Below are 72,089 nucleotides of genomic sequence, written 5' to 3'. Positions count from 1 at the left end.
GTAACTTGAATCAATGGGACTACTCATGGAATAAGGTACTATGTAGTGTAAGTGCGGACATCTGAATTTGGCATGATATAATTATTTTTATCAGTACTGCTCCAGGACTCAAATATATTCAAATACTGTAAATTAGTATTTCTGCTTTAGCCAAATATAGGTATTTAAGATAAACGATAAATAATGATAAAATTCATTAGAACTTCCAATAAGCTAACTTGTAAATTCTGACTTGTGTGATGGAGAAAGCATGGGGAGTGAAGATGTTTATTAAGATGCTCTGAAAGATGGCTGTTTGAGAGCAATATTTCATTTTTTACAGTATGTATTTCAGTTCTTTCCCTCCCCACCCCCAACTATCCTCCTTTTCAGACCGCCCACAATGAAAACAGTAAAGAGCACATGGGTTTCCTCACAGATTCTGTATGAAACTGCTAATACACACCAGCTAGCGTACCCTCCAGGGAAGTCACTTAGACATGAAACTAATAAAGACATCTGCACAAGTCTTTCTGCAGATGCTGTTCCAAAAACTATGACTTTTTAACAATATTCATTCTGACAATACACAGCTAATAACTGCATTATGAATGCTGTAATATGTCATCTTCTTATTCAGCACACATCTATTAACAGCACTGGGAACCTTAAATTCCTTCATATTCCACTTTAACTATCATCTACAGCAGGGATTAGCAATCTTTGGCGTGCGGCCCGACAGGGAAATCCACTGGCGGGCTGGGACGTTTACTGGCAGTGTCCACAGGTTCGGGCAATCACAGCTCCCACTGGCCACAGTTCACCATCCCAGGCCAATGGGGGCTGTAGGAAGTGGCAGCCAGCACATCCCTCGGCCATCATCTCGTGGTTACTCTGGCTGGACTGCTTGCCCCTAGCTGGGTACTTAGCTTTGTTATTTCTGGCCCCTTGCTTTCTGCTGAGGGGCTCTGGCTCCCCAGACCAACTACTCCCTGACTTGGGAGAGAGAGTCTGGGGCTCAGGCCCTTGCTCCTGCTGCTTACTGGTCACTGCTGGCAGGCCTCTGTGGCTACAGAGGGATGGCTAGAGCACTCCACCATGGGCAGATTGGGGAACTCTGTGCTAGGCCACATCTTTATGGTTAGTACCTTCTGGTCTGGGTCTCTATAGTTAGATTCCCGAGGGACTCCATAGTGATCCCATCTGGAGTGGCCCTAACCATAGAGATGCAGCCTAGGATCTCTCCTCAGCTTTCCCAATCAGGAGACAAACGCCTAGGCAGGAGCAGTACAGAGAGATGCTGAAAATGCACTAGCAGGTCTGCAGCTCCTTCCAGGAAGGCTGTGAATCCCTCTGCTCAATCAGGGTTATGGTAAATGTAGTTATCCCTCCTCATTTAGGCTCTGGTCCAAAGCCCATTGAACTCAATGGGAGTCTTTTGTTTGACTTCAATGGACATTGCGTCAGCCCTTTATTCACTGGGGCATTCTTGCATCTGTTTGTTCCTGGGGCTGGCAGGCAAGCTGCTCTTGGGGCAAAGCCTTTGGCCATGGAGTCTGTTTTCCCCTCTGGTCCAAGGGAGTACAGGTCTCTTGACTCATTACTTTCCCCAGGCATTTTAACATGAGTACATGCATGTTAAATCAAAATCTTATAGCTGGTCATCCCCAGCCTTTGGAGGTAATTCAAAAGCTGAAGCAGGACCCAAATTTTGCAAATGGCCCTGTCTTTATAATGGACTAAACCAAAGGAGATGTTCAAAACGTGGATCTGAATTTTTTGGCATTTAAAATAATATCCTGCCATCTTGGTAAAAGAGATCCTTGGTTGGAATTTGCTATGAAGGTGCAAAATTCTGTTTTAAAAGATTGAACAGAGGAGGGGCATACGAAAATACCAAATGGCAAATACAAATGTTATTAGAAACTATTGCAGCAAAATCTGTTCCATAACACTGAGAAAATCAGTAAGTGTTCTATTATAGAGATACTGCAGGAAGGATTAATATTTATGATCCAGAGTTCAGTGACATGGATGTTTTAATTTTTTCTCGTTATTAATTGGATTTTCCACTAAACACTGAAATGGTAAAATGCATTTAATCAATATGCTTTGCGACTAAATGAGCAAAGTACTGATTGTGTTGTGCAAGGTTAAGTTATGTATTGTATGTTTTTAATCACAGCAGTCTCTGTTTATTTCTCATTTGTGAATCTTATGATCCTGTTATGTATAATGGAGTGAGAACATAAGCATGGCCCCAGGGGTCAGACCAATATCTAGCCCATCTAGCCCAATATCCTGTCTCTGATGGTGGCCAGTGTCAGGTGCTTCACAGGGAATGAACAGAACAAGTCATATTTGAGTGATCCACCCCATCATCCAGTCCCAGCTCCTGAAAGTTGGAGGTTTAGGGACACCTGGAGCATGGAGTTGCATCTTGGCTAATAGCCATTGATGGACCTATCCTCCATGAACTTATCTAATTCTTTTTTGGGGCCCAATTATACTTGTGGCTTTCACAACTTCTCCTGGCAATGAGTTCCACGGGATGACTGTGTGGTGTTTTCTGAAGAAGTACTTCCTTTTGTTTATTTTAAACCTGATTCCTGTTATTTTCATCGGCTGACCTCTAGTTTTTGTGTTATGTGAAGGGGTGAACACCACTTCCCTATTCATTTTCTCCACACCATTCATGATTTTATAGACCTCTATCATATCCCCCCTTAGTCATCTTTTTTGTAAGATGAACAGTCCTTGTCTTTCTAATCCCTCCTAGAATGGGAGCAGTTCCATCCTCATCATTTTTGTTGCTCTTCTCTGCACCTTTTCCAGTTCTAATATATCTTTTTTGAAATGGAGTAACCAGAATTGCACACTGTAAACAAGGTGTGCACCTACCATGGATTTATATAGTGGCATTATGATATTTTCTGATTTATTAAGTATCCCTTTCTTATTAATTATCCCTTAAAAAACATCCTATTAGTTTTTTTGACTGCGGCTGCACATTGAGACGATTTTTTCACAGAACTATCCACAATGACTCCAAGCTCTCTTTCTTGACTGGTAACAGCTAATTTAGACCCCATCATTTTGTATGTATAGTTGGATTATTTTTTTCCAACGTGCATCACACTGAAAAAGACCGATGAATATAAAATAATACCTATAAAGTGCTTAAGGAGAGAGGGTGTATATTAGCTCCTCCTTGAAACCTGCACAGAATGCCTTAAAATTGTACTGATTCTGCAGATTGATTCTTAGCAAGAGCTACGTACTTATTAAATTATTACCTCTTAATTAGGAAACATTGAATTTAAACCCAAATTTTTGTACAGGTGCATTCGTAAGCAGTTTGGCACATGTCAAATTTAGGAACATAAGCCCCCCATCACAGGCTGGCCTTTGAAGAGAGTTAGAGTTCAGTCTCACCTGTGCCAGGGTTTGGCCACCTCCCCAGGTAGAGGGAATGAATACCAGGCTCACTAGGAACCAGCTTAGCGGGGAGATCAAAGGTCATCCTGGGGAGAGGAGGAGCAGAATGGCCACCCAAGGAGACATCCAGGAGCGGGTGTTCTGTTAAAGAGCAGGAGAACAGCTAGGGAAGGGCCTAGGTTGAGCACATATGAAGAGGCCCTGGAAAGGAAAGTCAGGGCAGTTTAGGTTATAGTGTAGACAGCCTGATTGCTGAGGGTCCCAGAGCTGGTGACCTGTAGTAGAGGGGCAGGCATGGATTCCCCTTAGACTGACACCCTTTGTGCATGCGGAGACAGGGAGCAGAAACCCCTATTGAAAAGGGGAAGAAGGGACTGACTGGAGCCAAGGAAGGCTGGAAAATGAGCCCCAAAAGAGCTAAAACCCCTCATGGACGAGGACAGACCCTGAGAAGAAAGCTGTGGCTGGCAAGAGTTTGGGACAGAAGGTTGGCTTTGTGTTTCTTTTGGGACTTTGACTAACTCCTGGTGGGACAGACTGAGAGCTAAGGACTCAGCCTAGATGGAAGGTGGTGATTCCCCATCTGAGAGAGGGGAAACTAAGGCAGTAGGCTAGGTTCCAAACTGAGACCACAGTTGCTTCAACACAACTCCTATTTAAGTAAATGGGATTAGCATACACATGATAGGACAGAACCTGGTATGAAGTCTGCATCCTACCCTCCCATCAAGTTATATGGGCCCCCAATGCCGCCCACTATTTGCAGGGATCATTTTATGCCACATCTTCCCATCCACTTTCAAAATTAATGCCACCTTCTCTCAAAAGAAGGGGGGTGACATTAAAGATGTAATTCTGGTAAAGTGAAGAGGATTACCAAGATCAGTTTAATAGAATCTTTTCAAAGGGGAGCACAGATAGAACATGGATTGCTTTGGCAGTATAACCCGTCCAAGGTGTAGTGACATTCCCCATGGACTCCTAGAGGCATTGAGGCAAAATGCTTTCAGCACTTCCCACTGGGTGGCTCTCCAACCTCAACCTCCTATCACACAGAATATCTGAAAGACACAACTGAGATTAAACTGAGCTTTAATGGGTCAGGGATGGAAAGTAATGACTTGCTCGGAAGCAGAGAACCAGTGTTAGCTGTACAATGGTGTGAATGGCTCAGATGTTTCAGGGCAGTCTATCAGGCACCAGAGAGTGTTATCAGGATCACCTGTCTGTGATTCTGCATTATCTGCTTACCCTTGGTTCATCTATTTTAAAAGAGTCACTGGGTTTACCTAAAACAAAACAAGCAACAGCAAAGAGCTTCCCATTACGATTCTTAGCGAGGAGGGGGAAAAAAGTAACATAATGATAAATAAAGTTGAGCTGAGGGGTTTAAAATCTGCAACTGATGCTGTGCAGCCAGTAGATAAGAGTCTTCCAGACAAGTTAAAATGCACAGATATGCCAATCATGCCCAGATAGATTCAAAGAGTGGTGAACACATGTTACTCACATTGCACTGGCCTGTCTCATGTTACGCAAATGACATAAATGGATTCATAATCGCACATTTGTCTCATTGTGTCACCGTTTTAACAGGGAAAAAGCCATTGTCCACGTCCAGTGGAAACAGCAAAGCAAACCAGATCAGATTATTCTCGTTATTATTCCAAGTGAATTGCCAGGCTGTGGGAGTGCTCCGCTTGTCTGATACGAGTGCAGAGACTGAGACCAAATATGTCACCTAAATGCATACAAGGACCCATTCTGGAAGCCCTTAGTCAGGAAAACTCAATGCTTCTGTCTGAAAATTTTAGACAACTGACTTGGCAAGCCACTTCCTTTCATAACAACCTTTTGTGTATCTGTGAATACTGGTCTCTTGCTGCTCACATATAGCAAGGAAGTTTCCAACCTAGCTTTTCCTTTAAAGTTCTGGGGCACAGAGACAGCTGAGAATAACACACACATTCAGACTGGGACTAATCCTGGAGTCCTTACTCTGGCAAGATACTCTAAAGCTGGGCAAATAATGGGAAAAGCTATTCAGGAGCATTTGGGTAAATTAGAAAGGAAATGTCTGTTCTTCACATTTGCAACTTTTGTATTTATCCTTCCTACCATTCACCCAAGTGGAAGTCTGTTGCTGGGAAGAGCAGTGGAGTTGCCAGTGGGATGATATAAAACCATTTAGGGGCTTGTCAAACATGATGAGATAGAGACATGACGACTACAAATAAAAAATTACAGGCTCTGAGCTGGTGAGGATTTATCTTCAACACAGTCACTGAGGGTCCAGCACAAAGACTGCTTAGTTGGGCTTTGCCTTGTGGAGGGCGGGGATGAGAATTTAGCCCCTAGTCTAGTAAATTATTGATTCCTCATGGGAATGCAGAATATAATACATGCCAAGCTTCAGATGCAGGAACTATACCTAAAAACTAGGGCCTGATCCAGCATCCACTGAAGTCAATGGGAGCCGGATGAGCCCCTCAGAACCTGAAAGATAAGGATATTGACTCTTTAACCAGCTCTATAAGGATCCAGTCCCACATAATCCAGGAAAAAAATGTGAGCATCTGGGCTAGTAAAGGTCCTTATGGATTCTAGTACGGCATTATTCATCAACAAGCCAGTCCCTAATTGTTTTTTCCTGGCTATGTGCCATCTCGTGCTCCCCTCTGTGATGTGTGCAGCTTCTAATGAGTCGTATGTGACCAGAAGACTTTGGGTCTCAGATGCACCCAAGGAGTTTCATACCACCTCTGCCATGTGGCCACCTTTGACGTTCCAGGCATGTCCGGGTTCAAAAGCACTAATCTCTTTTGTCAGAGGAGAAACATGGATCCTGCTTTTAGAGGAAGAAATGACATAGCTAGGGAACAGGGTGGCATGGTGGGGAAGAAACAGCAGAGATGAGTGAAGGAAGGAACTCTAAATTCGGTTTTCACATGCTGCTAGGGGCCAATGCATCTAGTCCCAGGAATGACCTGTGGGTCATAACCAATCAGATCACCCTTCCAAATTTTATTCCTTCAATAGAAAAGTAAAAGAAGCATTAAGATTTCCTTCTGTATGCTCTCCCTGTGTTTCAGAGAGCTTCTTCTCGGGGTCCAACCAAGCCCTTTGAGATTGCAAACTGATACAGAGAAACCTAAGAAAAACAGCTGTTCCATCACTGATTCTTATCTAATTTAGTTTTCAGTATCTAACAATTCGGGAGAGGTGGGTTTTGTGAGCATGTTTACCAGAACTCTGGCCTGCCTATCAAAATCAGCCGGTTTCGTTTTGTTTTGTTTCTGAACAAGCTGTTGCTAACTTATCCCTTGTCCCTGCACAGTAGCTAGCAGTCTGTACTAGAGTGTGATGCTCTGTATTATAGCACTGTGGTAGCAACACTATACTTAAAAGTGAAATGGGCACTTATCTCCAGCAGCTTATTACAGTGTATAAGGCTGTGCTCAACTCTTCTGTCCACTCCTTGGATGCAGGGAGTGTTTTCAAGACTGGCAGCTTGACGACACAATATCTTAAACTATTTTCCCCAGTCAATTCTCAGAGAGTAAAATTCCCCTCCACCGCATTAAGTCCATCTATTTAAGTGCAGGAGTTTTAGGGGTGGATTTCAGCCTCAAACTGAGGCCCTGGGAGGGGCTGCAGACCATCCGTCCTCCCCTCAGTTTGGCACCTATTCTGCATGTGTCTCAAAGAGAGGCTGCAGCCTCTCTGCTTCACCTGTGTTGGTGCTAAGGCCATCCGAGTCCCATGATTATATATAGTGACCCACCGCCCCCTCCTGGCATGCTCTCAGCTTTCTGTCATTGCCTCCCTTTGTAAGGCAAGCACAAACATGCCTTCCGTGGCCTGCAGAGGGGATAGGCCCTATCTCCATGAGAACTCCACCAGCAGCTCCCCATGCCTCCCCACATTGCGGGGCTTAAATAACACAGAAGCTTTGCACAGGCTATTTGTCCCAAGACATCAATTCAAGGAGGCACTTAAGCATGTGTCTCATTTTAGGTACGAGTGGGACTTCTCACATGCTTACGAACCTCGCTGAATCAGGGGCTAAATGACTTTCACCCTTAGGTGGCTGGTCTAATATCAGCTGTGCATGTATTTCAGGCATCTCTCAACCAGGTTAACAGCAGATTTTTCAAAGCTTGTGGTGATTCACAACCACACAGATTAGAACAGAACCCTAAACCTAAAATCCAGCATGGTGAGACTGGGGATAATTAGTCCTTGGAACTTCTGCGTTAGCCGAACCTTCATATACCTGGACAAACATTACAGAGAAGAATAAAGTACAGTCGATACTAAGGCTGTTTCTGGGCTGCACTAAACTATATTTTGAACAGAACAGCCCCAGAGATTTGGGTTTGTGGGTGGTGGTAGTTTTCTTTTGTTTTGTGCTAAAAGTAGCAAACATTTCTGTGTTTTTAGTATACATACACAGTGCACAGAAGTTTTGTGAATATATCCCACAGGCTTCTGTGTGTTATCACTTCAAAGGCACTGATCTCTTTTTTAAATGTCCCTGTTGACGCCTCAAATCTCTGATCTGTAAGTTGAAATTGACTAAACTGAGATCTGATAATATGCAGTTTTACTTCCAGCTGCATCCTGTGTTCACAGTAATAAAAGCAGTGATTATCTTTGATATGGCTGATGATGTTACCAGGATAGCAGATATTCCAGCTGGTTAATTTAATTTCAAATCTTGATGGTAACATCTAATGGCTGTTTTTTAGCTAGTGCTACAGATTTCACTTCGTAGTGACCAGTGATATTGTTGAGGTAGCGCAGTTTCCCTAGAGAGTTTCTAGCTAACTATTCAAAACAGGTTTCAGAGTAACAGCCGTGTTAGTCTGTATCGGCAAAAATAAAAGGAGTACTTGTAGCACCTTAGAGACTAACTAATAATAATAATAAAAACTTTGTTAGTCTCTAAGGTGCCACAAGTACTCCTTTTATTTAAAACAGAATCAACCACCAGATAACCACACCGTCTTTAACTCCAGGCTGGAGAACTCAAATCAAAATCCTGGGCTTTGAGTTTTAAAAAAAATCATGGCAAAACCAAAAATACCTCTGAAGATAAAATAATCTCCAAATAATAAAATTAGGATCAAAATAAAAGTTGATTGAGTCCATACCCACATTGCCAGCCTAGGATATGAGCCTATGAGAGATAATTGATTAAATTGATACTACAAGCGGGTTTTTGTCAAAAGACCAAGGCTATGTTGTTTTCTTCTTCATTTTCATCTCTAAATACTGATGTTCGAAGCTGAAGGACCCAGATGTCCCTCTCCAAGATGAATCTCTGCAGCAGTATCACTGGGTGTCAGCTCATCTTCATTTGTCTCCTTCTGGACATGGGCCTAAGCAAAATTAGGAAGAAACTTGATAAATCCAAACTCAGAATGTCCTTGTCCTTAGATGGGAATAGTTCAGCAGGAGAAAATCTGGCCCTTTATAAATAACTTGGAATTTCTTGTTAAATCATTAGATGTCTTATGATTAAGAATTACAGAATTAAAATGGATAGAATCTGGTTGGATTGTAATCAAAGAAGCCTGTAATAGCTGTATTCAGGCCTGTCAATTAATCACAGTTAATGTGTGCAATTAACACAAAACAAAATAGCTAGATTTCTTTAAGTAGTCATGATTAATCACAGTTTTAATCACATTGTTAAACAATGATAGAATACCAATTTAAATGTATTATAATACATATATTCATACAAGTCCACTCAGTCCTATTTCTTGTTCAGCCAGTCACTGCACACTTCCTATTTACAATGTCACCTGAAAGTGAGAACAGGCATTCACATGGCAATGTAGTAGCCTGTGTTGCAAGGTATTTACGTGCCAGATATGCTAAACATTCGTATGCCCCTTCATACTTCAACTTGTAGGCTCTAAAGTTTTACATTTTTTGTTTTGTTTTTGAGCACAGTTATGTAAACAAAAAATTTCTACATTTGTAAGTTGCACTTTCACGATAAAGAGATTGCACTGCAGTACTTGTATGAGGTGAATTTAAAAAATACTATTTCTTTTTGTTTATCTTTTTTACAGTGTAAATATTTGTAATAAAAATAATAATATAAAGTGAGCACTGAATTCTTTGTTATAATTGAAATCAATATATTTGAAAATGTAGAAAAAGTTCCAAAAATATTTATAATACATTTAAATTGGTATTCTATTATTGTTTAACAGTGTGACTAAAACGGCGATTAATTGCGACTAATTTTAATAGTTTGGCAGCCCTGATTGTATTGTATTCCACAACTGCTCATGCTATTCTGTATTATGAATTGCAGGCTTTCCTAGTTGATAAAGCTATACGCTGGCAGATGTAGCAAAAGTTTAAATGGATGAACCCTGGGAAGCCCTAAGTATTGAACACAAGCAAAATTCTTCCAGAGCAGGTCAGAATCCCATATCCATTCCTGTTATACTACACTGCAGAATGGTTCTTACTGCTCTCTGCAGGAGCAGAATGCTCACCGTACATAGGGATAGCTAGTTCTCACCAGTGGGAATTCCATTGAAGTCAGTGGGAGTTTTGCCTGAGTAAGGACTGACAGATTTGACAGTATATATAATTATTTTTAACCAAAGTTTGAAATGAGGACAGTTTTGAAAAAAATGAGTTCCTGCCTATCAGCGCAGCATTATCACAGATGCTGCCACTGAATCCAATGGGAGTCTTGACCGAACAATGATGGAGGGGCAGGATGCCAGAAGTAGCCCACTAACAAGGTAGGTAACTGTATTTGCTAAGAGGAATAGAACAAAGCTGGTGGAAATAGATACTACTATTTCTAAACTCCTACAGGGCAGAACCCTCCCTCATACAGACTATACCAATTCCTTTCCCTCCCTCATCGTTCTGAGTGGTAAAAAGCACTCTGCTCTTGTTGTGCTCTCTCTGTTCCAGTCCAGGAGCTGACTGCTGGTATGACCTTGGCAGCTAAAAGACCCAGATGCCCAGCTCCAGGATGAATCTCTGCAGCAGTGTCATTGGGTCTCAGCTCGTCTTCCCTAGTCTCCTTCTTGGCTTCACTGACAGACCTGCCTGTGGGGTCTGGTGTGGGGTCATCTGCTGCTGGGCTGCTACTCTGAAATCTGTCCTCCTTGATGTCACTTTTCTTTGATTTCTGAGGATGAGGTGCATTCCCTTGACAAGATGCATCCACAGTGTCTGATTAGGGCAAAAAAGGAACATTCCCCTCTACTTTTATAAGCAGAGTAGGTTGGCTGCCTATTCCTCAACTGGTTTGTAAATGACAGATGAAAATTAAAGCCCTCTGGGAAGTGAAGTGGCATAATGCAGGAGAATAATTCCACACAAATGGCTCCTTCTTACCATGAGAAAATATTGGCTAACTCTCCACATTGCATGATTTAATGTGCTATTTAATTCAAAGCAATACAGCTCTAAATACAAATGGTAAATATAATCACACATGTTAATTAAAACTGAGCATACATGAGATATAATGTCATGGAAATGTTTGTTTATGAGTAGATTTAAAACACGATTAATATATTGTTGAAATGTTTGTCATTTTATTTTGAATAATATATTAAAATGGCCCACATGCTCCACGGGGCCTCCTTTGTACGCCGAGCTATATGAATATACGAAAATATTGAGGCCAATTTCAGATATTCTTATTAGGATAAAACTGATTTCTGCAGGAGGAAAGCCTGATCGACTAAAGGATTTGGCCAACAGTTTGCGAGAACTTTATCCACCACCTAGGAATGTTAGCTAGAAGTGAAGAAGCAATGTAAGGTGCTTATATATCTGTGATTAATTCAGGTAATCTGGTTTATGGACCCTCTTATGTAGATTAAAAGGATTTACCTTTATGTCTGATTTGAAAAAAAATATACATCAGATTTAGTGAACAACACACTGCAGAAAATGGTCTGGCTGAATTGCATGAACATGTTTCAGAAAAGTAGAGAAATACTGTGTCTTCTTCCTAAGGCAGTAATCCTAGTACCTACAAATTGCATATCTTATCCTTCTTTACAAATATGCAGAAGTGGACAGCAGTTGTTTTGAAGGTAGTACACATCTAATTTATATTCCTTACAACACATGATTCAAAGCATAACAGGGAGGGGTGCCGCTAAAGACTTTTAAAGTGAGGAAAGGGCTGTGATTAATACTTTAAGAGGTAAATGGAGGAGAAGTCAACTATCAAAGAATGTCAGCAGCATTCCTGTGGCCAGTTCTAAGCACTGACATTCTTCATGTGGTGAAGTGGTAATTCAGCTCCAAATATCAGAGAGGCGTTGGGCAGAGAATTTCCTTCGCATGCATTGCCAAAAGGAGCTGCAAATTAACAGCCCTATCTTGCTCCCATTTAAGTCACTGAAAAAATTGCCACTGATTTTGATGGAGGAGGCCCTAAGACACTTTGAGCCAGATCCTTGGCTCAGATTCCATTCCATTTGCATTGGACTTAACACTGTCCTTAAAGGGCCGCAAGGAATTCCTGCCACATGGCTGGAAGGGGGCATGGCCATGTTGCAGTGATCTCTGGCTGTTGGAACAGTCCCTAGAGAACCTGCCAGCCCATAAAAATCAGAACAGCTCCAGGGCTGTTCTAACTTGCACTTAGAAGCACCTTTTGCCTCAGCGGCCAGCCCCTTAATTCCGTCATTTGAAAACGTACAATATAGATTAGATAATTATTGTCTATACAGTCATTAAAAATTATTGGTCATTAAAAATTCCGCATTTTCCAACAGGCACTGCCCTGTTAGCACCGACGTCTCTTTTTCTAAGCTGAAAGGGGACATTGTGATCATTTCAAATGGGTGTGGCACCTGCTGGAAAAAGCTGTCTTTTAAAATGGCGAACACTATATAATGGACAGTCATTTTCCAAACAGAGAAAAAACAAAAATGGATTTGAAGGGAAAAAATTGCACTTTGTGCAGCTTCAGGCCATACAAACAGCTTGTCATAGCAGGTAACGTAACAGAGAAATTGGGGTTGCTGGGAGTTCTAGATTCTACTCGCAAACAATAAAGCAAATATGATTGCATTCCACCTAGCACTAGTTAAAAGGTAAATGTGCCCTGTGGTACTTGTAAGACAAAGAAGATGATGTGGCAGAATGGAGCAGACTATAATAGGCTTCCGCAGCACAAATTTTCAGCTAATTTTCTTTGCTTAGTCATGATTATTATACCTTTTTCACCCTGCAACACACTCCTATATATGACTCCCATAGGTAAAATCGGTTTGGCAAGTTTAGTAAACTAGTGTAAATAAGCACAGATGCACATTAAAGCCCTGACTCCACATTAAAGCCAAATCAACACCCTCTACTAATAGAGATGTTAAAAAAGATAAAACACCTCAAAGCAAAGCTTCTGTGTTTGTGCTGCTATTTCATGTCAAGGCAATTACAGTGATGCTATTAGGAAAGATCAGGGAGGGAGCAGTGTTGTCATATAGGAAGAAGAGAAAACAAACCTTTAAGCAATCATGTAGAGCATGCCAAACATCTTAAAGCTGGTGAAGGAACAAAGCTTAGTACTGTCAGGGTATTGATCTGTTCCAGAAGGTGCAGAGTTCTGTACCACTGTGATTGCCTTCCCTGCTGGGTTTAGAGAGGTCTGAAAAAATACAGTATTGATTGAGCCCAGTTCTGAGAAGTAGCTTACTGATCAACACTGACTCAGGCCACCAGTCCTGAAAGCAAACTGTTGCAAAACAGCACAGCTCAAATCACACAGCTCATATGAGTTATAAACATGCAGATGGCATAGCATTCGCTCCGTAGCATACTCTCTTTGTTATAGAAAGGTAGCTTGGCCTACTGGACAAGGAAACTTTGGTTCTATTCCCAGCTCTGTCACTGATCTGCTGTAAGCTTTTTTTTTTGGGGGGGGGGAGAGGCAAAGTGGGGGGTAAGGACAATATTTTATTACATATTTGTGCAGTGTCTAGCACAACTGAGCGCCTGTCTCAGTAGGGGCTTTCAGATGCTGACATAAAACAAATAACAATAAAGTTCTGTATTTAACAATGCATGGACTGGAAATGTTTTCCTTCCATTTCTTATTCTGCACTTGAGTGCAATGCAGAGAATGATGAATGTATCTAGATTTTAGTCAACACTAAAAAAAAGCTACTCACACCTTTTATTCTGTTCAACATCTGCTGAATCTAAGAATTACGTGGACCTAAACAGATCAAACAATGAGTTTTTGAAAAGAAAACAATTCTGCACTTGCTCAACCCTCAAGTGTCAAGCTAATGTCAGAGGACCTTATGGGTGCAGAACAACGAAGATTATGCCTCTAAGTGCATTAAAAAGAAACCTGGAGTTCCCTTGTGATGGGTTCAGTCACAGAGACCCCTTGGGACTGTGACCTGATGTGCTAAATTTACCTCTGAGCCTGTTTCCCCTGCCAGCTTGGGACTCCAGAGCCCTGCCTTGTTGAGCCAGACATGCTAGCCTGCTGCAACACAAACCTAGGTCTGGTCCACGCCCCCAAAGCTGCAGACTTTAACCAAAAACTGCTCAGCAGATCACCTATCTCCAGCACCCAGACATCCAGTTCCCAATGGGATCCAACCCCCAAATAAATCCATTTTACTCTGTATAAAGCTTATACAGGGTAAACTCATAAATTGTCCACCCTCTATAACACTGATAGAGGGATATGCACAGCTGCTTGCTCCCCCAGGTATTAATCACTTACTCTGGTTTTATCAATAAACAAAAGTGATTTTATTAAGTATAAAAAGTAGGATATAAGTGGTTCCAGAACAAAGTAAGTTACCAAGCAAAATAAAACAAAGCACGCAAGTCTAAGCGTAATATGTTAAGAAACTGATTACATGTAAATCTCACCTTCAGAGATGTTCCAATAAGTTTCTTTCACAGACTAGACTCCTTCCTAGTCTGGGCCCAATCCTTTCCCCTGGTACAGTCCTTGTTAGTTCCAGCAGGCATCTTAGTTGAAAAGTAGGGGCTTTCTCATGACTGGGACCCTCCTTGTCCTGCTCCACCCCTTTTATAGCTTTGGCACAAGGCTGGAATCCTTTGTCTCTCTGGGTCCCCACCCCTCCTTCTAAATGGAAAAGCATGAGGTTTAAGATGGATTCCAGTATCAGGTGACATGGTCACATGTCACTGTAGGACCTAATTTTTCATTACCATTGGGCTGGCCTACATGTACAAAGGCAGGCTTCTTGCAGGTAAACAGAGCCATTTACAGTCATTTGTCCTAGTCAGTGGGAGACATCCAGATTCTAAACCACCATTATGGATGCAACATCACATCCCTAATGAGATATTCTTTCTCCCAGTTGTCCCATGTTCCAAGTGCGGTTGCACTAAGAAGTTGCACATGCAGGAGAAGATGGTAGGTGGGAGATTTTAAGCCAGCCTCAGAACTGAGCAGGCCAGTTTTTCACGTCTAAACTGAAAAACCTCAGAAATGATTATTTGTGCATGGAAATGCAGGGCCCAGTGTAATTTTTAGTGGCTGGAACATTTAGTCCTATAAAGTACTATAAAACTGAAGTAATGCTATCAGAACTGTGGGTTCAGCTCCATCAAGGCTTTAATGGATGCAAGGAAAACAATTCTTAAGCAGCATTCAGAGATTTAGCTCACAAACTATTACTTCACCCACTGTCTAGAGTGAGAAGAGGAAGTCTGCCAAAACAGTAGGGAATGAGAAGGCAAAAGAGAATGAGAAAGAGATACTGGGCCAAATTCTCTTCTCAGTTACATGCCGAATGAATTTGGCAGCATATCCACCTTCAGGTCTGAATGGCTAGACACATTTGCTATACACATGTGTGAAGTTATCGTTATCCAGATGTGTTTAGATTTGGTTGGAATAACCCAACAAAAGGGGATGATTAAAGATCATTTAAAGCACTATTTCTCAATGGAACTCCCCTATGCCCTCTGTGGAGCACACACACTTTGTTCAGAGCTGGTATGAAGAATCAAATTTAACTCTCCAGCCTGAGGCATCTCATAAGAGTATCCACCAAGATTTTAACGTCTTATCTCCTTGCCAAAACTTTGACCTCATATGACTGCTATACTGTTCTTTGGAAATATGCTTTGTATAAAGAAAGATGATGCAAAAAAAAACCCCAATATTCCTAATGACAATCCTGTCCTCCAAATGAAAGTCAAATAGACGACTGTGAAGAGTAACAAAATCAGTGCCATTGTGACTTCAGTATACCTCTGGGCTGGAGATAAGAATAAGAGTACCCTGGTAGATTACCATGCTATCAATGTGCTAGTAAGTATAACAATATCATAGACTGTCCATGTACACTAACCCTGGGAAATATCATGGTAATAGACTGTATTTGTTATGTTCACTGCATATACACAGAGAAGTTAGATTAAAAACATCAAATACTCTTGCTGGAAGATTGCAACATAACACTACTTCTATTCTTATACAGTAATGCAGAATGATACATGATAACCAAAAAGAGAGAGAAAAAGCAGGCTGCTTCCTATGCCAGATACACACAAGTCACCTAATTTTTTTCTAGGCTGGTTCTTTCCACACTGCCTCTGATTGCACGCTTCACTACAGAGCCCCCCCAGCCTTCACACAAGAGAAGACCAGGACCAGGCACCCTGCTCCCCTTCCCTCCGCACACACACTTAAAGTGATAGCACTTCTAACGCAGTCTTCAATACACCACAGTATTTGCATTGTTCAGAGAGTCTGGTGAGGAACAAGTATTTAAAAGGACTGATGGGAGAAAAACTTCACATTCCCTTCCCCCCCCCCCCCCAGTGTATTGTACCTAGAATACTGGATATTTCACTAGGAACAGTTTCACTACTTGGCTTCCCTTTTCTTTTATGTTAATCTAAAAAAATACCATTGGAAGAACTTCTGAGATCTCATCAAATGGCACCCATATACTCATGTGGTGATTTTTGTTGTTTGTTCCAGATTTGTTTCAAATTTCCAGGGAGTTAAGGATAGATTCTCCCTCTGTGCACCTCAATCTGATTTTAATGCCTTAAAATTGAAGACTTCCATAGAGTCATAAATGCTAAGGCCAGAAGGAACTATTATGATCATCCATTCAGACCCCCTGTATTGCACAGGCCATAGAATTTCACCTAGTGAAACCTGACTGTATCAAATTGTATTATCTGGAGATCTTCATCTTAGGAACCATGACTCCCTTCTTCAAATCAGTACACAAAGCTGAAGACCAGGGCCCATTTAGCTGACAATCGCAAACACTGGGGTCAAGTTCTCAAAAACAGAGAAGGCACTGACTTTCCTGAAGGATTACTCGGCTACCTGGGAAGTCCACCAAAGGGAAGCCCTTGAGAAAGTCCACCAAAGGGAAGCCCTTGAGTCCTGCCTCCATCACTCCATCCAGAGTTCAGGTGTGTAACTTGTGACTGCACCCTCCCCCCGCGCCTGATAAAATATGCCACATGTTTCAGCTAAGCAGCTCATTGATCCCTCACTGTACATCTTATGAAAACAGCAAACATGGCTTGATTGATTGAATTTTGTAACTTTCATATCTGAGAAAAAAATTAAACATTTACAAGATCGTGACACTCTCTTTTTCTCTCTGAACTCCACATTGTTTTTAAATAAAGAATCACTGAAGCAGCAGACCTTCTGGGTCATCCAGGTCAGATCCCCCTATCAAGCAGAATTTTCCCATACACTCTGACCCTCTCAAGGATTTTATCTCACCTATTTTCTGAACACTCCTAATGATGGTGACTCAGCTTCCTCACTAGACAGCTTATTCTACTGCCTATCTCTAATTGCTCTTACGGTTAAGGAGGTTTTCTTTTTCCCCTTGTGGTCAATGTGAATTTTCCCATTCTTATTTTTAGATCATTCCTCTCACTTTAACCCTCCTGAGGAAACACAGTTCTTTCCCTCCCATCTACTAATACCTCTCAAGCATGTGCACACTGTTGTCATATCCCCTTAATTTATCAAGGATGAGTGAGTAAACTGTATTCAGTTAAGGGACCAATGAAAATGCTAGCAGCAGAAATATTTCCACGCCAGTGGTTCCTGCAGGGGGGGCTCTCCTGAAGATAGCTCTATCTGAAAAGAGGAGTGGACCTATCTCACTGCTAAACCTCTGCCCCCTAAAGAATCAGAATGGGAAAGGGAGCCAAATGTCAGAGGAGAGTAGATAAAAGACCACTGACTAATGAATCTCAGACCTCAAGGGGGTGTTGGGACCACTTGGTGAGTCTTTGGGGTAGTCAGGGACCAGTCAGGCTCCAGTTGCCCCAAGACCATGATTGTCTTCTCATTTTTCCTGCTCTAGAATCTAGAGAGGAGAGTCTGCAGAGCCTGGTTGCTGCTGAGGGTCTGGGAGAAAATCAGTTGGGCCATCATTTTCTCTTTAACCTCTCTTGGTGATGAACCCGTCAGCCATTAGTAACTCAAATATCTGTGGCACACATGGCTAAGAGCACTGATTAACAATAGGGTGGACAGCAGCAGACAAGTGGATTGGACAGCTGACCACCTGAACGCAAATGTTGTTTCATCACATATCAGGTCCTTATCTTTTCAGTTTTAACAGACTCTAAGTTTTATGCCATATTGTTAAACAGGCAGGGATCCAGAAAAGGCCCAGGAAAACTAGGAATGGGCCAACATTATTTAGTCTCATGTTGAAAATATGTGAGCAAGGTTTGAAAGTTTAATTTGAATGTCCACATTACTAGGAGGAGCATAAAAAAATTATTTGAAGGAGAAAAAGGTGAAAATGAAGCCAAGAGGCAGAGAGAAAAATACAGGCCAGATGTGGGGAAAAAAACAGTAGAGAAAAATACTAGGGAAAAGAAAAGTGTCATACTGTATATGGGTGTTTAGAGTAGTCACTTAAGTGAACCTTGTCATAAGTTGTTTCTTCTAACCCTAATTTAGGTGCCAGTTCAGGAAGGTACTTAAGCATATGGGTAACTTAAGTATATGAGTAGTACCCCTGAAGTCGATTAGTGAGGCTCGTATTTAAGTATCTTGCTGAATTGGGACCACATAGCACAGGCTTTCCTTCATCTAGAAAACCACCTGTGAAAATCCCCTTGATAAAAACCTGGCTGTAAATTACAGGGTAGTGGAAGGGGTTTCTTTCACCTGGAAGGCAAACTAACATTGGAATCTCCCCAAAAAGTCTGAGAGATTTACAAAATCTGCAGGACAAAGAGCAGGACATCCTCTTGTTCTTAATTTTTTGTAAAAGTTGGGGGTATCAACTTTATACAAATGGAGTGAATGCTCTGATACTCAGGTAATCAGCATGGGAATGTGTGCAAATGGCATTTATGTATGGCAGTGGTTTTCAACCGTGGTCCGCGGACCCCTGGGGGTTCACAGACTATGTCTAAGGGCATCCGTGAAAGATTGTTGTTACCATAGAACAGTGGTTTTCAACCTGTGGTTATCAGATCCCGGGTGAGGTGCGGGGGGGTCCACAGGCTATTTCTAAGATTTCCAAAGGGGTGTGCACCTCCATTTGAAATTATTTAGGGGTCTGCAAATGAAAAAAGGTTGAAAATTGCTGCTGTATGGCAATAAGAAAACAGTAACAGGCTTGGTTTTTTTTTCTTCTTAAAAAAAGGAAACATTTTTCTTAGTCTTGACAGTCTACAAAAAAAAAAAAAAAAAAACCAGGAGCAAATATTTAAAAGGGGGAAGGGGGCATAAGCTTCTCCATGGTCACTAAAGGAGATGAGCGCAGAGTTGTAAGAGACTTACTGAAGTGAACAACCTTGATCTGACCAAAAGGAGTCATTTACTTTTTGGTACTCCCCAAAGGTTTTATTCCTTTTGGCTGCTAGGCCAGGAATGTCAGCCGTGTTGAGATGGGGCACCCTGGAAAGTGCAGAGCTGAAAGCCAGCAAACAGGTTCCGCATGACTGCTGTTAGGTCTAGGAGACTCCACAGAGACCTGAACTCTTTGACCAGATAGGTGTGAACCAAAGAGGGGACCGGGTCATATGGTTTCAAAGTTTTCTTTGCTTTACAAAGGCTTCCCGCCTCCCCCACCTCTATCCCCAATAGCTTGAATGGCTACAAACCTTCAGTCTGAAAAGAGAGGAAATTAAAACAAAAAATAGAAGTGCTTTCTCTTTGCAAATAAACCACAACAGAGAAAGGCCCGGCAGAGGAACTGAAGGCTTTGCTCTGACTGACTTAGCCCATTTTTATGGGCATTAACTAAAGCCAAAACAATAATGAAATTGGTGTGACTGGTTTTGTTGTTGTTGTTGCACTCAACAAAACTCTCTGAACCTTAGGTTTATGAGTTGGGAGCTCTTTTGGGAAGGGATTTTCTCTCCCTATGGGTATGTGCAGCACCGAGTACAATAAGTCTCGATGTCGATTGAGGCCTCTCGTCCGCACTGTAATACGAATAATTAGAGAGAATGAATTGAAAATCGTATCCTAATCCTCAAGCAGAATGGCTGCAGTACAAGGAATTTGGGGGGGGGGGGATAGGGAGGACAGAATTCACCAACAGAATTCACACAGTTTGTGGGACCGGTCCCCACTTGCTATTCCAGTTTCTGGGCCCGTGGCCTCAATGGCGGCTGCTAGGCACTCACATAATACAAATAATAAATAATAGCAATTGCACTCTGACAGCTTAATAAATGCAACTGTGCTATGGTCCTGCAGCAGAGGCCTGCAGCTCAACTCCTGGAGGAGCTGTTTCCTTCATGGTTATTGATATATATATATATATAAAAACTGGGATGGGAGGGGTGAGAAGAGGAAGAGATTCCAATGGACAATAGGAGTGAAGTCAATCAAGAAAGGACATTCCCCTCCCGCTCCCCAAAACAGCATAGGTCCCACTGCCCCCTAGTTTTCAGGTGGCAACATGTGGTGCAAAGCGACCGCTCAGCTTTCTACATCACTAATAAAAGGTTACGGCTTCAAGCTTTTTTTTTAAATTTAGATCTGTTGTTTGGTAATTGGAATAAACATTCAAATTTGAGCATCAAATTTCTCATTAGTTTCACATCAATACCTGTGCTGAAACTATGGATCAGTGAACTGAGTTTCTCACTGCCCAAGTGAATTCATTAATCATTCTCTCCAAAGATGGGTGTATACGCAGACAGCTTTTCTAAGCAGCTGTCTTCTGGTAAAACTCCTAACGTATCTCCTGTTAAAAAAAAAACAACTTTTCAGCAGTCTACTATTGTCTTAATGGGAAGATCTACCGGTATTGACAGGTCTGGTAAGAAGGAACTGGATCTCCACTCAACAATGCATTCCAATTTGTAAATGGTCACTTTATGGTTACAGATAGAAAGTTTTAAAACCATTCAGACTTAGTTACCACTTCTTATCTGGGGTATCATGAAGAAGAAGAAATACAAAACCAAATGCTGCAAGTCCCAGATGGATGCATTCAGTGAACAAGTATAACCTTAAACTGAATACAGCTGAGTGTTCCCACTCACCCAAAACCACATGGGCTTGGTTCCTCGCCCTGCGCCCCTGTTCTTCTAATAATAGATATTTAGATTTATTTTCATATACCTTGATGGGCTGGGGCTACTTGGACAGATTAGAGTCCACAGTAGTCTCCTATTTTCCATTACAATCTAAGCAAGTGCTTAGGTAATTGGAGCTTATCCTTTTTAAATATATGCAATCAGGAAATTTGAGACTGCCTTGATAGACCATATAATATTTCCTTTAGAAGCTCCCTGATATGCCAGCGTCTACAGGTTCAGCCATACAACAATGATCTCACTGGGTACCCTTTCTCTAGCTGCGTCACACACTTAGAAGTAAGATGAGACCATGGTAATCTTTCTTTGAAAAAATATATAAACAAGGACTTCTGGACTGACCTTGTCCAAACCAAGCCCACAGACAGAAAAATAATGTTTCAAAATGCCTTATAATGCCATGCTAAATGGCTAAACCTTTGCCCCATGTTAAAACTGATATTTGATGTGTTTGATCTGAGGTGAAGTTTACATATATTACTGAAATATAGGTATTTTCATTTTAAAAAATGCCAATGTTCTAATTCTTTGGCAAAACTGTAGATTTGCTCAAAGAGCAAATTTGCTATATCAGTGGAGAGATTTCATCACTTCTGTATCCTCCCGCCCAAAGAAAGGCTTTTTGTTGTGAAGTAAGTTTCCTGTCTGAATAAAGTGCTTAGTAGTTACAAAAATAAATAAATAAATAAATAAAATAAGAACGAAACAAATTAATCATTCTGCAAACACATAAATCCACATTAATCTCTATAGAGATTTGGCCAAATCCTGATCCTATGAAGTCAGTGTGAAAACGCCTATTGACTGGAGTGGAATTAGGCCCTTAATTTGAGAGAACTGGGGGGAGGGGGCGGGTGTGTGTGTGCGCGCACACTGTTCTTTCATTTGAAGCATCGGACAGTGGTAACAGTCAGAAGCAGCATACTGAACTAACTGGGCCAGTGCTCTCTTCACCCGCAGATTCCAAATACTATTCAGTTTTCCAGTACTAAAAACATTTCCTGCTTTTGTAGCTTTTAAAAAATGTGATCTTTCACCAAATCAGTAGACTATATGTATATATTGATATTATGCCCAGCACTTATGCCTCAGTATCCGAACAAACTAATGGTGTTTGAGAATCAGTGCTCTCATCTCATACTTAGGCCTGGTCTACACCTAAAAATTAGATCCACCTAGCTATGTCGCCCAGAGCTGTGAAAAATTTTGCACCCAGTGTGACAAAGTTAGGTTGACCTAACCTCTCACTGTACATGCAGCTAGGTCAACCTAGCTACCGTCTCTTGGAAAGGACGGGAAAACCTCTTCCCAATGTAGGAGGCATCTACACTAGAGAACTACAGGTGTAGCTGTCGTGCTGAAACTGCTGTAGCGGAGACATACCTTTAGATTGTAAGCTATTTGACAGCCAGGATCATATTTTGTCTATGTGTTTGTACTGTTCCTAGCACAATGGGGCTCCTTATCCCTGATAGGTCACCCATTATGCAAATAATAAATATATATATATATATATAATAAGGTGGTTCTAACGAATCTTCAGTAAGAAAGAGAACATATAAAGTATGTAGCAAACACAGAATGTTCTAAGCTTTAGAATGTTGCATTTCTGAAACAATCCCACCAAACAGAGGAGATCCCGAGTTCTATTTACATGAGTGTGCCTTGCTGCAGTATTTGCAGCTGATGCTTTGTAATAGAGACTTCAGTCCTCTCTGCCATGGCTACCATGGTATAGCAACTCTTAAGCAGTCTTAGCGGTATGTCAACTGGGCACATTAGTAGGATGTCCAGTGGCTTGCTTTTTTTGATATAATTGATTGCAATCCTGATCCCTTTACTCATGCAAATGATTGCATTGACTTGAGTGAGAATGGGGTGGGAGGGTGGGGGGGATGATAGATGACTCATTAGGACAATTCACTTGAGTAAGGTGAGCAGGATTTGGCCCATTGTATCTTCAAATAATAATAAATATACTTCCTGAAGAATCCCAAAACGCTTCAGCAAACAGAAGTCACTTCTCCCACCAAATGCAGATACCTTTCCAGGAGATCAACAATTCACATCAGGTTAAGATATTTCCAAGATCCATTTTCTTTGTGTACTATGGGCTCAATCTTCCTCCCATTCAAGTCAAAAATCTAACTTCCGTTGGCTTTTATCATGAGGATCAAAGCCCTGTGAGTCTTACACCTCTTCTGTTGAATAGTTCATTGTTCCAGGAGTAGCTGTATTCAAATCCTGAAGTAAGGTACCACTCAACATTAACAAAGGTGGCAGAATCAAGCCCCAAATAATCAAATCCAACTCTGAGCATTTTCAGTTGTTGAGACTGAACCCACAAAATGCAATACGCAGCTGTTGGCCTTTCTTCCTATTTCACCTGTAATAATATGTATTTCTTAGATGAAACAGTGCATTTAATCTATAGGGTAGTTACACTTTTGTTGATACAAGTACTTTGCTCAAATTTCTGTGCCTAAAACGGTATGCACATTTCATTACGACAGAGCCAACTTCTGACTCAGTTGTAAATGAGAACTTTACCTGAGTAAGCACTGACTAAAAATTGAGAAAGGATCTCAGGATTTCACTCATATATTCCACATCACAATAGGAGATGAACTTGACCCCAAACCCCAAATCCAATCACTCATCACTGCTAACCCCCTCAAATGCGGAAAAAATTTGGAACCAGGCCCTTCTACAATTAACTTTTTCCCATTTATAAAATAAATATTGTACAAGATTATTACACTTAAATATAACACAGCTGTTTGGAAATTATACATCTTCTTTTTTAAAAATAAAAATCATTATTATTTACTTAATTTGTAAGACTTATAACAGAAAGTTAGCACTTAAAATTAAACCTCACTCAACCAGGTAATATCTACTGAACTGGAATAAGTATATCATAATCTGACTTGAGGGGATCAGGTTTGCGTGTATGTACTATGTATGATGCAATTCTAGACACAATGCGGGTGAGAGAAGGCTAACATTACCCCATTTTCCAAGTTACATTCCATACACATATTTAAGTCATAAAGGGAAGTCCAGGCCTCCTCCAGAGCTGATACTTAAGCCTTTGGGACAAGTCACCTGGTGATTTTTTTTAAAAAAAGAAAAAATACTTTGTCATCAAATTCCTAAAGGAGACTCAGGGAGCTTGGCTTGTTTAGCCTAACTAAAAGAAGGTTGAGGGGAGATATGATTGCTCTCTATAAATATATCAGAGGGATAAATACCAGAGAGGGAGAGGAATTATTTAAACTCAGTACCAATGTGGACACAAGAACAAATGGATATAAACTGGCCACTAGGAAATTTAGATTAGAAATTAGACGAAGGTTTCTAACCATCAGAGGAGTGAAGTTTTGGAATAGCCTTCCGAGGGAAGTAGTGGGGGCAAAAGATCTATCTTGCTTTAAGATTAAACTCGATAAGTTTATGGAGGAGATGGTATGATGGGATAACATGGTTTTGGTAATTAAATATTCATGGTAAATAGGCCCAATGGCCTGTGATGGGTTTTTAGATGGGGTAAGATCCAAGTTACCCGGGAAAGAATTTTCTGTAGTATCTGGCTGATGAATCTTGCCCATATGCTCAGGGTTTAGCTGATCGCCATATTTGGGGTCGGGAAGGAATTTTCCTCCAGGGCAGATTGGAAGGCCCTGGAGGTTTTTCGCCTTCCTCTGTAGCATGGGGCATGGGTCACTTGCTGGAGGATTCTCTGCTCCTTGAGGTCTTCAAACTACAATTTGAGGACTTCAATAGCACAGATATAGGTGTGAGGTCTTTTTTAGGAGTGGTGGGTGAAGTTCTGTGGCCTGCATTGTGCAGGAGGTCAGACTAGATGATCATAATGGTCCCTTCTGACCTAAATATCTATGAATCTATGAATCTATTAAAGTAATTTGTAAAAAAAAAAAATTAAGTGAATTTGATAACTTGACCAAAGCATATATCAATGGTAAAATGTGAGCCGCGGTTTCCTGAATGAGGTTAAAATAATTTTCAAGGGCCTTTGCTTTAAAAAGAGCCACTTGTAAAAGTGTAGACAGATTCAGGGAAATGATGTACAGCACCCACCCACAATCCCCTGACAGCTTTCAAGGAATTAGGAGCTGACATTTTTAGGCACTTTAACAGACTATTAATTCATTCCTGTTAGTGATTCAAGAGCAAAATTCACCCATTGCTTCTTATTACCAAAAGGAGTTCAGAGGATGGGACTATGGGATTTTTTTAAAAAATGGATTAAGTAGAATCATTGGCCAGTTTATTTTGTTTCAGTATTTCCCTGATTAAAAATAGCCCCTTCCCTCATTCCCTGTGGTTCTTTTGTCTCTTTGGGAGAAAAAGCATTTCCATGACAGGACCATCACTCAGTAGATGAAAAGAACACACTCTAACACGGCTCTTCACAGTTAGGGAATCCAAACTCCATCTTAAGAGCACAGGACAAGGAGTGGGCTGCCAAATCAGTTGGAAGTTATGACACTTTCCTAGCCCACAAAATCCTTCCAATATCATTCCCCACAGTCATCTCCTTCCACCCAGTTCTCAGACCTTTAACTCCCCTTGTCTCCTCCATCAAATGTGTGGTATAATTACAATTTGTCATTTGTATTACTGTAGTGTCTAGAGGCACCAGAGAAGACCAGGGCCCCATTGTGCTATGTGCTGTACAAACACATGATTAAAAAAAAAAACACGGTCAAAGAGCTTATACTCTAAGTAGATGAAAGAAAGGAAGTATTATTATCCCTATTTTACAGATGGAAAGCTCAGGCCTGGAGAGATTGACTTGCCTAAAGTCACTCAGGAAGTTTATGGCAGCACTAGGAATTGACCTGAGATCTCCTGAAGGCCTGGCCACCACATTAACCACAAGACCATCCTTCCTATTGGAAGCCTGTCTTAAGTTCCCATCCATGACTTTGCACCAGGTCCCACAAAACCTAGGATCAGCTTTGCTTCTAACAGCGCTCTAAACTGAATGTGACTCCAAGTCTTGGACATAGAAGAATTTTCCATATGGGGCAGAGAGTGTACCCTGGTGTAATGGCATTGCACATACATGCTTTTATGCCCATACATAAGCAACCCTGAGTGAGGAAAAAGAGGGGCTGGGGGAAGGAATTCAATATCCTTCATTGTCAGCCTTTGTGCTAATGAACTTTACAACTAGAAAATAAAAATAAGAACAAGAACAAGTAAAATTGCATTTTTGAAAGGACAGAAAGTGTATCATAGCGATATACTAATCCTATAATTCCTTAGAGAAGCAAATAACCTTTTCTCTTGATATAGGCACCGGGCATTGATCTGTCACACTGTTTGTTCTAGCAGAGCTCCCAGAGGTGCATTCAGTTTTTGAAACGTTAAGGCTAGTTCATTAGCCGTCCCTAGCTCGTTTCTCTGAGAGAATCAAGATAATACTGTGGTTAGTTAATGGCTTTCTCTTGTTTCCCCTAGAGCCCGCCTGTCTGAAGCCTGCAGGCCCAAGAAGCTTTCTTTCCCCCTTCCTTTCACTATTAGTCACAGCTGGTAAGGCTCACAGAAGCCTAGACTGTTTGAAAACAGTTAAACCGCACAAACGTTTGAGTGTCTCTGCTGAAAACAACAAACTTGGTCCATGTTGCCATGGTGGGGGACTCCTGCTTCTACTGTGTTGGAATGAAGAAGGGGGTGGGGGGCTGGGGGAATCCTGAATATCTCATTGTGAATGTCTCTTATTAAACAACCACCACCAAAATATAAAAATAAAAAAGGAGAGAAAAGGAGAAATCCTCTCTGAGGGAACTGATGATCTACAGTATTTCCTGGAAGGTGGGGGAAACAACCAGCTAACTTTAAGCAGAGTTTATGTCTCCAGGATTAGCCATGCGTGCAGGAGATGAAGATGATGCCACTTGCCCTGCTCTCAATGCTGTTGCTCAGCATCATGGTTTAGTGGTCGGATACTCACAAGCAGCAACCTCTCCCAAGAGCCACCCCACTAGCTGTTCCTAATGGACGTTCACCATCACAGTGCTTTGCTTTTTGTTTTTAACACATTTTGTCCTCACCATTCTCATGTAACTGCTGAAGCAAAACAAGACAAGTACCGTTGTTCCAGCTAAGCATCATCACTAGTGTCACTGGGATAAATGCATTGCTCAGCAGGTCGGGCTTCACAATGCATTGATTTCTTTCGGTTTGTGCAATTTTTTAAAAAACTAGTACCTGGTTCTCATGAAAATGAGATATTGACCCTGATGGCTAGTGTCAAGTTTTTCTAGGCAGACACTATCCAAGTTTCCTTTAGACAGTAATTTTATTAATGTACATCAAAACTGATCTGCCATCCCCTGCTATTCCAATGCCTTTCTCCCTATCTAGGTGTAGATTCAGTCTGTGTTCATCACCATGTGATCTGAGTTGCTACAAAGCTGACACTATCAGTCATGTATGCAGTGCAGTTGTAGCTGTGTTGGTCTCAGGATATTAGAGAGACATAGTGGTAATAGCTTCTATTAGACCAACTTCTGTTGGTGAGAGAGACAAGCTTTCGTCCTGACCTCACACCTCTAGTTGTCCCCTACCACCCAACACTGGAATCCATATAAGGTATCATCAAACAACTATAACCCATACTTGATGGGGACCCCACCCTGAAAGAAATCTTTCCTGCACCCCCTCTTCTGGCCATCAAACAATCCCCCCAATGGCCAACCTCATCATCAGAAGCAAGCTCCCCACAGATCAGGACACACCAACTCAAAGCAGCTCCAGACCCTGCCAGAACAACAGATGCAAAACCTGCAGACATCTCCACTGCTACAATGATCAACACCCCCTCCCCCCAACACACCTTTCAAGATCCATGGATCTTACACATACGTAGCACAACATGTACTATGCCTCATCCAGTGCATGAAATCCCCTAATAACTATGTGAGTGAAACCAGACAATCACTACGCTCCCAAAAGAACTCACACAGGCAAACACCCTATCCCCTAGGGGTGAACACTTTTCACAAAAAGATCACTCTATATCTGACCTATCAGTCCTCAGTCTCAATGGAAACATGCACAACACTTTCAAAAGACAATCCCGGAGCTTAAATTCATTACTCTGCTGTGCACTGAAAATTATGGACTGAACAGACAGACTGGATTTATTGCTTATTACAACATTCCATCACCTACTAACCTCCTCTTTTTGTCCTATGACTGCAGAGATGTTAACGGGACACGCTACCTTGAATGGTCCCTTACAATATGTGCTAACTCCTTGTGCTACACAATCTGCTCCACCTTGCATTTTGCTGTGATGATGGAAGTTCCTTTCCCAGACCCGAAGAAGAGCTTTGTGTGGCTGGAAAACTTGTCTCTCTTATCTCCAGTCATGAAAGACTGTGTGAAGTTTTTCTCTATCTAGGTTTTTTGTTTGTTTGCAGAAACTGAAGGGAGTAAGAAGGCTCCTGCATGGCCCAAACTTAACAGGCAGCTGGAGAAAGCTGCCAAACCCTCTGAGCCTGAGGACTAAGTGAGGCCACCCAGAGATGACCTGTAACTCTCGATGGTGGAAAGGCACAATTTAAAGGTTTGGGGGGGGCTCCCATTCCTCTCACAGCTCCTTTCCCACTTATTTCTCCCATCTCCTCCCTGCTGTGGGTGCAGAGTAGGCTATGGACACCTCCTGCTGAGCAGGTAACTGTGGCTGTGGGCGAACAAGGGACAGGACTCAGTGGGCTTCCCCACGTCACCTCTGGCAGAGCTGCACTCCCAGCCTTGTTTCTCTTTCCTGCTCTGGGCACCTCTGAGCAGGGCTCAGCAGGAGTGCTTGGTGCCATTGCCTTTCCCAGGCATGTCCCCCTCAGCCACCGTCAGCCCAACTCCTGGCTTGGCAGAAATCATTGGTTGCGGGGGGTGGACACACACATGGGGTCATGCACCCCCATACATGTTGCCTCTGGGGCCACCTGAAGACGACAAATTGCAACAAATTGCTGGGGCTCCTCCCACAAGGAGAAACCACAGAGACAGAGAAGACAAGCCAGAGGGAACTGGGAGGAGAGCTTAGAGGGTAGGTTTCAGAGGAACCCTGAAATCCAGAAGCAACTTTTATTTATTTGGGACTTTTTGTCATGGACCCTTTTGTATGAGGCTTTGTAATAAACAAGCCCCAAGGATGGTATTATTACGTCAAATGACAAAAGTGCCTGAAGTGGGGTTATTACCTTCCTGAGAAGGGAAACTGAAGTAGGGAGATGGTGTGATGCTGCAGTAGCTCAGCAGGGGCTGCTACAGGGCAGTAACACCCTATGACACCTCTCTGGAAGGCTGGGGGAGAAAACAGTCCAGCTGAAATCCCATGGGCCTCTCAATTCTCTTCATTTTACCCATCACCCTTGAAACTCCATAAGTAGGCCATCATCCTTCTGACCAAGGATTTCATTCAGAGTTTATCAGTGTTATCCCTTAACCTTCCATAAAGGTTACCATGGCACTATCCCTATTGAAATATTAATCTGCAGAGAGAGACCTAGGTCTCTTCTACCATGCCTCATATGACCTTCTCATATGCAAACTAGGGAAATATAGCCTAGACAAACCTTCTACAAGGTGGGTGCACAACTGGCTGGAAACCCCACTCAGAGAGTAGGTTTCAGAGTAACAGCCGAGTTAGTCTGTCTTTGCAAAAAGAAAAGGAGTACTTGTGGCACCTTAGAGATTAACCAATTTATTTGAGCATGAACTTTCGTGAGCTACAGCATCCGATGAAGTGAGCTGTAACTCACGAAAGCTCATGCTCAAATAAATTGGTTAGTCTCTAAGGTGCCACAAGTACTCCTTTTCTTTTTACTCAGAGAGTAGTTATCAATGGTTCAGTCAAGCTAGAAAGGCATATGGGGGGGGTGATCCTGCAGGGATCTCTCCTGAGTCCAGTTCTATTCAATATCTTCAAAAATGATTTGGGTAATGGCATAAAGTTTGTGGATGATACCAGGTTGGGAGGACTTGGAAACACTTCTGAGGACAGGATTAAATTCAGAATGATCTTGACAAACTGGAGAAATAGTCTGAAATAAATAGGATGAAATTCAATACGGACAAATGCAAACACTACACTTAGGAAGAAATAAGCAATTCACAAATACAAAATGGGAAAGGATTGCCTAGGAAAGAGTACTGCAGAAAAGGATCTGATGGTGATAGTGGATCACAAACTAAATATGAGTCAACAATGTAATACTGTTGGGGAAAAAAAACAATCATTCTGGGTTTATTAGCAGAAGTTTTGTAAGGAAGACACAAGAAGTAATTCTTCCACTCAACTCAGCACTGATAAGAACTCAACTGGAGTACCGTGCCCAGTTCTGGGCACCACATTTCAGAAAAGATGTGGACAAATTGGAGAAAGTCCAGAGGAGAGCAACAAAAATGATTAAAGGTCTAGAAAACATGACCTACAAGGAAAGACTGAAAAAAATGGGTTTGTTTAGTCTGGAGAAGAAAAGACTGAGGGGGACATAATAATAGTCTTCATGTACGTAAAAGGTTGTTATAAAGAGGAGGGTGATAAGTTGTTCTCCATATCTACTGAGGACAGGACAAGAAGTAATGGGCTTAAATTGCAACAAGGGTGATTTAGATTAGACATTAGGAAAAACTCCCTAACCATAAGGGCAGTTAAGCACTGGAACAAATTACCTAGGGAGGCTGTTGAATCTCCATCATTGGAGGTTTTTATGAACAGGTTAGACACACACCTGTCATGGATAGTCTAGATAATACTTAGCTCGGCCTTAGTGCAGAGGAAGGGATGAGATGACCTACTGATGGTCCTTCCAGTCCTACATATCTATGATTCTATGTCCCATGACCTTTATACCAGCATTTACACACGAAAATGTTCAATAAAAGTCATCTGAAAAGAAAAGGAGAAGATCTGAAGATCTTTCCTGGAAGACTCCTTGGCTAACTGGGGAATTAGAGGTCTCAGCTGAAGGGGTGGAGATGTTGAGTCTAACAAAAAAACTTGTCACTCAAGGCTTTGTCAGGAGTTTTCTGGCAAAAACCAACCAAACAAAACCCACACCAGTTTCAAACAGTCTGAATAAAATCTCTTGTCTCCTCTTGATTGCTCAGGTTTTCCTCTTTTGTGATGTCCTCATCCTACAAATTCGCCAATTATCCACAGAGTCTTCCATCAAAGAAGCAGAGTAGGGGGGGAAGTAACAGCAGCAAAGCAAAGCAATAAGCAACCTGCCTCAAAACACAATATGTGTTAAAAAACAAACAAAACAGGAAAACATTTTCCTCATTTACAGATAATATTCCTGCTTTTGAGAAATTCACATCAGGAAATGCTTTTGCAACGAAGTAGGCTATAATGTAGTTCAACAGCATTACATTGTTTTGCTTTACATATTTCTGCTTATTGTAAATTCTACCACTAAAGTGTCTATTTACCCCTGCAGGCTCGGTTTCATAGCCAGTTTATATCACAAATGTTAGGATTCATGCCAACCTCTTTGGACTATTTATCAGCTTCTCACAGAAATGTGTCAGTGCCTTCTTCCATACTGTCCTTATGCATGGAACACACCTCCTGAGTTATCCACAAACCCTCTAGCCTTTTGGCATTTAAGTCCCTCCCAACCACCTACTTCTGCCACGATGCCTACAGAAACTAGCTATCCTTACGAGTTTGGGAGTCTTCCCATTGACTTCAGACATCGGATCAGCCTTTGAGAAGTAACTGGGCACAATTTATTGTAAACTGTGTGTTAACTGAGCCTTATATTACCTGATGCCACCTTACCAATTCTGTTGCATCCTTCCCCCAACCTGTGAACTCTACAGGACAAGGACTAGGCCTTCCCCTTTTCTTTTTGGAAAATGCCTAACAAAACAATAAGGAGGGTTGTTTCAACCATGTGGGTGTTTTGTATAAAGTTTGGTGTGATTGGATTATTATATTCAAGACAATCAGAATACTTTTTGTCAAGTCAGTATTGAGGAACAAAAGCATATTAGGAAGTTTAAAATAGGGATAATACTGCTCACTCATTTTTGTAAGGTTCTTTGAGATCTACAGATTCCTATGTAATTACTCTATAGTATTATTATTCCATCATGGTTTGTCTAGCTTTAAGACAGCCTCTTGCTCTCATGAGTATAGTACTCAGTTCAAGAAGTATTGTCCTTTGTTCTGTCTTTTTTGTCAAAGAAATTGAAGAAAACCAAAACCACGACTTTTAACCGATATAGCCTATGGCCATGCTATTGTCATCTTATGAAGATGCTGTGTCCCTGTGATACTAAAGTGGATAATTAATTTTCTTTAATGTAAAGTGAAAAATCAGGGACCAGAATCCATTGAAAAAGTGCTACATAACCAGGAAATAAACAACTTCATCTCCACATCTGATCACCAAATCCATTTGATTATTTGTCATTAATTTATAATTGTGCTGGATTTTTTGCTTTTGTTGAGTTTTGAGCAACTTGGTACATCAAGTCTCCAAGCACTGAAACTGATGCAAACAAGAGAGAAAATGTTGTCAGGAAATCTGTGCACCTTGTAGAATAAAAACAGAACATCCTTTTGTTTGCTCCAGGGGAAAAATGTGGCATTCTTCCTACAGAGTCTGTGATCAAGACGTTCTTAGAAGATCTGAATTCATGACAAAATTAAGAAAGAGAAAAGTTCAGAACATTCAAGCCACTCAGCAATTCATTTTCAGATTTGCTCTCCTTTTGTGTTTTAATGAACACTGCAGTTTTGCTTAAGATCCCAGAAAGGGCAGGAGCTGCTGCTTCTTCGGAACAAGGCCTTCTAGCTGAATACTAGTTTATGACTTCTTCCAATAAAGTCATAATTGGTTAGGACAGAGAATCCCTCCACCCCCCCCCCACCCCCAGCAAGACTTTTTCCCCAGTGCTCCTCAAACAATTACAAAAAAGCAACATGTATCCCAGTAGCATTTCCAATTGTCCTACATGACCAAGAGGCTGCAATTTCAGGACTGTGATTTGGAACATATAAACATTAGTCATGCAGTTGATTTGTAAATTAATGTATCTTGATGCTGCTTCCTGTGCTTATATCACAATCTGTTGTTGGCCTTTTTTCAATTTGAGATCTACACTTCGGAGACTAGCAGGGGCTGTGAGAGAAAGGTACCAACAGAAGCAACATGATCAAATTTCACTTTTAGATTTTGAGGAACTACAACAAAGAAACATGCATTTTTATTTTATGAAGATGCACTGAAAATCATTACATTGCCTAGAAGAGGAATTAAGCTTGGCAAATTCTTTTGCTTCAGTTCTTCATAGACACAGTAGAGCCTGCATATTATTATTTTTCTTTTAGTGGCAGATAGCAATGACTAGTTCAACACAACAGCAGGAAATTATCATTTTAGTCATTTATGACAGAGGATTTGTTGCAAGAGTATTCCAGTGTATTGCTAATCTTTTCTGAATGATCAAAGCCATGATCCATCAAAGCATTTAAACACATGCCTAACTTTAAGCACCTCAGCAGTCCCTACTATTGTTGTGCTTAACGTTAGGCATGTGCTTACGTACTGCAGTCTAGACGCACAAGTGTACTTAGCACCAAATATAAAGAGTTAAGTGGGGAAGGTTAGTTGAAAATCCCTTTTGTGTCGTCTTGTATAATGTGTTTACAATTTGCTTTTTGGGAGGACGATGCTGCTGAGTTGTATGCAAACTTGTAAAATAAAACTTGTAGTGTCTGTGAGAACTTCATTTCACATATGACCTTTTACAGTAATTGGATCTGAATTATAATCAGTCACCTGAGTCCTGAAATAGATAAAATAGTTTTTTAATGTTAAAAAGTTTTAGCCCTTCGTTGATTATCTATCAGTGCTTACAGTCCTGTGAAAATAAGATAAATGAGAAATTTGGTCTCTAATTAGACTTCACTAGATTTACAGCTTTTAATTTATACGCCAATGCAACTCAGGCCGGCACTAACACAGATAGAGATGGAGCCACAGTTTTCAATTGATTTAACAATTTAATTGCAGCATTAACATCCATTAACATTTAACTAACCTTTTAAACTAACCTCAGGCACAACCTTAAAGACTAAATGAAGTAAAATTGCATATAAAAAGGTACTAACATACAGCTGTAAGAAGCCAGAGTGAATCTTTAGGGAGATTTAGCATCACTTCCCCACATCAGCAGGAGGGAGTCTGTTTTCCTTCTTGAAAAATTCAGTAGGAAAGCATGCTCTAATTTATAGAAAAAGGAAATAGACACATCTGATGGTTATTAACTCTCATTTATATCTTCTTGTCTATATGTGATGCCTAAAGGATGCACTATCCCTTACACTGGTCATGCACTAAAAATCAATTTATTACACAGAAAAAAAAATACTGCTGCATTAACTGATAAAATCACATATAAAGGAATATAAAATAACCCACTGACATTTGATATGAAATGGAAGCAACATATTCTAGAGTTAATAGGCAAATATGGCTCATTTATACCGGTACAAATCTAGAGCAACAGCACTGAAGCGAATGGAGTTACTCCAAATTGACACCTGTGAAACGAAGGGATAAAGCCACGAAGAACAGTGAAACATAAACACTGAGTGCTTGATTTATATAAGTGCTCTGCACCCTAAACCTCCAGATGAAGACAATAGCAGCTGCAGGTGCTCAGGCTTCAGAAGTCAGATCCTTTGACCAAGACCCTCAGCTGGTGCGAATCACCGTCCTTTCATTGCTTTGGGAATTTACACCAGCTGAGGATCTGTCTACACATTAATAGGTGTTCTGTGCATAGAGGCCATAAATCTGGACTGGAGCACTTAGCACTGTGCACTGCCTTATTCTAGGGTTTGCTCAAGATTAATGCTTTGGGGGTTTTTTTTTAACAAGAATGATAATGAAGATTTTTCACAGCCATCTAAAATTGAATATATACATTCTCATCCTGTAGGGATTCTGACTGGATTTTTAAAATTAATTCTTATTGTTCTCTTTATCATTCATAGTGTATATTAGGCAATTTTGGCCTTTTTGTTGTTATATGGTAAATGCTTACATTGGACATTACGGGCTAGCGTGTGCAACCCTTACTCATGTTGGTGAGCACATGCTGGTGCTAGTGAAGTCAATGGGTTACGAGTGTAAGTGCTCACCAGCGCAAGAGTTTCCAAAACTAATTGTGCATGTGGTGTCACTACTTTACCATATTTAAAGTTTATATAACAACACCTGAGTGTTATCAAACCAGGAGGACAATAATTTGCAAAGCATCATTAGGACCTTGTGCTTTATGGCTGTAATGATGACTGTTGTATGCAGGCAGTATTATGTCTTGATGTAATACACCATTATGTCGGATAGTGTTAATGGTCCAGGGATTAAGGGCTTCCTAACAGCACATATTGACACCATACACTATAATGACTCCAGTGGAGATGTTAGTCACGCCAGTGAGTGTTCTGCACTACACCCTGACTAGATACCTCTTAAATGTATTAGGTCAATGATCAGAATATTAAAAGCTTCATTATTGTATGCGTTGACACACTATATTGTGTCTTCATGTTTTCAGGCATCTCTGTTTCAATTCATGTTGCAGCACTTAGAAGATATGTTGAGGGTATGCCAGGTCCTTTGATGAATGCAAAATATGCTGGTTCTTCATTCCTCCTCAACGTCACATGACAAGATTTGTACTCAAAGTAAAGAGCTGACCTATTTGGTGATACAGTATTTGATTTTCACTAAAACTTCAGTTGAAGGTTCTTTCTTTATTAACTATTAATAGACTATTGTGGCTATTGCTGTATTTCATAATAACAAACACCATAGAGTTAACAGACTCTTATAGCCACAACATACAATCAACAAGTTACCTAACTACAGCAACTGATAAGTATGTTCTAATGTCATCCTTTTAGCTCCCAAGGTAACTACATTACCAAAGAAACAGAGGGCAAAAACAAATTTTTCATTTTAAAGAATCAAACAACCACTATCAAACAGCACAGGTAAATTCCAGATTTTTAAAGGTATTTAGCCATTTTTCCACTCAGCATTGCAAACACAACTGACTTTGAAGACTAAGTCTCATTTTCAAAAGTGACTTACTTAGGCACTTAAATATCTTTGAAAATCTGGGCCTAAGTATATTTGGGGAACTCCCAAAATACCATATGCAAGTACAGTCTATCATAAAAGGGGCATTTTGCTGTGGATTGTTAACAGTCTAGGATTAATTCCCCATATAGCTGCATTAATAGCTGCTAAATATAACCACATATACCATAGCTGGTTTCCATTCCAATGGAAAGGGGATCTTTTCAAATGTACAGGGGGAGATGTACTATGTGGATCCACTGATCAGTGTTCACAGCCAAAATAGTTTCCCAGGGCATCAATACCATTTGTGGCTGATACTGTACCTTCTGGAGCTACATATATTCAGAGGTGGTCAAATATGCATGTATTTCTAAATGCTAAGGAACTTAGTGAATCCTGTGACTCACACGTTAGAGCTCAGAGTTACATTGATTCTGATTAAGATGTTATTCCTAAAGGAAAACTCCATATCCTGTGAGTTAATGGACTTGTTCGTTGTTGCACCTCCATCAATAACAAGTGGTATAAATACCTACCTGGTGTAACAATCAAATCAATCTACCGTATTTTTAATTTCTGAAATTTCAATAAAAGCCAGTAGAGACAACATATCATTAATGTGTATAACAAAGTGTGAACATTCCATCTTTCCATGGTCCAGTATGCACAGAACATCACTTCCCATCTCCTGGACCGAATCACACCATCTCCTGCTTCGAATTTATGAATCATATAAAGTGTGACCATGATCCACTGGCTCCCCATTCATAGATTCCAAAGCCAGAAGGGACAATTATGATAATCTAGTCTGACCTCCTGCATAACACAGGGCACAGAGCTCCCCCAAAATAATTCCTAGAGCATCTCCTTTGGATAAACATCCAATCTTGATTTAAAAATTGTGAGTGATGGAGAATCCACCAGTTGTTCCAAAGATTACTCTGACTGTTAAAAAATGATGCCTTATTTCCAGTCTGAATTTGTCTAGCTTCAACTTCCAGCTGTTGGATCACGTTATACTTTTCTCTGCTAGATTGAAGAGCCCATTATTAACTATTAGTCCCCAATGTAGATACTTATAGACTGATCAAGTCACCCTTTATCCTTCTCTTTGTTAAGCTAAATAGACTGAGCTCTTTGAGTCTAACCCTATAAGGCATGTTTTCTAATCCTTTATTCATTCTTGTGGACCTCTGAATCCTCTCCAGTTTATCAACATCCTTCCTGAATTGTGGGCACCAGATCTGGACACAATATTACAGCAGCAGGAAAACCAGTGCCAAGTATAGAGATAAAATAACCTCTCTACTTCTTCTTGAGATTATCCTGTTTATGTATCCCAGGATCACATTAGCTCTTTTGGCCACAGCATCACACTGGGAGTCATGTTCAGCTGATTATCCACAACCCCCAATCTTTTTTAGAGTCACTGCTTCCCTGGATAGAGTCCCCCAACCTATAAATATGGTCTATGTTCTTTGTTCATTTCATGATCTAGTTCCAAGTTGCCTTCCTTATTTTGTTTGGTTTATAAACCATCAGTGATCTTGCTTCATCATTGAGTTTGTCTGTCTGTCTCGTCTCCTTCTTAACTCCTCTGCTCATCCAGTCCTAGTCACCTCTGAGACCTTTTACACCATCTTATCACTGTGGCCAGATAGTCTCTACTCTGTAGGTTCTGCCATCTAGAAGAAGATTCCCATCTCTCTCTGCCTCATGGACTCTCCATATCTCACTTAAAATCTGAATTCAGAACTTCTCCCTTGCCAACACCTCACAATTATTCTCTCTTTCTGTTTCAGTTTAACACTGCAATTGTATTATTTAGAACAACCATCCAATATTTTGGAGATATAATCTGCACAAAGGAGCTAGGCAAGACATTTGTATTGTGTTGAAATGAAAAAAAAAAAGATCTGTAGTAGAGCTGTCAGAAATATCAGTGGCCATCTTTCAAGTAATTCATTAATGCTTCTGGAACCCAAGCATGAGCAGATCATCGAAATCCATAAACCAGATCAGTGAATGCAAACTTTTACAACCTCAAATAGTGGACTAACATAAAACAACAACAACAACAACACACACACTTAAGAGGCAACGCCATACAGAAGGATCGACATGAGCATATACTTTTAAAAATGAAAACATAGAAAGTTGTCCAGTGGATCAAACTGATCTAACAGATTTTTGTTTTTAATTAAGCAATTTCATTCCACATTATTTACTTCAGATCCTGCTCTGCTTTGCACTGTTCTGCTAGAACAAAGCTGCCCTAAAGCCAGCATCTCTTTCTTCTGGTAGGCACCTCACGAGGGGAAAAGCTGCTGCATCACTCCCATCACTCTCTGACTTTGGCTCAGAAAGCAAGGTCATGGGATGGATTCACTTGGTTGTTCTTGCACAACGGAAATCCCCAGCTGCTGTAATGACCTCAGTCGTAGGGGCCATTGACAGACTGCACAAGTCAGAACAACCCTCAGGCTTCCATGGCAGCTCCTATGATTCTGGCTTAGGACTGGGGGAATTCATAGTTGACCTACGGCCTTCTTTTCACAGTCATGATATGCAGCCTAGTAACTGTGATTTTCCTGGGTGACCAAGGGTTTGTTACAGAATCATAACAGAGGATGGCAAATGAGATGGGGCCAGTAAGGAAATGCATAAATTCCTCCTCATACCAGATAAACACCAGTTCTCTGATCATTTGGGCAAAAGACAGTTCTGTGCATGTGAAAGTCCAATATACACATGGGAACACCTGTTCATTCCTTACTTTAGGGGGAAGCACCCACCCACAGAAGCTATGGGTGCTTAAATTTTAAATTTACTGCGCACAAATATTTCAATAAATAAGCTATACATATATGGTGCCTGATTATTCTAATTACCACAGTGTGCGTCACTGAATCAGGAAGTCAACAGCAGAGAAGGAAAAGGCCTGTCAGCTCATCTATATCCTCTGCCTGAACAGAACGGCCTCTACAGTAGGTTATTTAGTGCTGTGCCCAAGCTGCTTTTAAACATCCCAGATGATTGGACTCCCCAGTTTATCTCAGAAGATCTAGTAGCCTGGGATGAACATGGTGTTTACCCCTCTTTTACAGTCTATTCCATGCTCATTTTAGGCCTCTATGTAAGAGTTTAGGTTACACAGTAATTGCTTTTGGAATCTACTAAATATAATTACACAGTAATTTGCAGGAGCCTGTAATTACTATGTAGTTACATATAACCTACCCTATAAAGTTACCAGGTAATTTAAGGAGTAATTTCATGACATCCATGCTCTGTGAAATTAAAGTGTTAATATTTTTATGACTAAATAATAAATTTTACTTTGCGGAGGGTGGGGTGGGGGGTTGTTTTGGCAAACTGGTTATAAATATTCCCTACTGCAAATATCATTTAAAACCTCACCTCAATGGTTTTTTTTTTCCTTTTAAAGGGAACCACATTTAATGTTTAAGGGCAACTGTAAGAAAGTCTATAGGTTTTATAACAGTTCTCCACCAACTAAGGATCCTGAAAGGTACAGACCCTGTTTGAAATAATTTTCTGCAACTTTAGCAGCAATGCACATATTTATAGTGGACAGGTCCCTCCATTAAAATGCTGGAAATATTGGCCCTGATTCTGGGCTTAGGTACTCTGAGCTTGGGCAGTCTGTTGAGGGATGAGGGGTAGGCAAAGGTGGCTGTGTATAAACTTTGAACCCCCCAGATTCATGAGATGGCCAGGGACCTGTGCAGTCGTGAGAAGCTGCTCTAATTTACCAGCTAGCTGTGCCGCAGCAGATCCCTAGGGAGACATCCAGCAGCAGTGAACTCCAACCATACCTCTTCCCTTCTCTGAAGTTCCCCCTCCCAACTCAAAAGTACAATATTTATACTTTTGATAGGACTTGGGAGGAGAAAGGTAATTCCACTTTGCAGAGGATTTTGATTCGCGTGCACAGAGTTTGTGCTGTTAGCTAGAAGTGTGGCAAATGTCATGCAATTCATACGGAAAAGCTTTGTAAAATGGACTGCAAGAAATACCTTTGACCTATGGAAACCCTGAAAAATGTTGTACACCCTCAACATTTCCCATTACTGTCCATCAATTTTCTTCAGACCATACTGCAGTCCTGAATGGGCCTTGTTACAAGACTCACCCTCTCAGATGCAGAGCTGCAACACTTCCACCTCATTTCTCCATGCCAATCTTTGGCCTACTCCTGCTGTAGAGGTCTTGGCCCTTCATCCAAGCCACTTTAAAGCATTCAACCCCTTCCAGGATAACAGAATCCTGTAGTCCAAGTCCAAACCAATATCACAGCACAAGAGTTTTTGGATTCAGTCTTCAGCCCTCTTCCTTACAGCTATGGCTTATCTCACAACCCAACCACCAGCTCCCGAGCTCCAATTAACCCAACCATCAGGGTCAGGTCTACCCTTCTTCCAAGGGCCAGTTTCTTGCCTCACATAGGAGCATGTACAGGCTCCTTCCCATCCAACATTCAACTGCTGGGCTTTTCTCCTTTTAAGTCTCATACCTTCCACAGCTGTAGTGAGGTGGGACTAACTGAACAGGGTTGACTGGCCCAAGGCCTCCTGACTCTTGAAGGGCCACAACACCCTGTTACAGGCCTCAACCTAGTAAGATGAGAAACAACCAGCAATTTCTCAATTCCTGACATTCCAATTGGGGCTATTTCAGCAGGAGTCAGTGATGATCAGCACCTCTGAGGATCAGGTCCTAGATCTTCTGTCCCTCGGTCACATTTACAGCTGGTCGATGTTTTGATGACAGATAGGATCACATTTTTCGTGAACATTTCCTCAAGAAATTCATCCCATTTGCCAGCCAGCTCTGGTCACATTTTGTATCTTACTCTTCTTCACACCTGCTTTTACCTTTCATAAATCAAAACCGTAAGTGGGAACAAGTGAAAAGCAATACAGATTTTGGCTTCATATGCTGACAATAAGAAGGGGCAGACATCAGATAGTGCCAGTCCCCAGTCCAAGGAGGAGAAGGATGGTCTTGGGGTTAAAGTACTGGACCATCTGTCAGGAAATGTTAGTTCAATTTCTTAGGCAGGTCACTCAATCTCTCTGTGCCTTAGTTCCCCATGTGAAAAAAGGGGTAATATTATTTCCTTTCTCTCACCATGTTTCTGTCTTTTCTATTTAGATGGTCAAGATTGTGAGGCAGGGCTTGTCACTCTGTGCATGTACAATGCTTCACGTAATAGGACCTTGATCTCAGTGGGGTCTGCTAGATGCTACCACATTACAAATAATTAATCACAATAATCAAAACTCAGATTTAGATTAAGGATGTATGCTGTAATATACATTTTATTTTACAATCAGTAAATCTTAGAAAACTACAACATCATTTCCAGTAATTTAGAATTTTGCAAACAAAACAAAAAAATCAGACAGAAAAAAAAGAAAGAAAGATCTTGACAGGAAATGTGAAGCTAATTAGCTTTCTGTCCTCAACCTGGAGCTTTAAAAAGTTCCCAGAAAGAATCGCATTTTTCCTAGAAAAGATGTGCAAATATGACTTGTCTGCAAATCCAATTAAAGCTGATAAATAATTCAGTTCAGGTAACTCAATATTCAAATTGAAAGCAGGAATCCAATTTTGGGGAGGGGGAGGAGCATTAAAAAAACATTGTGAACACATTGTGTTACACTGATACTTTGCCACACGAGCTGGACTTTAAATGAAATGTACTATTTTTAGTCAGATGCTGAATTGCTCTAAACGATAATATTTAATAAATAATATTATAGAACATTAATAGTAATAAAAATATTTAAATATTTATGGCATTCAAGACAATGGCAGAAGGACTGGGTCCTGAATGTTTCTGTAAAATATTATCCCTTAGGCTATTATTAGTACACACTCAGGATGCTCAGAGTTCAGCTCAAAGCAGTACATGTAGATATAGCTCTAGTTTGCTATATCTTCGATGTAGGCCCTAATCGTGCAAGGAGTTCCATGTGGGCAGCCCCCTGTGCTTGCATTGCTGGATGGCAGGGTCCGTTGATCATGCTGGCCCTTTAAAAAAAAACCCACAAACCTCTGAGGGCAGATAAAGCCCAGCATGACTATTACAATGCCTCAGCTCCTTCAAGGACAGGCATGCCCTGAAACTGATCATGTGACTGGGCTGAGCGCAAAGCCTGATGGGAGAAGAGTCAGGAAATAAAAGGCAGGTTCTGCTACTCATTCTCAGAGATCTGAGGGCGAGTAGGAAGACTCTCCACTGGGCTACCTCAGGGGAAGAGCTGTGGCTGTTTGTTGAAGCCCTGGGAAAGGAGCCTGAATGGAGCAATGGCCAGGTGTGAAGCACTATTCACAGACCCCCAGTAGGAGGGCTGTGGATTGAGCACGGATGGGAGGGGCATTTCCTGTGCAAGTATTGGAATTGAATTGGCCTATTAATAAACCAGATTCCAGAAGGGAATTTTTGTGTGTGTAGGGGGGAATTCTGGTTGTGTTGCCTGTGAATAGAAGGAAGGTGGTGAGGGAACTGAGGCACAGATATATAGATATAGATATATATACCTGACAAACCAACCCCCAAACAGACTGACTCATGGTGATGCTGGTTTTAAAAAGTCCAAAAGACAGATTATAAATTAATTTGGCATGTGGCTGCCTTTAGGTTTGTCAGAGAAATTTGAGGCCCTCATACATCGTACATACCTAGTATACTGGGGCTCCATCCCCTATCCTTTCATTTTATTTACACAGAAGTTATAGGTGTCTTGGGGAATCTTAGTACAATTGCCTCCCCTTCTCCCCGTCCACCGCCCCCATCAGCCCTGTGAAAAAGGAGTACTTAAGCACTTAACTTGCACATGTACTTTTTGAAACTGCATCTGCAAATTGACTATATAGTGAGTTATTATATCTAATTATTTGTACGTGCAGTTGTGGCTGTTGGACATACAAAATAGGCATGCAATTACACACACAACTTGTTTCCAAATCTGGACCAAAGTCTAGTACGCTACTACTTTATGAAAGCTTTGGTGTATATATTTTTTTCATCCAGGTGATGTCAACTCAATCATGATGCATCTCTCAAAGAAAATGGAAACACAAGCAGATAATATGTTTGTGCGAGTTTAGTTTTTTTTAAATCAATGCAGATGTATACAGACATATTAACGGCAGCTTTCCAGCTCCTGGCAAGCTGCTAATGAGGCCCACAGTGCAGCAAAACCTGCTACAGCTAGTACAGATTCATGGCAAAGTGACTGTGGTGGAAACAGACTGAGCACATGATCTGTGAGCTGGTACTTAGCACGGTTCACTACCTATTCTTCATTACTTTTAGACTCGAGCTCGTGTGCATTTTCTGCTGGGATGCCTCATGGCAAGTTTTCCTGACAAAAGAGGGTAAAAATACAATACAACACAACACAACAGCATTCTCTTGGATTTATTTTATTTTGTTTATATCTTAGTGGGGCCTTTACACCATGTGTTACACAGGGCAGCTTGTTTATTCCATTTTCCCTGCAGAAACAACTCTCTAGGCAAATCCTTAAAACATCTAGGAGTGTCTTGAGCCAAGGAGGGACTTGTATTTTGTGTGTAGAAATATGCTCAATTATCCTGGTGTCATTGCACTGTTGAGGTCCATGTAGGATTTTTCTGGGTGGTGATTCATATTATCCCATCAATGAATTAGGGGGAGATTTAAACTCTTAATACCCACCACAAGACCCAGGGGAGAATAGACTACTTAATATGAATAACAGCACTAGAAGAAAAACACTCCACCCCACGTTTCTTCTGCAACTTTAAATTGGACACAAAGAGGAGGAGAAAAAAGTGAATTAATAATGGAGAAACCTGATTAGAATATAATTTGTCCTCATTAGTACAGCATTCCTGACATAAGGCTGCTCCTTGAATCCTGTTTACTTTGAAACTCCAAAGAAAGAAAACCTATACAGTTGTTAACACTCGGCTTTTCAAGGATAGCTCCCTAATGAGGGTGGAGTGTATATGAGCCGGTTGGTTCTTTACCATCAGAGAACACTGAAAACACATCTGTGCACTGAAGCATTATTGGGCCTTTCAAACAACCTCTGTGGCCACTGCCTATAAATCTCTTCCCCTGTCATGTTTAACTAAAACCCAATACCCATTCAACATGAAATCCATCAATGTTATACAGAAAACAATGACAAAGCACTCTCCTTTGTGTCAGGAAAAACAAATAATTCTGCAGGAAAAAAAGGGAAACCCTTTTCCGCAAGCTTCTGCAAAGGCACAGACACAGGAAGGGGGCAGCTTTCTTTTAAAGCAACATATCCTCAGCTATAAAAATTCTCAAGGCCATATTATCTATACCAGGCTGTGCAAGATAAAACATAATGCATCAGGAGCATCTATGTGTTGAAGCATTTTATCTCAAGCATGTTTGTCGTAAGGACAAAGTCATCTTACACCATCAGCTGTACAATCCTATTAAATCTAAGTGGATATTGTGTTAGTGGAGCAAAAGATGTTAAAATTCAAATTGTCTCTCTCTCTCCTCTCACACACAAATGAAATGAAGGAACCTATTGGATGGATTTAGTCTCTTACTATTCTCATATTATCTGCAGGAAACTTTAATATTCCTGGAAGAGCTTCATTTTTCACAAAGAGTCAGTACATTTCTGCAAAAACCCTCTTGTTTGGTAAAATGTTCATGTGCAGCTCTCTGCTAAAATATTTGCTATTCAGAATTGGTGTTGGTGACTTTTGATTGGCTTCAAAACTGAGCTTGCCTCCAAGACTGAGCTTGATAAATTTATGGAAGGATGGTATGATGAGACTGCCTACAATGGCATGTTGCCAATCTATGACTGCTAGCAGCAATATCTCCAGTGGTTGGTGATGGGACACTAGATGGGGAGGGCTCGGAGTTACTACAGAGAATTCTTTCCCAGGTGTCTGGCTGGTGGGTCTTTCCCATATGCTCCGGATCTAACTGATCACTTTATGTGGGGTCGGGAAGGAATTTTCCATTGGGTCAGATTGGCAGAGATTCTGGGGAGTGTGGGGTTAGCCTTCCTCTGCAGCATGGGGCATGGGTCACTTGCAGGTTTAAACTAGTGTAAATGGTGGATTCTCTGTAACTTGAAGTCTTTAAATCATAATTTGAGGAGGTCAGTAACTCAACCAGAGGTTAGGGGTCTATTACAGCAGTGGGTGGGTGAGGTTCTGCGGCCTGCAATGTGCAGCAGGTCAGACTAGATGATCATGATGGTCCCTTCTGATCTTAAAGTCTATGAGTCTGTGAGACACAAGTTATTATTTTGTGATAATTTCTAGAGGCCCCAACCCAACTGAGATCAGGACTCCACTCTGCTACATGTTGTACAGTAAGAGACAGTCCCAGCAACAAAAAGTTTACAATCTCAATAGACAAGACAGACAAAGGGGTGGGACAGAGGAGGTAATATTATTAGTCATATTATGTCCATTTTACAGACATGGAACCTGAGCCACAGAGAGATTACATGACTTGCCAAAGATCACACAGTAAATCTGCGCTAAAACCAGGAATTGAACTCAGATCTGAGCCCCAGCCCGATACATTCCTTTCTCTTTATATAGATGATGGTATTGTTGTTGTTTTGCAGGGGGGTCAGTTAATAGCCCTCTTAGGGAGAAAGGACAGTTGTCTGGTTAAAGCACAGGAGGCCTGAAACCTGGGTTAAACTCTTGACTCTGCTATAGACTTTTTGTGTGACTTCTGGCAAGCCTTTTAATTGGTTGGCGCTTCAGTTCCCCTGTCTGCCATGTGAAGATAATATTGAACTAACACACAGTGAGGGTTAATTCAAGCATGTTTGCAAAGCACTCTGTGATACTCATATGGAAGGTACTCTAGAATAAAGCTATTTTATTGAAGTCTTGGGATAGAAAATTGTGGGGTCCAGTTAGGAATTGTGCTCATGCTCAATGCAGATACTACAGTGAAATGCTAGGGAGTTCAGTATTGTTGACAGTGGCATCATTCAGATAAGTCAATAAACCAAGGTCCTTGTATATCCACAGTGAAGTTAAGAATCAGATGATACTTTTCATGAAGAGTGAAGGATATTCCCTTTCTTAACTAAACAGGTTCTAATGTTCTGTGTACTCTATTGCTGAACATGGGAGCATGGATGGATTTGTATACACATTAACTAGACTACTAGTATCAGACTCTTTAATACAGGAAGTATGAAAGGTACCATAATCAAGCTGGATTCTGGTGCAATACAATCAATAACTGCTGAAAACAATATGAAGCCTGATTTTAAAACCCTGAGAAGTCAATGACTGCTCCTGTGATTGCATGCATGTTGTAAACTACCTGGCCAATTACTGCGATTGTCTCTGCAAACCAGAAAGGTGCCAATGGTCAATTAGGCGTCTTATCCCTAGCCACAAATGGCCTTCATGAAGGCAAAATGATGATTCTCCAAAAGTTCTAGGAGTCCTTTAGAAAACTTCTACTGCTACAAAAGTAGCATGAGGGGAGGAGTAGCAGACCATCAGGTGCTTATACGAACCCTGTCACTCTAATGGACTATGGATACAGTGAAAAACTATTGAATGCGAAGCTGAGATGACAATCTGGAGGGCCAGGAGAGCATGTGGGCCAGGAGAGCATGCTGGAAATGTATTGCAGAGGCAGAAAGACTTTGGGGAGGTCAGAGGTGATGGGAGAGGACTCAGCAACCCTTGGGAGGGTAAAATGGATGGAGAGAGAAGAAGAGGTAATGATTGGAAAGGAGAGGGAAAAGAAGGTGACAAAATACACCAGAATGGCTCAGAAAGTGTCAGATCTCAGACCCAGAGATGGCTCACAATGAAGGAGGTAACAGGGCCTGTGGGAACATAAGCCACCTACTTAAAACAATGTGTTTAATACACTATAAATAAAAGGGAGTGTGTGTGGGGGGGTAAGGTTTCCTTCTGTTAAATATTTACCAATCAAACGCCTTCTATGACTTGTGGACCAGAGCAGAATCTGTAGGGTTCCCTTTGTAAAAGCCAAATCTTTTTACTTGAAGATAGCTACCCACATTATGCTGAACCTGTTCAACTAATCTCTAGGTGTGACACTTAATCCTGACTCTGTCTTTTAAGCATCCCATTACTGTAAAGACATTAGCTACCGAACTTAATTAATAAAATCAATCATAATTAATTCTTTCAGCGTTCATAGAGTCATTGCGGATATTTCCTTAAGAGTTTCATTGTAATTTGACATTAATGGAGACCGAAAATAGTCAAATGATTTAGAATATATAGAATAATGTACACCCTGCTGTACATAATAAGGCTGCCTTTCCATTGAGGGGGTGATGGTGGCATCATAAAGCAAGAGTGCAAAGCTCAGATAATTAATCAATGTCACTAGGGCTGTGGTGGAATTTCATCTGTATGTTTAAGGAGTATTTTATCCTTTACTTCCATCAGTTTTAAATGCTACACCACTGATCAGCCATGGCTTTCACAAGTGCCTCCATGTAGACCAGAGGTTCCCCCTTCATTCATGCTTCCTGAAAGGGTGATTCAGGCCCTTCATTTGTAATGGCCTTGGTTGCATTGCATGGATTTTTGCAGTGCAGAAATGGGTCTTCTATTTTGATTAAGTAGGGAATTGAGGACTTTCCAAAGACATGGAAGGCTGATAATTGACACAAAGCCTATTAATCACCTTTAAACACATAAAAGGACATTGGGCATCCCTGTAATTGGCCATCCACAACATTCACATTCTAGTCTCAGATTTTACACCCTCCAGTAACCATAGCCATCAATGGTTGTTGCACATACACACATCCAAGGGCAAATTTTACTCCTGATCCTCTAAACACTTAAATATTCAAAAACACCCTTAGGCTTTGGATGCAAGTTTTCCCTTAGGAAGGATTTGCAAGAATCAGCACTTGGGTGGGCAGGAACTTCCAGCAGGTCATCTCATCTGTCTCCCACCATTATAGCAGGATTAATTTCATTATCCTAAAACCATCGGTGACCAATGGGGGTTGAATCATGCCTTGATCACTCCTCTGAAGGCAATTCCACAAGCTTGCTCTGCCACCTGTCGCATTTCATAACCTTCCTTACACTTATTAGACCAGAAGGTGTTCTCAGTTACATTTGTATCACTCCAGAGTAACTCCATGGACTTGGATGGAATTTACACCACTGTGAGTGGAATCAGAATTTAACCTCTGGGGGTTACAGAATGGGAGTTGGAAGAGTGTGTGAAGGAGAGAATATTAATTTAGCCAGTTATCATTTTGCTAGTCTAGAATGCATGTGCGCACGCATATACACACACCCTCTATATGGGCACACATATGTATGATGGACATATATACAAAAACGTGCTATTAATTCCTAAGCAAAACTTTTAAAGTAAAGTAACACAGTACGGTTAGATTTCTCTCCCCTTCTACCTGAATAGCAGTTTCTTTTATTGCACATTCTGACAAATGAGTGAGAACACCAATTAGTGTAAAAAAAACCCCAACAAACAACAAACAAAAAAGGCAGGGGCGGGGAAACCATTTTCTCATGTTTAAGCTAACACAGCAGGGCAGCAATCTTTTTTACTGATTCTTTTACTGATTGTTCCAAATGCAAGGTACAACATGTGGTATCTCTCTCTTTCTCTAGTCTTCATCCATCAATCAATATAATCCTATAAGAGTTCAAACTTCAATACTAGTTACATAAGAGACCCACTGAATTAGATAAACTCAATCACTGCTGGTGATGAAATGATTATTTAATTACTGTCAACTATGCATTCAATATCACAGAGAGGAAATCCAAGAGCATTGACAGTCAATGGTAATTTATTAATCAATTAAACAGTACTGCTCAGCTAAGCATAATTTGCAGGATTAAATTAAACAATTAAACATAGGAGGTAGTTCTTGTAACATTAAAGGCTGGCAGAGGATACAGAGAAAGAAGGAACCTTCAAAGTTAGAGCTCAAAAATTGGTCGTCAGTGTAAGAAAAACAAAAAGGCAAGAGGGTTGGAGCTGGAAGGCATGTTTCTGATCTCACACCAGTTTAACTGCATTGTCATCCGTGGAGCTGCTCTTTAATTTTACCAGCAAGGGTAAATTCAGCATCTGAACCAGGTGCCTGCCCCATTTCTCAATCGCCTGGGGTCATTAATTCCAAGTCTCTGAGTCAAGGGGAGAACAGACCCTGCTGACTTGTCAAGTTTATTTCAGAATGTAAATATTATTCCAATTACAGTGTAAACAAGTGAGATCAGTAATCTTATCTCAAGCTCATTTCCTGGGGTTTGCTTAAATTCCTATAAGACAGGATTGTACTTCTTTCAGAACTGGCTGTTCCTCAGGTTTATCCCTGCAGGGCCTCCTGCCCCTAGCTCTAGGTCTCTCTTGCCTCAGAGACACCTTTGGGGTTGTTTTTTTTTTTTGTTCTCTGGAGATACACACCTGATCTGACTATGAGGGTGAATGATCTCTGCACTTTTCCTAATTATTACTATTATTACAGTAGCACTAGGATGCTCCCATTGAAATTGAAGGGGGGGAAAATTGTGCTAGGCGCTGTACATACAAGTCTAAATAACCTAAACAAATTATAAACAATAAAAAATGCCTCCCTGTTCACACAACTTTTGTTACTTACATGAAACTTGTGACTTCAATAGCTATGAAGTATTTAGGCATTTAAAATAATGGGCACTGGGCACACTGTCAATCTCTTGGTTAAATACTTAGTTATCCCATATTTTATAACATGGATGGAGTTTTGTCTAGTGACATGGCACTGGGACTCAGGGATCCTGGCTGTACTCCCAGCTCTCCCACGGACTTGTTCTGTCACTCTGGGCAAGCAGATTACCTCTCTGTTATATGAGCATGGTCCCTATGTCACAGGTATGTTGGGAGGCTCACTTCACATTTGAAACACACTTTGAAAGTCTCATGATGATGATGTGGCATGGAGGGTAGAATGGTGGAGCAGCCCACTCTAGGGATAGTGGTGATGGTCTTAGCTGATGGCTTTGAGCAGAAACCATGCAAAACCTAACAGTTTCCGGTGAGTTCCAATTTAAGATTTTTTTGGGTTCATTTGAACCAGAGACATGAGGCAGGAGATGAAGGTACAAAAGCAATGACACTATAAAATGGGCAAGCAAATCCATGGAAACCAAAACTGCTGATTTTCAGGTCACTCCACCACTGAGGATCATCTGGAGTTGGATTTACTGTGTATCATGATCAGGGAAATGGGAGTCAGAGGGTTCCTGTTCCCTAGAGGGACTGTTATTAACGGGACACTATAGGAACAGGGAACGCACAGGGAGTTAGGTTGGAAGAACTCACAGAGTTTAATAAAGTTCCATTCATTGAATTCAACCTGCCTTCAGCATCCCCGTTTGTGAACAAAACATACTGTACCTCTTGGACTAAATTCTACTCTCTGTTATAGCAGTGCATAAAATTTGGACCCATGATACTGAAGTCAATGGCGTGACTTCAGATTTGCACTGGTGTAACAGAAAGCAGAATCTGATCTGTGCAAAATATTATCTTTCCCATCCTTTTCTAAACCCCATCTGGTGGTTGTTGATCTTTCACTTTATCTTGTTTATCTAAAACCAATACCTATTCAAATTCCTATCAATCAATGCTACATTGGGAATGATGACAAAAGAGTTCCAATTCTCTTGTTTAACAACTTGTTCAACACCTATTGCCTTCAGAGACCTTTCAACATCAACACTTCCTGACTTCATACCTCCCAATCTTCTGAATTTAAAGGAAATAAGAGAGAGTGAGAAAGTCTAGCAGCAAACTGCAGCGGAAAACATCGAATTCTCTGTTGCTGAGGGCAATGTACCTGACAGAAATATCATTAGTAGTCTTGGGAACTTTACATTCTAATGAAAAGTACTGCAAACTCAAACCAGTGGGGTTGTTTTTGTTGCAACAGTACAGTGCAAAGATAACCAGCAAACATTAGACTGTGTGTGTTGCTCTGACTGTATTTTTCACAATAATTGAATTAACAGAAACTCAAAGGGAATACAGCATTTCAAGTTTAATGATGTCACACTGCTGTTGCTGTGTGATAACTTTATTCACTCTTTGTACAGTAGTGGATTTAGTCCTACGCTTGTGAGAAGCTTGGTTTCTCATCTGGTAAATGTGACAAATGCAGAAGAGTTGAGTCAGTCCAATGATTAAAAACACCGTATATAGGAACTGATCTTGCAAACCTTTCTTATGTGTGCAGTACTATTTCAGCATTGATCCGACAATCAGATCTAGACAGATGGACATTTGTGCTCATGCAGATGTTCTGCATAGCCGTATGGAGGCTACGGCTGAAGTCTGTAACAATTCACATGTGTAAAGACTACTCAAGTGAGTAACAGGATTCAGGACTGCGTCCATAAGCCTGGAACTTGTGATCATTAGAGGATGTTGGTAGAGTTTCTATCTGAACTTTCCATGAAACGTAAGGGGTTTGGGATCTGGTGTCCCAGTTCCAGAGATCTGATCTTTTTCCTGATCAAAATCCAGTCTCAACGTATTGAAAACCCCATTCCAATCAGTAAAACAGACTTGGTAGTTTGAAAACCTGGTTTATTAAAAAACAAAAACTGTCCAGTTCTCTTCCAGCTTTAAAGTGGCTACCATCAGCAAAGAAGCTGGATAGGGATATAGAATAAAAGAATCTGCATTTTCCTTGGCCTTTTCATGGATGTATTAATATTGTGCTGGAGGCTGATTTGGCTAAAAAGTTCTGAGCTAGGAACTGGGGTTATGAATGTCACTGTTCATAATTCTTTTTAATTGAATCAGAGCCCTCCTATATCAAAGACCAGTTTATAGTGAATCATCTACTCAACAAATGAAATGATCAGTAATGCACATTTTTAATGGGGGTGGGGGATAATGCATGTTACAATTTTGTGCACAGATTCTGTGGCCAGATACTACAAAATCTGTGAGCACACATCCTATGGCCATATGTTGGATAGTATACAATTAATATTCCATGCCAGCTAGCATTGAATGTTCCAGTTCAATACCATAAAAGGAAGGAAAATCTAAATGTAAATAATGACTGTAACAAACAAACAAAAAAAATCCAGACTTCCAGGATAATTGGGTTTTACTGATTTCTGTTACACTGCTGCATATGGATAAGATACGTCTCAAGCTCTTCCAATGTGCCCTAAACAGTGTGATTATTTTCAGAATTTTTATGTTGTGAAAAAGTATTACATAATGATGCAACCTAATTTAGGGCCTGATCCTAGAGACACTTACATGTGTAATTTGCAATGTGTGAGTTTAATGAGTCTAGTCCTGTGAGTAAAGTTATTCATGCCTATCTCTGCAGCACAGAAAGCTATAGGATTTTCTGAATGCTTTGTCATTAACAAGATTCTTCTTACCATGATAATCAAAGGAATATACATACAATGCTCCCACCCAATCCAAAACCCACTGAAGTCAATGGGCATGTTTGCATTGACTTTAGTGGTCTTTATATCAGGCCATAAAGACAAAAATTACCAAGGAACTGGTTTTACAAGCATGTGGGAAATAATATATCTAATTGGAGCTGGAGGTGAGAATTTAGAAGCTTTAGAATAGCCTCAGATCATGCAGCCATATAAAATGGTGAGCGATGGGGAGCAACAGTGTAATGCAACGGTATGATAGTTTTAAAATCCCTAATCAGATTGAAAAAAATCGGCCTGCCCTGCAAACTGCATTTTGATAATTTCATACACAAGTCTCCATGTGCTAAAAGAGGAGCAATTTGTTCCTACAAATTTTAAATATGACTTTTCTGGTTTAACATTATGAGACTCACGTCATATTATAGGGGCTTAAATACTGTCACAGCTGCAACTACCAGGAAAATGAATGAAAGCTGAGGGCACTGGGCTTCATGCAGAATGAGCCCCCCACCCTGTGGTATTTATTTACAGCTGCTTCCTAAAAAGATAATTTTCACTCTGAGAAATTTTCATAATTAAGCTTGGGATGGCTCATGCTATGCAGTTCATCAACAACAAGGACATAAAGAACACTGAAGACTCATTACAGACAGCACAAACTTAACTCATTATCAGTACTTGGAGTGAGCAATCTTAGACCATTACTTTTAATGGGATTAGCTTTTCTTGTGTACAAAAGGCAGCACAGCTCTGTCGATTTAAGATCCTTTCCTTATTATAACAACATGGGCCACGTTCCTTCTAATGGGAAGCTGCTCATTCTAACTTCACTTCTTATGGTTGTGGTGGCATGAAGCACTTCATTAGAAATATGGGATGGTAACAAGCTGTTTTCTTAGTTTATTTTTGCCTCTCTGGTCCCTGCATCCTTTCTTCATCTTCCTAGGCCTTACCTTTGATCACCAGAAAAATGGAATGTGATTAGCTCACTACTAGGTTGTGTCTTCACTAGAATTTTCATCTATCCCCAGGTGCCCCCTCACTCCTCACACAAGGGTTGGAGGAACCTCCACAGAGAACACAAGGATGAATACTCCCCCTGTGGACTCCCAAAATCTCATTCCACTTATGCACCAGTTTTCTGAAGGCCATGCAGGATGTTCTCCAGTGAGAGTCTCTAGCTGCTTCTAATACTGATCGGACCTGCCCATTTCCAACCAGGGGAAGTAATGGTGATAATGAACCAAAAGGATTGCAAGTGGAACAGGTCCTCTTCTGCTCAGACAAACCTCAAACATTAGGATGCAAAGTGCTTTGCTCTGTAAGGAATGTGAGAACAAATCCTCTCTTGAGAGCTCTAGTACATGCTGGTTTAGCAACATAATAGCATGGGAATAGCATGACAACAGCCTTTCTCCTCGTGTTTCAGTGTCCATACCGGGAATCTTAGTGGGAAAATGGAAATTAAACAAAATTCCATCATACTTTTTCAAACTTCACAAACTGTTCAGTATTAATTTTAGGTGATGTTTTCCTCTGGTTCTTAATTTCATTCCCATCAATTTGCTCATCTATAGACTATAAACCTTTAAAAATATGACCTCCTATTTTATAATAATATGTTACATTTCTATGGAGACTCCCATCTGAAGAATAAAAGGTTAAAACGCAACATCTGTATGGTTAATATTGGCATCTCCATTTTGCGGACAGGGAAACTGACCAAGAGCGGTTTGACACTTGCCCATGGTTAACGTAAAACACTGAACTTCTGGGATAAGAACCCCAGTATCCCAAGTCACAGTCCAATAGCGATAAAATATCCTTCTCCTAAATGAAATCTTTTAGAGAAAACAGATCTGTATTACAGGATTATTTCAAATTTCTCACAGAGCAAAAGATTTAAAGGAACAAGGACCTATCCCAGCAAAATGTGTTTGTTCTAACATATGTAATGCAACTTTGGATACGTTACTCCCTAGTGTTTGTTTATGAAGTAATCTTTTTGTCTCATAGGGCTAAGCATGCAGGTCTGTTTTAACAAACCAATTATAAGTAAATTTGACTAACAACATTTGTGTAGATGTGTCAGCCTGGCTGCTGTGGGAAGCCATGGGTCTCTAATCTCCTGGAATTCCTGCTTCAAAATCCCTGAAACATCAAAACTCCAGAGCTACGCATTTCTCTTGCAAAGCAATATCCTTTAAATAAAGCTGTCAGCATGCTAATAAATAAGTCGTATTTAAAAATACAAATCACATACCAATAGAAGGGGGGTGTATAAAAGGGGCAGAGGGGGTGAAAATCAAGGCATCCAGACCCAGTCAAGCATAAGATTATTTATGAGAGAGCTGCCTTGTAAACAAAGGCACGGAAAGGCTTCCTGCAGTGTACAGGTGCTTTCCAACCCTCACATGTCACAACTGAAGCTGATTATTTCCAAGAAGAGTGTTTCAATCAATATGGGACTTTTTAAAAAGAATCATTAGTCTTACAGTACAAATCCATCAGTTTTGCAAGGTGGAAGCCATCCGTTCACTATCCCATATTTTGTTTTCTCCTTCCATATCCAGAAGCACGATACCCAGAGGTAGGCACATGTGCGGAAATCTACTCTGAACACAAACTGCAGAGATGAAAGAGGGAGATCCAGGACAATGGAACCAATGGTGGGGGGAGAACCCCCACTGAATCAGTTAAAATTGCTTTCTAAGTTCAAGCAAATACTTCGAGCTGCCTCACAACTGCGGGGATCGCATCAGGCATTGTGAAACCACCATCCAGAAGCGTAGCAGGTCAAGATCTCCTTTAGACCTCGCACCAGGGTTCAGAGAAGCAATAAAGGGGTGCTGGAGAGCTGCTCTGCAGCCGGTGGGGCCACATCTGGTCTCCCAGCATACTCAGATTTCCATTTCCAGTGCTGTCATTGTTCATCCTGTGAAGTGCCGAGTCCTCTAAACTCCCCCTGAGGCCCATAGGAGTAAAGGGTGCTCTGTACCTCACAGGATATGGCCCTATTTATACCCCTTTATTGTGAGATCACAAATTCATCCGCCCTAAAGAGTAAGAAAAATGTAAATCATGGATTTTTTTCCCCCTTAAATTTGGAGAAAATATTTCCTGTTGTCTTATCATGGCTGACCTGAGAGCTTTCCATGCCTCTAATGAGGCGAGATTGTGGCACCCCATACGAAGTCAGAGATGGAAACCTTTTTAGTAAAGGATTTCCACTCACAAAATGAAAGCCTTAGGAGTTCACTTCAGAGACAAAATACCAATAGAGACATTATTATCATCACTGACATGCACACAAAGGAAGCCAGAGGCTCGGAGCTCTGCCTCTGTGTGGTTAAAAATGTAGGCACTTAGCAGGGAATGAAAATTACACCGTTCTGAGGTCCGGGACCTGCCATATTTAGTCCTGGAATGGTGCCAAAATAAGCCCAGCTAGAGTAGGGGATCAGGGAGAGATTTAAAGTCTGATAGCATTGGGGCTATAAACAAACTTCTGTACGCTGTTTTCCAAGACTACCAAGAGACTTCCTACCTAGAATTGGCGGGTCATGTCTATATCATATATTTTGGACCTTCAATTCACATAATTCTAATGATTAGCTTGCCTGCTTATTTTTTTGTGAATACAGACGGTTATTTATTTAGAGGGGGAGATGTGACTGATGACCTTTTTTTTTTTTTTTTAAATGGGAGGCAAAATTAGCATAGACCCCTGGTATCTACCTGTTTTGAGCACTCCAAGTATGAGCGCTCATGTCACATTGAAAAATGTGGATCAAGTGTATTTGGGAGCACAAAGCCAATGGTAAAATTATTTATATTGGTTGCATGTACTTTTTTATTGTAAAATGCCTTTTGACAAAAGTACATACAGCTATCTTTCATGTTCAGCACAGGATTTGTGCAATTAATACACAACTGTGGGGCAACCCCATGTATTTGAGTAAAATGGAATTTACTCCGGTCATTTGCCGGGGAAGGAAGTGCAGCAGATGCTCACAAGGGAATATGCTCCCAATTTAGTTCCCCTCTCCCCCCTGAATAGCCAAGGTTTGTATAAGGGGGATTATTATTGGATGGCTAATGATAGCTTTCCGAAGTACCCAATGCACTCATTTGGTGTGAATTGGTATGTATTGTGTGTGGTGTAGTTTTAGAAACTTATGCTGATGATCCCTAGAATCCAGGCTCTGATGCTTAAAATAATTATACACATGCTCAATCTCTTACACTTGGGTATACACTGACCTCAACAGGACTCATCATGTGCACAGAGCTAAGCGTGTACTTAAGTGCATGAAGGATTGGGGTCTTAGGTCTACATTTTCAAAAGCAATTTGTGATTTGGGATGCCTCGGGTTTAGGGAGCCCAATCTGAGACACCTTAAAGGGGCCTGGTATTCAGAAAGGTCTATGCTTTTCTATTTTATATAGGATTTTATACCACGCTCATCACTGTAGTATCTGAGGGCCTATGACTGAGCACTCCCCTATGAAAAGAAAGCCACTTCACGTGTCTCTAGCTGGGCAGACAAGATCACTAGTAGCATCTGAAAACCTATGCTATATATATTATAAATAAATAGGGATATTCTTTACCTCTTTTCTTTTCTTTTTTGCTTTGGTTTAGTGTCCTAGACAGTATTCAAATACAACAAAAAAAAAACCAAAAAAAACCCCACAACTATTTATTTTACACAGACGTTAAGAGATGTATAAACCATACAAAGGGTTAAAGCAGTTAAATAGAAAGATATATGTTTTAACGGAGTTGTGCTTTAAAATTACTTCTAATTTATCCACTTACCAGACATGTATGGAGGTAAAATGATCAGCAGTAATGTGCAGCAGAAAGATATATACTTTTTTAATTGTAGCCAAGAGGAAAAAAGCAGCATGGAATAACTTAATCGTTGCTAATTATAATATCACTGAGGTAATTACAATAGATTTTGATTGTCTCATTTTCACACCAGAGGAGGGAACAATACTGGCTTTTCTCTTAATACATATTTGTTTTTAGAGAAGAGCTGACAATTACACTAATTGTAGTCACAGCGTGAAACTTTGTTTTTAAAGAAAAAATTGTCGACATGTCACACAGACTGAACGCATCCTTTTTGTTTTGTGAGGTGCAAATTAAAGACATATTAATTGCTTTGTTCATTGTAACAATGCAGAGAAACACTAATGCAAACATGACCAATTCTCTCAGAGCCGTACCAATTGGAAAGAATTCCGGGCCCAAAATGAACATGGCCATAGCTAGAAAAGGAACCTCTTCGTAGCTGTTGTGGATGCCTCTGAGCTGAATCCATTCACTTGAACACTACAAAAAGCATCCTATTCCTAACAAATGGGGGTGGGGGGTCTGGTCAAGTTAAAGTGGAAGGAAACAAGAAAATGGGGTTAGATCCTCAGCTAGTGTAAAGTCTATTGACTTCCGTTAGGTCCTTCTCAGCGCCACAGAAGGTGAGTCTATACTTCAACCTGGGGGTGGGGGAGGTAATTCCCAGCTCGAGGAGACATACAGACACGAGCCCACCTCAGACAGGCTTGTACTCAGGCTGGATAGCCCCTCCTACCACTGGCTCTGCCACAGCGGCACTCTAGTTTCAGCTCTCTAACTCAGTCCTACCTAGGGTTGCCAGTTTTGGTTGTATGTATTCCTGTACGTTTCATCACATTAAAGATTAATCTTTAATTCCTGGAGACCCCAGGGCAATCCTGCAGGCTTGGCAACCCTAATCCTACCTAGTGCAGGTACATCCTCTCGTGGTGGGAGTTACATCCCCAGGGTGAAGTGTAGACATTCCTAGACTGACCACACAGGGTCAGATCTGGGGTCCATCTAGTCTAGTATCTTGTCTGCCCAGTGGCCATCACCATGTACTTAAGAGAGAAACACAGGAAACTCCACAGCAGGCATATTGGTGGGTGACTTGCCATTTCCTGCTTTTGACACCCAGGAATGATCGCCAGTTGACACAGTACAGGCCTGACAGCTATGAATCTCTCCCCTCTTGGTAAAATGGAGATGGGAATACCTGCTCTTGTACCCCACAGGGATTTTGGAGGTAATTTTTGAAGATGAAAAGTTATAAGAATTATTTTTGAACATTTTATGAATATGTTATTTTTATTATGGTGTTGCCCAGGGACCAAATCAGAATGGGGGATCCATTACCCTACAGACTGTACATAGACTAGTGAACAGTCTGAATAGGTTTGCATATCCTGAGGAGGTACAGTAACTCCTCACTTCACATTGTATTTATGTTCCTGAAAAATATGACTTTAAGCGAAACAATATTAAGTGAATCCAATTTCCCCACAAGAATTAATGTAAATGGGGGTAGGGGTTAGGTTCCAGGGAAATTTTTTTCACCAAACAAAAGACTACACCACACACACAGTATAAGTTTTAAACAAACAATTTAATACTGGTACACAGTGATGATGATTGTGAAGCTTGGTTGAGGTGGTGAAGTCAGAGGGTGGGATATTTCCCAGGGGATGCCTTAATGCTAAATGATGAACTAGCAATCAGCTGAGCCCTCAAGGGTTAACCCATTGTTGCTAATGTAGCCTCACACTCTACAAGAAGAAAAGGAGGACTTGTGGCACCTTAGAGACTAACCAATTTATTTGAGCATGAGCTTTCGTGAGCTACAGCTCAATTCATCGGATGCATACTGTGGAAAATACAGAAGACGTTTTTATACACACAAACCATGAAAAAATGGGTGATTATCACTACAAAAGGTTTTCTCTCTCCCCACCCCACTTGCATCACTTGCCCCACAACCTCAGCCGTGCAGAACACAATGCCATCCACAGCCTCAGAAACATCTCTGACATCATAATCCAAAAGGCTGACGAAGGAAGTGCTGTTGTCATCATGAATAGGTCGGAATATGAACAAGAGGCTGCTCGGCAGCTCTCCAACACCACTTTCTACAAGCCATTCCCCTCTGATCCCACTGAGAGTTACCAAAAGAAACTACAGCATTTGCTCAAGAAACTCCCTGAAAAAGCACAAGATCAAATCCGCACAGACACATCCCTGGAACCCCGACCTGGGATATTCTATTTACTACCCAAGATCCATAAACCTGGAAATCCTGGGCGCCCCATCATCTCAGGCATTGGCACCCTGACAGCAGGATTGTCTGGCTATGTAGACTCCCTCCTCAGGCCCTACGCTACCAGCACTCCCAGCTACCTTCGAGACACCACTGACTTCCTGAGGAAACTACAATCCATCGGTGATCTTCCTGAAAACACCATCCTGGCCACCATGGATGTAGAAGCCCGCTACACCAACATTCCACACAAAGATGGACTACAAGCCGTCAAGAACACTATCCCCGATAATGTCACGGCTAACCCGGATAGCTGAACTTTGTGACTTTGTCCTTACCCATAACTATTTTACATTTGGGGACAATGTATATCTTCAAATCAGCGGCACTGCTATGGGTACCCACATGGCCCCACAGTATGCCAATATTTTTATGGCTGACTTAGAACAACGCTTCCTCAGCTCTTGGCCCCTAATGCCCTACTCTACTTGCGCTATATTGATGACATCTTCATCATCTGGACCCATGGAAAAGAAGCCCTTGAGGAATTCCACCATGATTTCAACAATTTCCATCCCACCATCAACCTCAGCCTGGTCTAGTCCACAAAAGAGATCCACTTCCTGGACACTACAGTGCTAATAAATGATGGTCACATAAACACCACCCTATACCAGAAACTTACTGACCACTATTCCTACCTACGTGCCTCCAGCTTTCACCCTAACCACACCACACGATCCATTGTCTACAGCCAAGCTCTGCGATACAACCACATTTGCTCCAACCCCTCAGACAGAGACAAACACCTACAAGATCTCTATCAAGCATTCTTACAATTACAATACCCACCCGCAGAAGTGAAGGAACAGATTGATAGAGCCAGAAGAGTTCTCAGAAGTCACCTACTACAGGACAGGCCTAACAAAGAAAGTAACAGAACGCCACTAGCCGTCACCTTCAGCCCCCAACTAAAACCCCTCCAATGCATTATCAAGGATCTACAACCTATCCTGAAGGATGACCCAGCACTCTCACAAATCTTGAGAGACAGGCCAGTCCTTGCTTCCAGACAGCCCCCAACCTGAAGCAAATACTCACCAGCAACCACATACCACACAAGAGAATCACTAACCCAGGAACCTATCCTTGCAACAAAGCCCATTGCCAACTGTGCCCACATATTTATTCAGGGGACACCATCACAGGGCCTAATAACATCAGCCACACTATCAGAGGCTCATTCACCTGCACATCTACCAATGTGATATATGCCATCATATGCCAGCAATGCCCCTCTGCCATGTACATTGGTCAAACTGGACAGTCTCTACGTAAAAGAATAAATGGACACAAATCAGATGTCAAGAATTATAACATTCATAAACCCAGTCGGAGAACATTTCAATCTCTCTGGTCACGTGATTACAGACATGAAAGTTGCGATATTACAACAGAAAAACTTCAAATCCAGACTCCAGCGAGAGACTGCTGAATTGGAATTCATTTGCAAATTGGATACAATTAACTTAGGCTTGAATAGATACTGGGAGTGGCTAAGTCATTATGCAAGGTAGCCTATTTCCCCTTGTTTTTTCCTACCCCCCCCCCTTCCTCAGACATTCTTGTTAAACCCTGGATTTGTGCTGGAAATGGCCCACCTTGATTATCATACACATTGTAAGGAGAGTCATCACTTTAGATAAGCTATTACCAACAGGAGAGTGTTTTTTTGGGGGGGAGGTGTTGGGGGAGGGAGAAAACCTGGATTTGTGCTGGAAATGGCCCACTTTGATTATCATACACATTATAAGGAGAGTGATCACTTTACATAAGCTATTACCAGCAGGAGAGTGGGGTGGAGGGAGAGAAAATCTTTTGTAGTGATAATCACCCATTTTTTCATGGTTTGTGTGTATAAAAGCATCTTCTGTACTTTCCATAGTATGCATCCGATGAAGTGAGCTGTAGCTCACGAAAGCTTATGCTCAAATAAATTGGTTAGTCTCTAAGGTGCCACAAGTACTCCTTTTCTTTTTGCGAATACAGACTAACATGGCTGTTACTCTGAAACCTTACACTCTACAAGGCAGCACGAATGGAGGGAGGGGAGACAGCATGGCAGAGAGAGACACACACCCTGTGGGAGAGAGAGATGCTCATTGCCCTTTTAAGTAAGCTGACGCCACGCTAAGTACATTGCCTTTTTAAGTAGATCAGCAAGTTGAGACAGCAGCTGCTGCCAGCAAGCTCTCTCCATCCTGAGCCCTGTCGTGTCCCCCCACCCCGCTCTATGGAGATGGGGTAAGTGGGGTGCAAGAATAGAGGGGAGGGGGACACCCTGACATTAGCCCCCTTCTTCCCTCCCCCTCCCTGCACAGCAAGCAGGAGGCTTGGGGAGCAGCTCCAAGGCAGAGGGCAGGAGCAGCACATGGCAGTGGGGGAGGGACAGCTGAACTGCCAGCAATTGATAGCCTGCTGGGCAGCTGCTGCACAGGGAATTTAGGGGAGCGGGGAGCTGATGGGGGGCTGCCGGTCCACCCTGGTTCCAAGCCCCCACCAGCTAGCTCCAGCGGGCTGCTCTTCCTTCAAGCAGTGGACAAAGCAGGCGGCTGCCAAACGACGTTTTAAGGGAGCATTGCGCAACTTTAAACGAGCATGTTCCCTAATTGATCAGCAATATAACAATGAAACAATGGTAACCAGGAGGACTTTAAGTGCAGAGTTACTGTATAAGTAAGCCAGATGGGTGAATTTCCCCTGCCTCTCACACAGACAAATAGATTGTCCAAATGGATTGGAGGAGGATTAGGAAGAAATCAGGATATCTGTTTTTAACTGCGAGTGACTTGCTCAGATGACAGCAAACTTTATTGTGTACCATTTAAAATTTTCAGTGAGGGAAACTGGTGGTTTGCCACTTGAACACATTGCATCATTACATTGTATAATGGATCCTTGCCAAGTGACCTGCTCCCATGTCAAAAGATCAGGCACCCTTCAAAGAATGTTAAGTGGTATTACCTGTTTTCTGATGGGAATCTCACTTCCAGTTAACATGCAGGCTGCTCCAGCAGATTACGACAATATTACAGATATTTGCACTTACTGTTCATGATCTTTGTGCTTTCTCCTACTGTTCCGAGGAAAACAGTTGGAAGTCAGCTCATCTCCACTCTATCAGCTCCAATGAACACATTTCACAGATCCACAAGTGCGCATAAATTAGTCCATCCTTGACTAAGTGTGACAAGCAAGGTATTTGCATTCTTTTCGTAATCTACCCTCACACTTTTTCAACATGTAGATGAAATATTCCAGGAAGGAAAAATCTGCCTGCATATCAGGAAAAAAAGTGCTTTCCAATCATGAACTGGACCATCATTGTGTTAGCCAAGTCCAAGATAACCTGTGCAGAAATAGGCTTCCATTTCAGATGAGGACTCCAATTTTGTTGCGTCCCCTTACACCACAGCTGAATTTGATCCATTTATTACACCACAGAGTAATCGAGCTTTAGAATGTCCAAATATGGTTTCCAGATTTGCAGCTCTTTTTACAAGACCATTCTAGAGCAGGTGGAAACTTTTCAAAACTTCAAAATTTTGACAGATTTTTTTTTGAAAATTTTCAGAAATGTTTTTAAAAAAACAAAACACATTTTTACCAACTTTAATAATTTTCAAGACCAATTAAAGATTATGAACCAAGACTATACTGTGTACACGTATGCACTAACCCAGTGTATTGTATATACACATAATGAGGCAGTGAGCAAATAAGAGGTTTCCAACAATTGTTACAGGTGGCTGTCTATATTACAGTGATGGTAAAAAGCCAAACAAAAAAAAAATCTTTCACTGTACAAGATGGAGGAATGCTTTCTCCCATGATAATTGGTTCCCTTCTATAGTCACGATATCCTATCACATTGGGTTAATTTGATGCTAATACAGGGCCAGATCTAAATCTCAATGAAGTCAAAGTAAGTGCTTCCACTGACTTCCATGTTCTTTAGATCAGTCCCATACTGCAAATAAGTGGTAATTTTTTTTAAAATCTATGTTGTTACAGCACTACATCCAATATGGCAAGAAAGACAAACACAATCAATCCCCGATGTCTTTTCTTCTACCCAGACTTCTCTGGGTAGTGGTGTGATATGGTCACCTCCCATAGATTTGTTTCCTTACCCCCTTACACTGGAAGAAGAGAAGCAAGGATGTATCTTCCTGGTCCTTAAAATGAAGCACATGCTAAAGGCGCTTTGCTGGATCAGGGCCAGAATGTGCAGCCCTATGAAGGGTTAAGCTTTAAAAGTCTGATAATTAGTGATGCAGAACATCCCCAACTCCCAGGATAGTCAAATAGGAGTTGAGGGAGGACTGACCACACAGGCCCTGAATTTAATTAGACAATGGCCCACACGTACCAGCAGTGCAATGCCATATTTAATAGAAAAAAAATGAAATTCTCTCTTTCTTATTATCCTTTAATCAATATATTTTAAAATATGTTGCTGAAGAACATGACAAAAGGACCCTATTGCTCTGATACAAATGGACTTAGCAATAGCGAATACCATTCCCTTCACTATTTTAAAATGATCTTACTAGAGAGAAGAATACAAAATAGTCTCTCTATTAATGTAGATTTTGAACTGGTTAGACCTTCAGAAAAATCTCTGCATATAAAACAGGAGTTAACGTTTGACTTTTAGATCCATGTTACCCACAGAAGAAATGCTGAGAGCAGTAAGTAGCTACAGGTTTTACATACTTAGTTAATTAGCAATTCTTACCAAACAGAGTGTATCTTTCCTTCTCAGGGTTCAGCCTGGTCTCTATTAGACATATTTACGGGAAAAGTCAATGGATAAGACATTAGAGGCCAACCTCAAAGTCAGAATAAAGCAACCATAGACCTTAGAGAAGTGCTTTATTAGCCAAGAATTGGTTGGTTATTGATCTTGGTCTATGTCTCTGGTCACAATAGCACTTACCCTAATTTTTCTAGTGTAAATATAAGTAAATTTGAATGGGTGTTGCTGAAAACAATCTGTAAATCTACATTTTGTGGTTTATGTTGTAATTGTAGTTACGGGAAGGTTCAATATCTGGAGCATGGTAAGGAGACAAGGCTGTGGCCTGGCAACCTCAGCTCTGCAAATATGTCCTGAAGCACTTTCTCAGAGGTCATTAAAATGACTAGAGCTATCACTGTGCTCCGAAAGAGAAACCACATGGGTACTCATAAGAAAGGAACTGGGGGGAAAAAATGTTGTAAAGAAAAATGTTATGCATTTAACTTCAGCTTTTCTTTTTACTGAGGTCAACCAGATAATTAAGCAAAACAGATATGCAGAGTTTCTTTACTTTTCTGCAGAGAAACATTAATAAATTACTGCTTGCCTCAGCACTACCATAGTTTCTTTCCTTTGTGTGTGTGTTTTCTTTCTTTCTATATTTTTGTTCCATCTTTAACATTTATTTTGAGGGCATCTTCAATTTATACTCTGTTCTTTTAGGACCTCTGTCCTATTTGTCCTATTGGAAACACCTCTCCTTATCATGAGATTCTAGAGGGTTAATGGCCTTTGTATTTCAGTTTGATAGTACTAAGGAAATTTGAACGGGAAATATCCAAAAACATAATAGCTGTATTGACAACAGCACTGATCTGAATTTAAATTAACACTGGGTGAACATTAGTGTGGTATTGCTGAAAAAATATAAACTTTAGTACTTAAGGTGCTGAACTAAAATTCTCACTATTGCTGAGCTGTTATTTCTAAACTTTCTGTCCATTAATAAATATGGATGAGATTACTACTTATTTTATGTGCCCATTTGGATGTAAGGAAATCTACATCCTTACCACCCCAGATTACCTAACCAGAGCAATGGGTGGAGATTGCTACATGTCCTCCTCCACAGGTGGGTGGGCAGAACTAGGGAGTGGGTGAAGCCTTCACCCTCTTTCCCCAACCTGCTAGCTAGCATGGAAAGGGAAGTAATCTGCATCACCTATAGGAGGGACACTGAATACTTCTTCCCCAGAGCAAAGGTGGGACCAGGGACTGAACTGTGACTCTGCACTATATTCAAGGCGTGTGCTAAAGTCAAGGAATTATCTTTTTCAGAAGAAAATCTTTACTCTAACCAGTTTGAACAAAAGTAAATCCTGACTAGAGTATAGTCTATTTATAAAACACAGTAGTCTGTCTGCATAACACAGGCCACTGTGACCAAATCACCTTGTGTTCTGCTCTCTGCACTATTTCTCCATTGTTTAACGAGTCCAGTTCAAGCCCTTTGTCGAGATACTTTTTCTTTCATACGGCTGGTATACAGCAGCAGCAGCTATTTCATCTGAAGTTGATCGAGCCAGATGGCTACGTCAGGAGTCGTAGAATTTATTGCAGTGATGCCTCCTTCATATTAATAAATTTGGCAGTAGGTAGTGATGTGTTCAATGGTCTGTTGTGGAGAACCACACTCACACGCTGGGGAGTCCTTGATTTTCCATTTGTACGTTAGATGTCCGCATCTACCATGGTTGGTTTGGATTTGGTTCAGAGTTGACCAAGGTGACTGTGGAAGGTCAAACCCAGGAACCTTCTGTGTAGGATCTGGCACAAGGTGCTTAATTTTTATGTCTTCTTTAGCCCAATCTGCTTTCCAAGCCTCCTTCTGATTGTGGCCTGACTGAATGAGGCTAAATGAATGTTCCCAGAAAGGCTTGAGGGACTTAAGACTTGCAGGGGGGGGGAGGGCGGGGGAGAGGTAGGGCAGCCATTGTCCAGGTCTTGGTGGATAGGAATACATATGCAAAGCTCAGTGAATCTGAGAAAACAGATGTCTAGATACTCAAAGCCCTTCATTGGCTTTTGCCTTTGTTTACCACAATCTCCCACAACAACCTCTCATAACTGGAACCATGAACCTGTTGACCAACAGGGGTAGGTTTGAGAGTGCAGAAGAAAGAAATGTCATAAAGCTAGACCTAGAATACAGAATTCACTCCAGAGAGAGAAAAGAATGAACAAAGATCTCACCGTGTTCCCAGCTAAACTTATCTCTTAGTTTTCTCCTAATAAGCTCTTCTCTCACATACACTAAATCACATAAACTAATAGAGCTATTTATCCTTCCCAGGCTATCGGAGATAAAAAGAGAAATTGTTAATGTTATTTCTATTTTGTAAATAAGTGGGAGGTGATCTAATACCATGTTGCAGATAATAGATCAGATAATGTAAAACCTGTGCTAGCAATTACCCTTATTAAGCCAACCCCAAACTAGCTCCAAGTGTACTGAGCATAGTTCCACTCTACCTTTATTAGAAAACCTGCTGAGTTAAACAACCCATTTCTACCCATTCCTTGAGTGGTGACTGTAATACAGTACAGGTTGCACTGTAAGGGTAGAGTGAACAATTCAGGCATGAAAACAAAATAGGTGAGAAGAAGGTGCTGAGGAGACCTAAAAAAAAAGAAAAGACCAGTGGTATAGCAACCAAGAAGACCAGCTAGCAGCCAGATTATGTATGTGATCTTATGCTGTATTTTGAGATTCTTACTCTTCCTTAGGGGATGTGTTGTTCATATGAAAGATGAAGGAGATTATACCATGTACTAAGTGGAAGAGCATAAAACTTATCATTTTAAATTTTATACACAAATAACTCACATTTCAGCACTTAGATACTATGGCGATAAATGTCTCCAGTGGGTAGATTTCCTGATATAAATCTTGAGCAACTCCACTGACTTTAAGGGGAGTTATCAGTTTCCATTGAATTAGCAAGACTCCATCTTGAAGAGATCCAGAAACAGTCTCTTTCTGGTTTTGCCTATGACCTGCAACTCAACCTGTAGGAGCTGCTTTGGGTAGTGAAATATGAATCCAAGTTCCCAGCCTGTCCCCGCAAATCACTACAACAAGCGATATTTGAAGTGGTTCAAATTTGTACTCACATAGATGTTGCACCACAAAAACTGCATAAGTGAATAGAAACAAGCTTTATAAAAGCTTAAAATCAGATTGGAGTTTGATTAGTCTGAGGGTTGTGTGACACTGCACTATATTTTGTTGTACTGAATCAATTCCCCATTCTTAATTTACAGGTGATTAAGCCCTACTTAGTGCTTGATCCAAAACTCACTTAAGTTCATGAGATACTTCCTGATAACCTCCCTGGGCTGTGGAGCAGTTATTAGTGAGGAGCTATATTAACACAGAATACCTGGATACACTTCCCATGTTGGATTTATTCAGGGTTTTATTTGTAATTATTACTGTTGTTGTGTTAAAGGAAGTATTACTAACTTTAAACGAAGCCTGTAAACTACATATCCTTTGAGGCTTCTCAAATTAGGCACTGGCCTTCTTCTTAGATAATCTTAGTACCTAACTAAATAAACTAAGTAGTTGCCTGTTGTGGGGTTGAGCTATAGCACTTTATAAATTCATAAATATAGACCCGATTCATAGATTCATAGATACTAAGGTCAGAAGGGACCATTATGATCATCTAGTCTGACCTCTTGCACAACGCAGGTCCCAGAATTTCACCCACCCACTCCTGCGAAAAACCTCTCACCTATGTCTGAGCTATTGAAATCCTCAAATCGTGGTTTAAAGACTTCAAGGAGCAGAGAATCCTCCAGCAAGTGACCCGTGCCCCATGCTACAGAGGAAGGCGAAAAACCTCCAGGGCCTCTTCCAATCTGCCCTGGAGGAAAATTCCTTCCTGACCCCGAATATGGCGATCAGCTAAACCCGGAGCACATGGGCAAGATTCACCAGCCAGATACTACAGAAAATTCTTTCCTGGGTAACTCAGATCCCACCCCATCTAACATCCCATCACAGGCCATTAGGCCTATTTACCATGAATATTTAATTACCAAAATCATGTTATCCCATCATACCAACTTATCGAGTTTAATCTTAAAGCCAGATAGATCTTTTTCCCCCACTGCTTCCCTTGGAAAGCTATTCCAAAACTTCACTCCTCTGATGGTTAAAAACCTTTGTCTAATTTCAAGTCTAAACTTCCTGGTTGCCAGTTTATATCCATTTGTTCTTCTCAGGGGGTGCTGAGCAACCACATGGCGATGAGCACACTCAACACCCATTTAAACTAATAGAGCTGGAGAGTGCTCAGTATCTCACAGGATCAGGCCCTTGGTATGCTGAGACATGCTACAATACTCTGCTGCTATAATCTGTCATTAGCAGGTACTGCCACCAGTCACAAAATATCTTAGCTGGTATTTATATTTATTCAAACAGTGCAAAGGCAGAATCTATGATGTGTCTGCATCTCTAATGACTATTAGGAGACTATGGGATGAGAATAATCACAAAACCTGAATGGAGATAATAAAGCCAATAGTGTTCAAGTGCTGAAACAAAGAAAATCCCCAGTAGGGCAGTGATCTTCTGAATGACTCAAGTAGCTCTGCATAAGCCTTTGAATTTCACCTTGACTTTTAATGAAGAAAGGGAGAGAAAAGCACAGGCCAATTTCATTGATTGGTGTAACTCAGAAATCTAACATAAAAGCATCTAGATGATTCAGAATATACACCATCGAAAGCCAAATTCCATTGACTTCTATTCCCCTTTCATTAAAATAGCCTTCTAATTTCTTCCTTAAGATAGATAGATGGATAGATAAAATCAAGTGTAGCCCATTGTGAAACTCTGTGACTTTGGTTTGCAGGATGGGGGCAGGGGGCTGGTCAGAAAAACCCTTTCTTTTCTGGATTCAGTTTTTGTGGGTTTGCATTCCCTGAGTTTCACTTTGAGGATCTGGGTTCTAATGAACCCCGATATTCAGAGTATACTCAGTGAAAGATTTACCTTGTTTGGATTAGAAAAGTTCTAATCCAAACAAGGTAATCTAATCCAAACAACCCCTCTCCCCAAAACAAACAAACAAACAAACAAACACCCAACAAAAATGGCATCAGAAGTAGGGGCCCTTGCAGGTCTTGAGAACACAGGTCTGATCAAAGCGCATTGCAGCGAGTCATATTGATTTCAACAGGCTATGGATCAGGCCCGATTGGGTTATGCCACAGTATGGCAAATTCAAATTCAACACGTATTCCCAAAACAGCACTCCGTGCAATGCACAGTCCCTATGAATGCCATTGCTGAAACAATATGATCTAGTAATAAATACTTGGATGTAGTCGCTTGAATGTATGATCACCTGCTCCACTCAACCATATGCGCTCTTCTCATCCCAATGCAGGCAAATGCCTCACCAGAACTATGCCTGCCCACAAGCTGTTGCGTTTTGTTGATAATAAGTGGTCTCAAACATACGGACAATCCAAATGTAATTTCAGAGCTATTGACACAGGAGCTAGAAGCCTGGGAACCTAATTTTGCTGTAGAAATGTTTTCTGTGAGTCTTCTGACTGCCTAACTTGCTGCAAGACTTAGAAAGGAAGGCAAATGTGTTTTGACTTCTGGACTATGTAGGAAAATAGATGTGCATTTATCTATGAATTATAAAGGCCAGATTGTGAGCCTGGCTACGCTACGGGACAGAGGAGCTAAGAGGGAGTAAGGACGCACTTACTCTTATACATAAGCTAACCACATTGTGGTAGCAGCAAGGTGTGAGAATACAAATTGTGTAGGGACATTATGCATGTAGGTGAGGAGTGATTGGGGCGGGCTGGGGAGTGCATGAAGCCTTGGCTCCATCCCTAATGAGCTAAACTAAACCAGCATACTAGGGCAAGTAATCTGTGCCAAGTAATCTGTACCATGTGCAAGTAATCTGTGCCACTCCTCCCTCTGCTTTCCTCACTGGAATGAGGGAGCCAGACCGCCACTCTCAGAATAAAAATCTGGTTCTTGATATGTTCCTGGGGCAACACTACTGCGCACTACTCCTTATTCAGGGCATGTGACAATGACAAAGCCATAACTGAGCCCTAAACATTTTTGGAAAGTTAAAGACCTGCTGTTACTGATACCTAAAATGTGTACCTTTAAGATGCTAAACGTGCACTGAATACTTCAGCCACATGTATAATGTGCAGGTCAGTGTTGTGGGGGTGGGAATAGAATTTCTAATAATTATTCATTAAGTTCATTTTAGTTAATATGCAAAAACAGTTCAAAATATAGATTTGGGGGGCAGTTGGCTCAATAGTCCCCTTTAATAACTTCTATTTTTTTATATTTAGTATATTGTGGCAACAAGACCAGCAACCCATCCTGAAACATTATATATGTGCATACATGGATCTCCTTTTAAAAATATATTACATATACACACCGGCATATTTACATATACAATGTTTAGAACTACTTTTTTATATACATGAGGGTTCAATATGGGAGTATATTTGTGTGCATTTCACTTCAATGTGTAAAGTTAAGCACAAGATCAGGCCTTTCTAGTATTCCCATTGAGGTAAATTCAGGGAAGTTACTCACATGTGTAAGTGTCGGTAGGATCAGGGTCCTACTTCTGATGTTGCATTTACACACACACACACACACTTACATCCAATCCTGTGAGGAGTTGAGAGCTCTCAGTTCCCTTTGGTTTCAATGGAAATTACAGTCACGTCTATTTATGGAAATCAATGGGCGCTGAGGATGCTTGGCACCTCACAGCATCGGGCTGTCTAAAAAGTGAGGTGGAGAATCAAGTATAAGCTTACTACCTTGTTTCAAAGCACAAGTTTAAGCTGAAAGTCACTGTATTGCATTAACTTAATAAAAGTGTTGACTGTGAAATCAATAGCAAATATCTTTGTTCTACTTTTTGATTGATACACTTCTTCAGTAACATTAATGCCAATATAAAGTTTAAATTGTACCTATTCATAAAATTTTGATTGATACTATAAGTAGCCAAAGTCTTACTATGGATACAATCAATTCTGCACAGATCCTGTGCCTTATTGACTGTTCGAGTGACTGGGGATGGTACCTTTTATTATTGTTATTATTATTAATTATTATTATTATTATGGTCTGCCCTGATGCCCCCATGCAGGTCCAAGGCCCATGGGTATTAAGCCATTTCATTACTTTCCTAACATATAGCGCTAATGTAGGAGGATGCTGCTAGTGTACAGGCCCCTTGGGTAGCTAGTTATGAAACTTGAATTGCTGCACTTAAGCAAGATTGTCAGACTGCTTGGTCTCCTAGACACTGTGGCTCCAGCTCCATCTACAAAACTTTAAGTGCCACTTGCTAAAAGTATGGAAAAACCATATCCTGTCTTTGTGTATACTGCATCACTATTAGTGGCGTTTTGTAAGATCGTGAGTAAGATGGACAAACAAAATTATGGGTGTTTATCAGCTGAAAGCCT

The sequence above is a fragment of the Lepidochelys kempii genome, chromosome 10, assembly GCF_965140285.1.
Source record: "Lepidochelys kempii isolate rLepKem1 chromosome 10, rLepKem1.hap1, whole genome shotgun sequence".
Classification (NCBI taxonomy): Eukaryota; Metazoa; Chordata; order Testudines; family Cheloniidae; genus Lepidochelys; species Lepidochelys kempii.
Note: the sequence above shows the minus strand (reverse complement) of the source record.